We start from the raw sequence: 72,089 nt of genomic DNA, 5'->3' as shown, positions 1-72,089 counted from the left end.
GTTAACTTATCCTTCATCTTTTCGAAATTATCCACACAAGTATCAGACCATGGAAACTTTACCTTTTTTTGTGTCAACCTAGTTAACGAGGTAGCAATGGAAGAAAAACTCTCCAAACCTTCTATAATAACCGGCTAAACCCAAAAAGCTCCAAATATCGAATGGAGTCATGGGGTCTAGGCCACTTTTTAACCACCGCAACCTTATGTGGATCCACATGATCCCTTCACTAGAAATAACATTACCCAGATATGTCACAGCATTCAACTAGAACTTATACTTAGAGAATTTTGCATACAACCGTTGATCCTTTAGGGTCTGCAACACAAGGAGAAGGTGATCGACATAATTTGCCTCACTCTTAGAATACACAAAAATATCATCAATAAAGACAATGACAAACAATTCCAAGAACTTACAGATAACCCAATTCATAATATCCATAAATGCAGATAAGTCATTAGTCAAACCAAAAGACATCACCAAAAACTCAAAATGACCATACCGCATTTGAAAGTCAGTCTTAGGGATATCTGCCTCCTTAATATTCAACTGATGGTACCCAGATCAAAGATCAATTTTGGAAAAAAACTTAGCACCCTGAAGCTGATCAAAGAGATCATCAATCCCCAAAAGTGGATACTTATTCTTTATGGTAACTTTATTTAGTTGGCGGTAATCAATACATATTCGAAGAGAACCATTCTTCTTAAGCACAAAGAGAACCAGAGCACCCCACAAAAAAACATTAGGAAAGATAAAACCCTTGACAAAAATATCTTTTAACTACTCCTTGAGTTCCTTCAACACAGTCGGAGTTATTCTATAAGGAGGATATAAATAGGACAAGTTTTTGGAAGAAGATCAATCCCAAAATCAATATCCCTGTTGGGAGGAATACCAGGAAGATTATCAAGGAACACCTCTAAAAATTCATAGATCATAGGGACAGACTGTAAAGAAGGACCTTTAAATCTAGAATCCTTAACATACACTAGGTGATAGAGGCACCCTTTAGAAACTAATTTTTGGGCGCTAAGATATGAGATAAACCTTTCCTTAGGCACTAGGGAACTAGTTTCCCATTCGATTACCAGCTCACTTGGAAAATGGAAATTGACCCTTTGGATCCGATAATCAAGAGAAGCATAGCATGAATCCAACTGATCCATCCCTAAAATCATATCAAATTATAACATGTACACTCAATTAGATACACCAAGGTTTTTCTACCGTGAACCGACATCACACAATCTCTATAAACTCTTCTAGCCATAACACGGAGAAAGGGTCCGAAATACACTCAAGATCAAAGCCAAAATGAAAATTCACATAAAGGGTCACATAAGAAAGAGTAGAGCCAGGATAAAGTAGACAATATATATCATGAGAAAAGAGTTTAAGCATACTAGTAACAACATTGGGGATGCCTTAGAATCCTGGCGAGTAGCAAGAGCATACAGACGATTGTGACCAGTGCCAGAGCTTGAAGCAGAAGTAGCACCCTTTGGTGCAGGAGCGGATGAAGTATAAACAAGAGTCTTATTCACCCCAGAAGCAACCTTAGAAGGAAAATCCCTATGCATATGACCAATCTAACTATATTTAAAGAACTTATTCCTCCCTTCTTCGCAAAACCAATGATGCACCTGACAACAAAATCTGCAAAGAGGATATAACAGAGCTAACTGATCCCCACTAGCCTGCGACTGGGCTCCTAGTGCTCTAAACCCACTACTATACTAAGAACAAAAATCACCTGACGGCTTCAGATAAGGAGAATTAACCATATAGTAGGAACTAGAATCACGCCACTTCTTCTTAGACCACTTTCCACCATCTCTACTACTTTGTTGTTGACCTTCATTCTGATCTGAATAGCTTAACTTCTTATTCTGCCTCTCACTCATCTCTGCTTGTTTCTTCTTTTCTTCATCCACTTGTTGCATGTACATCATAATTTTAGAGATGTCTATATCCTTGTTCAACAAGGCAACCTTGCTTTCCAAAATCAACTCATGGGACAACCTTGAAGCAAACTTCCTTATTCTATCCCTTATTCTAGATACTAATTTAGGAGCATAACATGACAGCTGATGAAACTTCAAGGCGTACTCTTTTACTAATATCCTACCTTGCTTCATATTCACAAATTCCTCAGCCTTCATCTCCCTCAACTCCTAAAGAAATAAACGATCAAGGAAAGCACTAGTAAAATCATCCCATAAAATAAACTCAACTTCATTACCCCTAGACTGGTCCCACTCCTTATACCATTGGCACGCCACATCCTTAAATTAATAAGTAGTGAACTCTACACCTTCCACGTTAGTATCATGCATCACGAGAGAGATCTTTTCTATATCATTAATAAAATTTTGAGGATCTTCTTCTACTTTAGAGCAAGTAAAAATAGGAGGACTTAACCTCATAAATTAGCTAACCCTAGTGGCCTCAGATAATGGAGCAACAGAAGAAATACGCTCAGTTTGGGAGGCCACCAACTGGGTGAACAAATAAATCGACTAGCAAAACTCAACATTAGACACATTATCTTGAGGTGCCTAAGAAGGGATGGGAGAACCGATGAAGCTCCCTTATGGCAATCAGAACCAACAACCCTAGACCAGGTTTGAACTCCTACAGTTAGACGAGCTCCATCCACATTGTCCTCAAACTAGATAGAAAAGTTATCACGACCACCAGATCTTCTAGAAAAAATTATTTGTAAAGTAAACACACGGCAATTAGAGATAATTAAAGACCTTAGAATCTATTGCTTGAAATAGAACAACAAGAAAGGGAAATATTCCTAAATTCCTCATAGCCTCTCCTTATAAGTATGGTATGCTACACATCCATACATGATACTCTACTCGACATAGCTTTGTTGGAAACCCAATGACACCAAACCTAGGCTCTAATGCCATCTTTATCACAACCCAAACCCAGGCCTAGCCATGGTAGGTATTTCAAGTTACACATGGACTGGAGATTACCCCTACACCTAACCAAACCAACCATCACACACCCCAATGTCGGATAAATTCTAACGTATAACAAGATAGTATACAACAAGCTTAAGGAAATCCAAAACAAGTCCATAACTTATGACCAAACGACATCGCCCAACAACCACAGTAGTCCAAAGAAAGCCTTTTAAGTCAACCAAAACTGAATATCAATAGAGTGTCAAATATTCCCCTGATTATAGCCAAAGACAAGTCTAAACAGTCTGAGACATCAGAGATAAAGACATGAAATATAAACTTTTGATGTATGGAATCCCACCACTTCAATGTCAACTCATGAGATAATCTTAAATCATAATCACTAAGTAGGAGGAGTAGAAGTATGACCAATTTTTGCATCGCATGGGAATACAGCATCTGAAAACGTTTAGCGGTTTGAGTGCTAGCATGAAACTCAGTTGTAAGGATAACATAATTTCATGATCAACAGTTTAAAATCATTCAAAACTAATGTAGATAATCAAATGCATATGCATATATACTTCACATATCGGGATAGAGAACAAGGCTTAACATGTGCTTTACGACTTTAACCTGGATTACGTAGATCAACCGTCATAATATGTACCCACGGGATATATTACCCCCAACTCTCACTCCGTGGTCGGGACCTAGTGTGTGTAGCCACACAAACTAGAGAATAATCTCATATATATATATACATGGGGGAATCAAACCTCCCAATCATATACTAAGGTGACTTAAGCACCTGATCATGTAATGATTTATGAGGGACTCAAACCTCCCTAATCATGTAATAATAATGAGAAGGAATCGAACCTCCCTGGTCACTTTGACCTTTGCATCAACAAATAATGTTTCCAGTAGTGGTCACTCGAACCTCAACTCTCACGACTCAACCAAGCATCTCTTATTAGATCCCAATTAAAACAAGTGTCACACATTCTTATTCATTAAATCACATTCCACATTAAGGCATACATTGTTGTAATCGTCATACCAACTACACTTGCAAAGTAATAATAACATGCCAAAACAATTTTCATTAACTTCAGGAGAACAACTTCCTTTGTTCATTAATACAAGGTGGGGGAACACTGACTCTCTTTGTTCATTAAATCATACAGCTGTATTTTGAATACCTCTTTATATCATGTAATAGTTCAAGACTAGTTCAATTTTACAAATTTTCAAATTTCTCATAATTAGAAACCCAATTTCACATTATGGGGTTGGGGTCATAACTACTTCGAAAGTCATAAGTTTGGGAAAATCACAATTCCCTAGTTCATTCACTGAACCCCTCTACCCCCATGTTCAAACCATAATTAAAGTATGAAATCATATATAAACCACGAGAAACATTGTTCAATTCATAAACATTCAAAAATCCTCAACCCTTGTTTCAAAACCATCATAAACATCTCATGAACAATACTTTAAACACATGCCTTTAAAAAATTAACAATGAAGGAAGAGTAACATGCCTTAAACACCAAAAAATTTGGAGAGAAATCGACCCTTAAGCCCTTAGATGACCACTTGATGGAACCCTAGCTTGACTTACTTGAGGGAATTTAGAGATCCTTTTAGAGTGTTTGAGAAGTTTACTTAGATTGTTTCTGAGTACTAATGACACCCTAAATGGGTTATAAGATATGGGTTTTAATTTGGGTAAGAGAATAAATATCCAGAATGCCCTTAACTTAAAAGTTAAAAAAGTTCACTCTTGACTACAGGTCAATCAGTGACTCATAGCCACTCCTTACGACTCATTACCACGAGTCATAACAAGATAGTCTCTAGGACCCACACACATTATTGACTCTATGACTCACAGGTACCACCCGTAATAAGACCCTATAACTTGGCCCAATCATAGTTAACATAGAACCCAATTGGGTAAACTCTGAACATCCTATGATTTAAACCCAATGACTCATAACAAGTACTTACGATTTATGGTAAGCCTCTCATACTCAGAGTAGAACTTAGCCACTAAAGTTCTAATTTGGTTACAATTCCAATCCAATGACTTGCCATGAGTCTTTATGACTCGTACTCTCAAGTCGTACATAAGACAAAAACTCAAACACCCCTCACTGGACAAGTACAACTAAGGTCACCTGACCAGTCAAGACACGTTACAACTCGTCAAATGAGTCATTTTAAGGGAAGAAGGCTCAGGACTCAGAAAATTTTTTAGGACCAAAACCCCTGGGCGTTACAAATAGGTAAACCAAGATCTTTTTTGGAGGGGTTTCCCTTCTTCTATTGGTGATGGCAAAGGAGTAGAGTTGTCAAAATGGGTTAGCTCAGCCCAACCCTAACAGGCTAGTGAATTAAATGGGCTAGGAAGGACTAGCCTTTTTAACTAAAGGGACTTTAAAATAACGGCCCAACCCATCCCTAAGCGGGCCACGAGTTGGGACTGTTTGTCCCTTCAAAAAGAATAAAAACAACCCGAAACATGATAAACAAAAATATTCTAAGTACTATAAGTACTGTACAATCACCAACTTTTATGATTTCACTTAAACATATATCCTACTAGTTTTTAGCATGTTATAGGCATCTTCTAATACTTTTAAGGGTTGTTTGATTGGGAAAGAGTAATCTTGGAATAATTAATCTCGAAATTAGTTATTTTGAAATTAGTTATCCCCTCATGTATATGGGATAAGTTATCTCATCAATATAGTGTAAAGGTGCGATAAATAATGTCGCACTAACTAATACTTCACACCAAACATGGGATAAAATAGTCCTTCATTTTATCTCAGAGTATTTATCTCTTATACCTGACACTAAATAATTCCTTAGTTGTAATTAACTCGTGTCATTTACTGTAATAAATAGAGAAATAATAAATAGCTACAAATTTCATAGGAAAAATCTAATATGGTTAAGATAATACACAAAGTATCTACATAAAGCAGCAAGATTATAACAGAAAAGAGCCTAAATTTAAATAATAGAATGTTGCATTAAGCAAAGGCAATAACTACTAAACCATCACAAGTAAAAATAACTTTTTAAAGTTTACAACTAAAAGTAGCTTACCAGCCATTTCAAATGCACACTAAGAACTTTCCAAAACTTAGTATCAACCAAAGGATGGATAAAAAAAAATAAGTAGTTAGTTAGAAAAGATTGACAAAATTCTAGTTCCTAATAAATTAATGACCAACTTAAAAATATTTAATAATTATTTTTAATGTCCCAACCCATGGGCTAGCCTCTGAGGATGACGGATTAGACCTCTGAGGCCGATGCACCAAGTGAGGCTGGGCTTATAAACCTCATTTATAAATGGACTGAAAAAACTTAACCCTATCCAACTTAATTAAAGGGTTGAGTTGGGTCAGCCTCACGGGCCTAGTCATTTTGACAACTTAACGAAGGAGTGTGTAAAAGATGAGAAAAGAAGATTTAAGAAATAGCTTTCTTCAACTTCTATGGCATTCTTTTGCCACTTTTATTTAAACTCTATTGATGTAATAAAATGAATAAAAGAAAAGTAACTAGCAAAATATCAAGACGACCCATCCAACTAATAACTAAGTTGAGCAGGCAACAAGAAAAATAACTTATGACCTTTCACTTCTTTATAAGGTGCTCTTTAATCTTTCCTTTATGAATAGCTAAAGATTTATTTTCTCAAATTACATTATTTTAAATTTTGTATGTGCTGAAGGAAGACATGTTCTGCAAATTTATTTGTCAAAAAGAATTGAAAATGTGGACTAAATTTCATGAATGGTCATCTAACTTTGTGTTCATTATATAAAGTCAATTTAACTTTCCCTCATCTTTCATAAAAGTCACTTTGAAAAAATTTGGTTAAAATCCTACGTAAAATGTGAGATGAAATTAAAGAAAAAATCCCTTGTGTTTGAAGGTAGGTTCAAAATGACCTATCAAATATACTTTGAGTAGCTTTGATAATTTAAGCTTGCTAAATGTGAATACATTTGACCTCCATGAAATACTTAACAAATTTTGATTGTTAGATTTTACAAAAACTGTGAAAAAATAAATTTAATATTGAATCACATTTAAAGGTGTACCCTTTGCATATCATTTTTTACATAAAATCTCATCTACCAAAACTAAGTATAAATATCTCATTTTTTACACTTTCTCTCTCCAACCCCCATATACATATCACACCATTCCTTATATGTCAGTTAATCTTCCACAATTTGTGCCTAAAATCAAGCAATCATAATTAAGTGGTTTCAAGATTTGAATTTACAAACTTTATCTTATCAAATTGTTGAATATCATCTTCTTCAATTTATTTCTGAGGTTAGGTTCATTTCTTAATTATTTTCAACTTTACTAAATCAAAAATCTACTAAATCAAAAACCTATGATTACTTATTGCTAGGTATGGACATGGAATGTTGTGGTATGGTATTGGAAATTTCGATACAGTTATTTCGGTATTCGATTTTTAAATGCTATACCATTACCATACCATATTAATTTTTTATGGTTCAGCTTTTTGATGATCGATTTCGATATTTTGCGGTATGGTAATCGGTAATCATAGTTTGTTCAACTTTGACAATATATACTCGTATAATAAAGTATTATTAATTCAACTTTTCAAAAGCACATCTCAATTGTATCGTGATTACACATTACACATGTAGAAATATTTAAAAAGAAGTACAAACAACTCCTTTTGTTAGTCAATTACACAAAAAATGATATTACAATCAAGATAGAGTAGTCAAAGTTTCAATGTCTTAACATTTTTATTCTAATACTAAATTGTATATTTGTTAATATATATAAATATAAATATATATACATATATATATATATATATGTAACTATATATTTTGGTATGGTATTCGATATTTTGATATATCATTGATAAATACCGAATACCGTATCATATATCAAAGAAAAAATTTAAATGTACATCATATCACATACCAAATACCATAATATCAAAACAACGATATCAAAAAATTTTGTTCGGTTTGGTAATTCGGTATATATTATACCATGCTACCTCTACTTGTTGCATATGCGTAATACTCAAAATTTAAGCATAGTAATGGAATCTGGTCTAAATTTTAGAGAAAAAATAGATTGAAACAGCAAAACGATCCCGCTAAGATGAAGAAGTTAAGGAAAGTTGCTCGTACAAGCTCTACAAATTCCGTTGCTAAATCTTCAAGTAAGATAAAAGGTAAAGAATCATCACGATCGCGTCTTTCAAAGGTATAGTGATTTGTTGTTGAATTTGTATTTTTTTATCGATTTACGCATTCTTATACATTGTTATATAAAAGCGTTTTGTTGTTATTTCAACCTTATACATAACTTAGTTATGTATAGGGTTAGAGACGTCTTCTTATACATTAAATTTATTATGTTTATGGACAGATTACTTAGTAAATCCATTTTGTAATTTGAAGTATGATACATAGTGAGTTATATATATATTTGTAGTTATGTCATTTGTTGGACGTTTTATTTCAACCCATATACATAAATTTGTTATGTATATGTATTGAAACAAATACTACTAGATTGTTTAATTTCAGGTCATATACATTATAGAGTTATGTATATGTTATGCATCAACAGTGTTATATATAACATAGTTATATATGTGGTTCTGTTAGACAAGACGAGTTGTGTATATTTCACCCCACATACATAGCAATGTTTTGCATATGAAAGAATGTTAAGACATTATATAATGTATTATCTTGATGTTTTCAAGTTTTGTTTCATATTGTTATGTATATGTGATGTCTGGGATGTGTATTTTGCAAACCCATATGTATAAAGGTTGGGATTCAGTGTTGCCATGTTCTTCAAATCTTATAGGAATCCATTTTTTTTGTTTTAAATTTTTCATACTTACGTAGTAAAATTTTCTTTATTCTGGTATCTTTGTCCACTAACTCCTTTGCTTGTACCTGCAATTGTATATTGGTAAACGTTATGGGTTTTACGGAGTATCCCAATGTCTCCTTCTAGCACTGGAATTTTAATGTCTTCCTATCGACATAGCTCTGTGCACTGCTGAGTTAGCTGATTTGTAGCTTCAGACTTCAGTTTAACTTCATTAGTCTTTAGCTTTTCTATTTCATTTTTCATACTGTCCACTTTCATTGAAAGCGTAGTTAGGGTTTTGGATATTTTTTCTAAAGCATCATCTTCTATTATATCAGTCTGTGTAGCTTTGTCTTGATACTTAATCTGCAATAACGTTTTTGTTAGTACTAATTGCTTCAATTGTAAATGTAAAATTTAGTATACTCAATACTAGTCTCCGTATCTCTTTCGTTGTAACTGAATTTTGTATTTTCTTTGTTAGCCACCATCGAACCTGGGTATTATCTGTTTTCACAAGAAATTTGTTATATACAATATACGGTTCAAATGTTTATTGAAGATTTATTTAATTACATCAAAAATTTGGGTTATTTTATTTGATATGCACTCTTCAAAATTTATTTTATTTACTTATTTATTTCTCCATGTAATAATAGTTTTAAAATACAGGTACTTATACAAATTAGTACAGTAATTTTTTTATCAATTATTTTATATACTAAAAATTCTTAAAACGTACAAGAAATAAAATGATGAATTTCATATATTAGACATTAAGTTTGTCATTTATATGAGAATAAAAGAATAATATCGCATTTTCTGAAGGAAAGAAAAATTATGTAGCCTTGAAACAAATAAATTTTTTAAGAAATATTAACAAAATGATACCTTCTTCAGTACTATTACAAATGAATTTTTAAAATATTACTCAATTAATTATTCTTTGCTTTTGATGAATTTAGAATGAAGTACAGATGTAAATAGCGTTTCATTGTATAATAAAATAAAATATAAATATAATGATCACAAAAAAAAGTAAAGAAACTAAATTAAAAATAATAATTTTTTAAAAAAAATTTATGTCTTTTCTTACAGATTTACTTGATTTATTTATGGACAACTACTTGTAAAAAATTTACAAAAAAAAAATCATCTTTTCACTATATATTCATCAAAAATTATCTTGCATAAAATTTTTCATGTAATCTATGCCCAAATTAAATTTTTCAGGTAATAATACATATTAAAATTTTCTTATTGAATTTTGTTTAGCAACAAAAAAATATCATAGGTCTGCCATCAATATTTTTAAAGAATAACTTATATTCTTTTATTCTCTATTACTCTATATTTGAAGGTAATATAATATCTTTGGATTATATTAATCCAAAAATTCTTTTGTATAATCCAAAAATGTGAATTTTATTATTTTATTCTCATATAAATAATAAATTTAATGTCTAAACTATAAACCCGTCATTTTTATTTCTTTTACATTTTAAGAATCTTTAATATATAAAATAATTAACAAACAAAATAAATGAGTACCAATTTAAATAAATAAATAAATGACAGAAATTTTGAAAAGTACATATCAAATAAAATAATTTGAGATTTTTTGTAATTAAATTAATCTTCAATAATTAATATATCATGTGTAATTTAAAAAAAAAATAGGATAAAAACTTTAGTTAAATAAGTTTGATAAGTTAAATAGATCTACTTATATAAAAAGAGAAATTTTAATGATATGGCATTTCAAGTAGGAGAGAGAAGGTTTTTGAGGTGTTAAGTATATTTTAAGAAAAATAAAAAGAGTTGGGTGATATTCTTGTCCTAAATGAAATAAAAATGATATTTATAGGCAATTTCCCAAACATGAATGACTGTGGGGAATTTACTCATTAAAATATTATAATTAAATATAATCTTTACCTAAAAAAATTCTTTGAAGCCGACTGAAGTTCATCTATCACCTGTAAATTAAAATAAAATAATACGATATTAAAAATATCAAAACAACAAAATTAAATCTAACCTTTACATAAAAAGTTCTTCAAAATCAACCGACATTCATCTTACAAATCAGTTAACACCAATAAATAATTAATATTAACACTAAGTTTGGGTACAAATAGAAGTCAAACCTAAGGGAGAACCACATGCAATACATTAAGATTAAAAAATTAATACTTTCTTGGTATTTAAATCTTTTCTCATTCCTGATTAATACTTTCTTGGTGTTAAAACCTTAATGAGTATGGTCTTTTATTTTAATTTATTCAATTGAATGATTTGAATAATAGAAAAACAATTGCACGAAAAACTAAAATATATTCTTACATAAGTCATATAAAAGTTTTTAAAATAAAAGTAATAATAAACAAAATAAAGAAAAAATTATCAATGACTATTGAACAACTCCATGAACCAAGCACATATCATTAGCAAATATTATTGGTTACGAGAAGGAAAAAAGAAAAGTGTGACATACCTTGAGGCTTTCTTAGCCTTCAATTTTCTCTTCTTAGACGTGGTTGGTTTGTTTATATATATCTAAAGAGTTCTAAACCTAAAAAGAATTGAAAGGATTTTTTTAACCATAAATTTATTCTTACCAAATATTATAGGGCTCTTAATTTTTAAAATATATTTTTTCTTATGATATATTTTAGGACACTTTAATTTTAAATATTATATAACAATTATTGAAAAAAGGTGAAAATACGATTTTATTTAAAGCAAAAATTTTTAATGAAGGGCAAAAAGTTCGAATTACTTTTCTAAGACTCTTCACACTTTTAATATATTATAGATATAGATATAGATTATCTATTGTAGATTATAGATTTTGGTATGATGTGCAAGATTTGATTTAATGGTAAAAGCATACGTAAATCATCACATTATTGGTAAGTTTTATATCTGACCTATCCATTATTCTATTTACAAGCTTGAACTATCATATTTTCAGGAATTTCATACCTCAAACACTTCTTGATGCTAAGTTGACCTACACACACCTGTTGTTGATTATGAACAAATATTTAATCAATAAAGTATCGAGGTGTATTTTAAAAAAAAAAAACTCTCATAGTTGCTTGTAGAAATTAATAGTGTGATCTTGTCTTTGTGTTTTATTAAAAAAAACATTAATAGTCAGTTCCAATATAGGCATAGGATATCGAGTAAAAAACTAAAAAAAAGAAAGAAATTCATCAAATACTCTTTTTATAGCGATAAAATTATTTAGAGAACAACTAATTTTTTAGTGTTAAATTTTTATAGTTAGAATGTAAAAATAAAAAGACCTATGCGAGAAATTAGGAATGTTTACGAAAAATTGAATCAAACCAAAAATAAAATCAAGTCAAGAAAAAGCTCCAATATTTTCTGATTTTGTTTGATTTTGATTTTAAGCAAAAAAATATTTAAAAAAGTTTGAACCAAATCAAATATATAAATAGATGTTTACAAAATTATAATTATACATAATATATATATATATATATATATATATATATATATATATAAAATTTTTATATTAATCTCTTATATTTGTACTCATGGTTTGTAATGAAGATGTTAGAGTGATCAAATTTTTTGCCTTTACTTCTAGCTTGACTTGTTATTTTTATTTTGATAATGTCAAGAATCTATTTCATTTTCAAATAACTTGTATTCTTTTCATTAATTATAATTATATAATGCAAATATCATCAAGATATCGAACAACCAAATCTTTATTTTTTGCCCAAAAAAAACTTTGTAAAAAATTTTATTTATATATACCTTAGAAATAACTAAATTTTTGGACAATGCCCCTAATTTTTCTTGGAGAAAGTTACTTCGATTTTTCAAAGAAAAATGGATGGTATTTTTAGAGATTACAAAAACTTTGTATTAGTCTATGTAGATGATATTTTAGTTTTTAGTAGTAACATGAGAGAACAATTAGGACATTTACAATAAGTTTTTAAATTTTTTGTAGACAATGGAGTAATCATAAGTAGAAAAAAATGAAATTATGTAAAAATAGTATTCATTATAAAACAAGAAAGAACAAGAAGAATAGTAGAGAGAATAGAGAGAATGATTCTTATTACTTCTCTTGAGGGATGATTTACAATGAAGGAAACTCTTCTATTTATAGGGAGAATTTTCCCCTAGTTTCACACTAAAAGATAAATACATCAAATCCTGATAGACATCAAATAGATCTTGATAGATCTTGAAAGACATTCACTATAATTGATATATATCATAACACTCCCCCTTGAATGTCTAGATAGATAATATATCTCGTTAAAACCTTACTAGAAAAATCCATTAGGAAAAAAAATCTAGTGAAGGAAAAAGAGCACATATTTCTAACAATACACATATCGGTTGCCTCATTAAAAACCTTACAAGAAAAACCCAATGGGACAAAACCTCATAAGGAAAAAAGAGTACAACGCATATTAACTCCCCCTAATGAGAACATCCTTGAACCTTTGCATTCCGATCTTGTGCACCATCTTCTTAAAAGTTGTAATTGGAGAAGACTTAGTGAATAAATCAGCCACATTTTCACTTGAACGAATCTGTTGCACGTTGATATCACCATTCTTTTGTAGCTCATGTATGTAGAAAAGCTTTGATGAAGTGTGCTTCGTTCTATCTCCTTTCATGAATCCTCCATTAAGATGTGTTATGCATGATGCATTATCTCCATATAAAATTATAGGTAGATTGTCATATTTCACACCATATTTTTCTCAAATGAGATGTATCATGGACCACAACCATACACATTCTCGACTGGCTTCATGAATAGTTATTATCTCAGCATGATTCGATGAAGCGGCTACGATAGACTGCTTTGTATATCTCCAAGATATTGCAGTACCACCACATATGAACACATAGCCTATTTGAGACCGATCTTTATGTAGGTCAGATAAGTACCCAAAATCAGTATGACCAATAAGATCGGGACTGCAAACTTGCTAACAAATTAACTAAAAAAAGGCTATATCAGGCCTTGTAGTATTTACAAGATACATTAGTGCATCAATTGCACTAAGATATGGTACTTCATAACCAAGGAGTTCCTTATTCTTTTCTTGAGGTTGGAATGGATTCTTATTCAATTTTTGCATGTTTCTCATTTAAGCAAATACTCTATTGCTTTTGAAAACTCTTCAAGAGTATCAATGATACTCAAATCATTAAATTGTATCTTATGAGTATAATAAAAAGTTTCCCAAAAACTTTATATGTTCATGCATTTTGAATCCTTTAGGGATTTTCATATAGATGTTTGTCAAGTAACAATATCCAACATGTCAAGTGTGACATCTTCAAGTGTCTGGACTGCAAATCAAATAAGTTTTACGCTTACCAAAATGCACCCTTTCATGTCACTTGATAAATATTTCTATGTCCGCATGCTTAAATTAACGTAGAATTCAGATCCTCATAATCTTTTACAATATTGCGCTAATATTGTATCAAAAATATCATCGATGATTTCTTATTTTGTATCGGTTCACAATGCGACATAACATTTTGAGATCTCATCACTTCATTAATTTCAGGTACCTAAACCTCTCATAGGTTTCACAAAGTGTAATGTCGTAGGCTCTTCAAGAGCACATTGCCTTCTTATCATGATTATTTGCTCCTTATCCTTTTCAAGTATTAGTTCATTTGGAATCGATTGGTCTATCAAGCTTCACCCATGAATAGACTTTATCTTTTAAAGACACAAAATAGGAGCACTTGCAGCTAAATATGAGATGTTTTCGGCATTTGACTTGAATTATCTTTTGAATGAAGATCTGATGATAATTCCTAACATATTTTATAGCTTCTTATAATCTCCCTCTTATGTTAGGAAAACTAACATACATCCTCCATCTTCTTTGAGGAATCTATCTTTGTACATCATGGTATATTTATTAATCATATACCGCACATCAAAACTATTAGATGGTATAGCTGGTTCCTGACCTTGAACCAATTAAAAGGCAAGAAATAATCATAATCTATTGGCCTAATGCATACAGGTGCTATTGTATGCAATATATCATATTTCATACCAATACATGAAACTTTGTTCTCATTAGTAATGGTTCAACTATTTATGGAAGGCATTCAATGCTAAACCATCATTATCAAGATGAATTATCTTGATTACACAATCTGAAAATTATGCTAAATTTATATTGAACAAGTAACTTTATGAATGTCAAACATAGGTTGACCATGAATGTACATGTGATCATCTTATTGATTCATCTTTTCAACATATCACATGATAGGTGAACGGTTTCTTATTCACCTTTTATTCTTTTCAAATTTTGAGGGATTCAATCTCAAAATTAGTTGGTCCAACCAACTTATCATGAGAATAAGCAACATTAAAGTTCATGAACAATTTTCTAATTCTTTAATATATGTTCAATACTCAGTATACACATCTTCGGGATATCACAATCGTTCATGTCAACTTACGAAGTTTTAATCTAGTAAACTCCAAGTTTACCATGATATGTGTTTTTGCTTTAGTAAACTTTAGATTTACTAGTATATGAATAAATTTTAGATTTACTACTTCAGAAGTAGATTTCAAAATTATTTGACCTCTTTCGGAGGTGAGTTGTGATACAATCACAATCAAGTGCATATTTGCATTAATAAGTTTCTCATTCCCCAGGAATGGAATATAATCGTGCCTTAAGCCTATCAAATTATGATAGCTTATAACCTCTTTCAAGATTTTGCTACTTCAGAAGCAAATCGAGGCATACATATGATGTAGAGAATTTTTCTCTAGTATATCTTATAATCATGTAAGCGTGTGAAAATATCATCACTTTTGATGATCATTATTATATTGTCCCTCCACACGTATATTCATGCATTCAATCACTTATCTTCTTTCAGACATATTATGCACTGCTACCACATACACCTCAAGAATGAAGTAAGTTGTTATATTTCAAACTTATCATATATTGCTACGACATTCACTTCATGGAATGGAGCATATTCAATGGGTCGAATTTCATGACTTTTCATTAAACACACATTATTTTGTCCTTAGCCATCATAATATCATCAATATGGTGTATTGAGATTCAAACTCAACATCTTATCCATATAAAGGCATCTTAGGCATAATTCGATGGGACTTGAATCCCTTTAAACAATATTATTCTTCGAGAATAAATTTTAAAGTATAAATGATTCCAAATCATTACGTTCCCTTAGATCCAACAAATCCAATAATAATTATATCATTAATAGCAAATACAAATAAATAAGAAATTAAAAATAATATCTTTCTGCAATTCAAGAATAAGTGTGAATTGTTTGTATTTTACCAATTAGCAGATATATGCTTATTTTATTTATTTACAAATAATATTAATATCGGTTGCTGGATAGCATGACTTCTATATTATGTATAAAAATAATATAATAATACATAAGATTATAGTTAACCACAAGAATTACGTATGTACAATGGGAACTTCACACAAGGTTGAAATAATGGCACTTATTTTTTGACTAATATATGCCAATATTTAAAGTGGTTAGGCGTTTGAATTTTGTTTCTCTATCCTCAAGACTAAGTTTATTCTAGTATAATATAAGTATATAAATCATAAACACAAACAGAGAGCAAACACGGATAGAGAAAAGAAAAATTCGCTCAACCTTTCGTATTCGAAATATGCATGACCTTGTGTTATAAACTTTGTTCTTACCGACTGCACTTTTCTCACCAAAATTACTTGTTCATCTCTCTCAGTTGGTTTAAGACTCGTGCTGATAACGTATTATAAAACAAGAAAGAACAAGAAGAATAGTAGAGAGAATAGAGAGAGTGATTCTTATTACTTCTCTTGAGGAATGATTTCTAATAAAGGAAGCCCTTCTATTTATAAGGGGAATTTGCCCCTGTTTCATACTAAAAGACAAATACATCAAATCCTGATAGACATCAAATAGATCTTGATAGATATTCACTATAATTGATATATATCATAACAGTATTAATTTTTTAGGAGTAGTCATTGAAGATGGTAGAATAAAACTATAACCACATATAGCTAAAAAGTCTTAGAAATTCCAGATATATTAGATAAAATGAAAGATTTACAAAAATTTTAGGACTACTAAATTATGCAAGGGCTTTTATCAAAGACTGGTTTTGCTTTTAATATTGCTCCCATCCTTGGAGGCTTCCATCTATTTCTACTATTAGATAATCTATTTCTAATGGTAGTGTTAAATCTGGAATATCTTGGAACATACGCTTAAGTTGTTGGATCAACTTTATATCTTCAGCATTAAAAGTTTTTTTGTCTGTCGATCCTGTTTTAGAATATAACGGTCCCGCTACCTTGACTAAGTCTTATTTTTTTTACTATTATTTGTTGTATACCTTTCTTAAAATTGTATAATTTTGTATCCATTTCTATTAGAGTGTAATCTTTTTCTAATTCTTCTATAGTTACTAAATCTTGTAAATATTCATACATTGTTATGTTTTTATTATCATTACATGTATAATTTTTTCTCTTATCACATTCTAGTGATGTTTCGGGTTGTAACTGATTATTTGAACTTTTTATTTGATTGTTCGAGCCTTCCTTTGGCTTATCTTCAAGAAAATGATATTTAGTCAGTATAGATTGTGTCTGTATCGGTGAGTGGGTAATATTACTTGCAAAAATTACTCAATTTTTGGTAAACAAACACCCTCCGTTATTTTGTATCATAAAGTCTAATCCTAACACAAAATTTACTCTTATATTTAAGTCTCTAACTAGTATTTCATTGAGTTTATACAATGGTTGGTAAAACTTTTCACAAGTATTGATAAAACTTAATCTTGCTCTTAGTATATATTCAGTGTAGGTGTTATGGGTTCCATCCATTTGCATGGATTTTTGGGGTTTTGGCAGTTTTTTAATTAATTTTTGTGGTAAAATTCTTTTATTTAATATATTTTTTGTACATGTTGAATCTACTATAGCTAATATCTCGAACTCATAATCCTGAATTTTTATTTTTGTTAAAACTTTAATCGTACTAATGTTCTTTTCTTCATTACATATCATTCCTTCAAATGGTATATTCATTGATTTTTTTCTGCTTAACTCTATCTTTTTCAACAGACGTATTTAATAATTCTACTTCTACCAAGTCTTCTTCTCTAATTACCTCTTTACTATGTACTCTTTTTTCTAACCTTTTTAGTCTTTCTTCTATTTCAATATTTTATCTTCTGTTGTTCTAGTTATTGGTTCTTTTCTGTAAAAATTATTTGACGTATTTGTTGGTATTTGAATTTCTGAGGTTTTTTCTATACATTTTATGCATCCTTCTTTATAACATTTCCTACATTTTGTCCTTTTATTTTTACTCAAAAACCAGTTACAAAAAAAACACTAGTTACTGTCTAGTCTTTTTTCTTATTCAAATTCATGTTCATATTTTTCTATTAAATTGACTAAATCATGATAGTCTGGGTTTGTTCTTTCTAATTCTATTTCATTTATAAATTCTTCTTCTCCAGAATCTGAGGAGTCAAATTTGTCTTTTTCTTCTTCAAAAACTTCCATACTCCTGATAGAGTATATACTTTTGTTATCTGACATATATTTATCTACATTTATCAGATTTTCATTTACGTCTTCTATTAATTGTGCATTTCTAGATCTACTATTATTTCTCTTTGGACAAGTATTTGCTAAGTGCTCTATACTTCCGCAAGTAAAACATTCTAATTTATTTTTAAAGGTTCTATTAGTATTATACTTTCTTACATGTTTTTGCTTGTCTAAGTATGGTTTTCTCGCGTTTGATCTTCTCAAGTAATATTTCTTTTTAGGGAGATAGTCTTTTTTATATGACCTTTGGTATTTTTTCTTATAGTCTTGATCATAATGTTGTGTAGTATATATATTTTTATAAAGGTCTGTATCACTTCTTTTTAATTGTTTTTGTATTTTTATATTCGTACATTTCTCTTGTAATATCTCCATTATGTGTTGTATTCTTTGTCCTATTGACCATTTGTTGTTTGGGTTTTGTATTACTCTTTCTCTTTTGGACCATTTTTCTTTTATTTTTCTTTCTAGAGCCCCTGATAATTTATTAAATAATCTTGTTGCTAGAGTCTGATCAAACAAGTTTCCGCTAATTGTACAATAATAAAAATAATCATTTAGAAAATTTTTAATTCTTGACCAATTATTAATACTTAGTTGCTCTAAGTTTATTAGAGCTCTTTGATGTAATATCCACTATTGGGATCTTCATCTATTAATAGAGTATGTGCTTTGTTTACAAAATTGTATGGGTTTTCCCCTAGTTCTACCAACACCTGAAAGTCTTCTGGGAATATTGTCTTATATGCTTCCCATAGTGCTTTAGTACTTTCTCCTAGAAATGTTTCTAGATATCTATACATAATTTTTGCGTCTGGTTCTTGAGTACCCTGTATATGTTGTATGTAGTCTGCTACAACTACATTCTTTCATATATCTATTACATGATTCCATGCTTGAGGGCCATGGGCTAGTAAATTTAAAATCTTTCCTTTATTACCACCTTCTTGTAATCTAATTTGTTCTTCTATTGTCATTCTTTTTCCTCTAGGTTTTATGTCTTTTTCTAATTGTTCTTCAGGGCTTATTCTAAATACTCTATATCTTGGTAAATTGTTTATTGTTAGATTTACTCTTTGCATGCCGGTTGGTAGTCTGATAGACCTTCGGGATTTGGTTGAATTTGAGCAGTTTTTTGTAATATTGTTATGTAAATATGGTCATTTATAGGAATATTATTCATGAGAGTGTTATTTCTTTTAATTGATTAATTTCTTTTCTTATTTCTTGTAACACTAGTTTTATTTCTGGATTTCTTAATCTACTCTCTTTATCCTTATTAATTAAATCTTTAAATTTCTTATCTAAGTCTGCTTGTTGATTTTTTAGGAAATCGAAATTTTGCTCTATTTTGTCTAATAACTTCTTTTGTTTGTTTTGCAGGTCTTCTATTATCTCCAGAGTATTTAATACTTTAGTGCTTTCTTGTTGAACCTGTTCTCCTAGGTTTATTATAAAGTCTGTAATAGTATTTAGTTGTGGGATTTCTCCATGTAATTTATGTTCTCCGTTGTTAAAATTATACCTAATAAGAGAATTGTCTTTTAAACGTCTATATTTCTTTTCGGCTTGAATTGTTAGATCTAAATATTCTAGTTTCTTTAAATTATCTATTTTAACACTATTATTCTTTATCCTAGCGAGGGTGCATTGTTAGCACACTATTTTCTGATAGCTTTTATTCTAGCATTTTTGTATTCTATACAATACCTAATACTTTCTTATCTACACTTCAACAAATTTATATTATTTATGTAGTTTATCAATTTTATAGGGTCTATGGTTATAATAGCTTCTGATAATTCTATAGTTTCTAATACTTCTATTTGATTTATTAAGATTTGTTCCTTTTCTAAAATTGTGGTTCTTTGTTTTATCTCTTTATATAATTTATTATATGATCTTTGTACTAATCTAGCAACAGGATGTGTATTCATATATCTTTCTTGTACTCTATCCTAAAGGAATAATTTCTCTACACTTTTCTCTATGAAATCTTATATGTTGATTATATCTCTCTATATCACTTCTGGTACCTTCTAACTCCCACTTTAATGCACTTATATATTCTTCTAATAGTTTTAATTTTGATGATTCTAGTATTCTTAAATAGTTACTTACAACTTTCTCTAATTCGATTGTTTTTGCTTTCAGTGGTATTTCTCTATTTAGATGCCAATATTTAGTTGTATACTTCTAGCCCACGGGTTTGTTCTCATAAATTTCTAGATTTGAGATGACTTATTAACTCATATTCTGATTGGGATATTACAATAATTAATTGATCTAATGTTATAGGATCTTCCTTTATATTATTAAGTCTCTTATATTCTAAATATAAACTGTTTAATTTTTCTCTAATTTCTCTGTAAGCCTTAGTATTTTCACGAGGTCTTCTCATTAAGTTAGGTAAAAAGGATACCTTTCTCTCAAAATTTTATCTACCTTTAGTTCGTCTATAATGTAAAATATTTGGGTTTGGACTTCGGATAATCTATTATCTACTTGTTCTAGTTCTGCACAGACTTCTTCTCTTGATTCGGGTAAAACCTAAAATAGTTTAATAAGTAACTGTCTTTGTTTTATTAAATTGTTATATAGTCTTATATATTCTTTCTTTATATTTCTATTATACCAATAGTATTCTGAATCTAATATTATTTGCTTTTCGTATGGTCTAGGTTTTCTTTTTTCAATTCTTGACACTATATATAGTAAAGTCTCCTAGAATTTTAGAGCTCTGATACCAATAATTGGGAGATAAAATAAAAACTATATAAAAATTAGAGATAATATAAATAATTATATCAATAGAATATATAAGAAGCAGATTAGGAATAACGTATGAAAATTGTGCAGGAAAGTGAGCAGATTATAAGCGATTAAAATATTGTGCAGGAAAGTGAGCAGATTATGAGGAGATTATGAGCGGTTAAATTATGATGTAAAAAATTCTACTTAGTACTTCATCCTTCGTTCTTAATCATGTGAAGTTATTAAAATCAAAGTATGTTTTCTCCCAAAATATACTTTTTTAAAATTATTTATGCCATGTTCATCTTTTTCTCTTTAGTTTTAGGTATTTTAGCAATATCTTCTTTAATCACACCCAGGGACAACACAACAGTCCTTTCAAATCTTGTCTGTACTTTTTAAAATCTCTAGGAATTTACAGATTAATCCATCGTTACTGCTAAAACACTGGGAGAATAACCATTTACTAGGGGTGTTTTATAAGTAATGTACCAGATTTATAGAGATGAAAGGCTGGCGGTAATCTACAAGGCCATTAAAACTATAATATCAACAAGAAAACAACTGGAAGAACATGTGAACTAGATATAACAAACATAATTTATATAATAGGGAGAAAGATACAATGATTTAAAATAACAAACTGCTCACATGTCTTAAGGTGAAGAGAAGTTTCCCTTTTGGGAGTCCTTAAAGACATTATAGCTACGGAGAAAAAAATTAGAACTGTTTTACACACACTTACTCACTTTTTTTTTAGAACTAGGAAACTCTCACTCTAATATTTTCTCTATTGTTGAGATTGTGCTCTAATTGCATTTTTCACTCTACTTTCTTGAGTTTGATAAAGAGGGTATTTATAGGCGTCCGTAGGACTTCAAACTCGGACTTCAAATGTGTTTTAGAAACTTTACATGCCACATGTCAGGTACACTTTTGTGGGCCCCATCGTCACATGGTCATGTTTCTTCTTTTATTCATATCTATCCACTTGTCTTTCGTCCACTTATTCCTTATAGGGCATCAGATTTTTATCCTTTTGCTTTTGTCTTGGTTTTTGTCTTTTTATGAATATTGTTATTGCTTACGTATCCAAATTATGTAATGCTTTTGTATCGAAACTCATTCTAGAGTCATCATCTGCATTGGGATCTTGAGCGAATTGATCCATAGCGGAGTTATAGTCATCCTCCATTGTAAGAGCATCTTCGTCACTGTCTCCTCTTGATAGGCCTAGTATTGTTCCAGTCCTGGGTCTTGAATAAAATAATAAAAATTAAAATAGAATGAAACATTTGATAAAAATCGAAGCAATGAAAACCGTTCTAATTAATTTGATTTAATTCTAACATTTGAAAAACACTAAATTGATTTAATCTCCTTTAATGAAAAATGATCAATATCAAATCAATAATCCGCCACTAGAAATATTGACCTTCACACTTTGATAAATGAAATATTAAAAGTAACAAGACTTTGACCATTTTCTATAAAAGGCACTGCTTATGAATAAGAACCATTTTCTATAAAAGGCACTGCTTATGAATAAGAATAAAAAATAATTTGAAATAGGAGAGAGAGAGAAAAAGATGTGGCCCAGCTATAAGACTTTGGCCGTTTTTATAAGTGGGATCCAAATTCCATCTGGCAAACCATGAAAGATCCTTATATAAGTATTGCCTGCCATGTAATATGTGTGTCTCACACAGAATAAAACTTTTTGTGTATTTTAATATGAAGAAATTGATAATGTACGTAGGTTAAGCGAAAAATGGAATTGAAATATGAAATTCACAAAAAAGTGACAATTTAGGTGAGTTTTATAATTAACTCTAATGTCTCGGTTCAAAAATTAATAGGTAATGATGACACTTATCGCGAAGAACCTTGACAAGTAAGCCTCTCACCCAAACTGATACACAGGTGAAAAGACAGAAATGCCCCAAAGTTAAGGCTTCTAGAATAAAGCTGAACCATATAGATATAATAAAAGCGGAAAAAATAAAATCAACTTATGCAATCATAACTCTCAAAATCTGGTGTTAGCAACATAAGAACTACTAATATAATTCCGGAGTCAAACACATCAGAAAAATAACCACAAAGGAAAATGTTTGTCTCCGAATACTAATAAAGACTAACTAATACAGAAAGATAGAGGTGATCTCCGAACGCATGAATGTCCAACTGCTACCTTGGAATCTCCAACAATCGCTCGAGTCAAGCATGTTGAGGCGTACTCGGGCTAAGACCTCCATCAAAAGGGCGCAGTAAGCATGGGTACGGTCCACTTATACTCAGTAGGTATCATAGGCTGACTAAGAAAAGTAGTAAATAAAGCATACAAAATATACACTAAGGGCACGCCACCTGCAATCAGAAAATATCCCATAACAATAGCCCTCACCACTTGTACTAACAGTTATAATAAATCACATATATTACAACAACACACCAAGATAGAACATAAATATGCATTATGTCACATATAAGTAGAACAAGAGAGAATATGTAGATACAAAACCATCAAATACAAGTAAAGGAAGGTAAGAAAAATACATAAATGACAAGTCAATATGACAATACAACACAACATAAGCACAATAAAGTAAGTGAAATATATATATGATGATGATGATGCACGAGGTTGTCGCACAACCTTCGGGATCGTCGCACAATCCCCGTACACACCTACAAAGGCAAGCCTCCCATCGCAGGACCCATGGGGGGTTTGTCAACTCGTTTTCAATCCACATATATCATATATACTCTTCGAAATATCCATCGAGGAGGGTTTTATAAGGCGTTACAATATCTCCTCCCCGACACTTTCCTCGGGGAGGGTTTTATAAAAGGTGTTGCCAGTGTTTCTTAGATGTTGTCATGGTAGTAATAATGTTTCATGAATGAGTATGATATGAGGATGTAATGCACACAACCAATCACAATAATATATTTCTACAATCAACCACAATTACACATTTCCACAACCACATGAGCCGATATTCACTCATTATTTTTATTTCATTCATGAATTTTTACATGTCTCAAATAACAAGTATGAATGTATCACAATACACCAATGGTACCATATTAGGAATTTCAACAACACAATATAATTATTCACATATATTCAAGACTATCAACATCACATAGGACTCTACACTATCACACATATCACATAATATCTCAATTTTAAAAATTACATTATATATAGGACCCTATACGGGCACAACACATAGATAGTCATTTTTTATGATTAGTTCCCACCCTTAACAATCATTTTGTACCAATATTTACTACCCATTCCAATATGAAAGAGTTAAGTCATAACTTACCTCAAAAGCTGAAATACCGCAACCAAGACTTTACTTCCAAAGTCTTACTCCTCACAAATAGTCTCGAACACCACTAAAAACATAAAATATGAAATCTACGCATCATAAAAAAATCAATAATACTCATATTGACTACTTTTGGTTCGGGGTCAAAACAGACCCTCAAAATGAATTTTTTTAAAAAAAGTCAAAATCGTTACTTTACTTCAAAAATATGTTCCGCATATTTTTAGAAATCTACAGCTGAAAACTCAAGTCAAATCGAGTAAAAAATGAGGTTCAAATTGAAGAAAACTATTTGAAGTTTTACTGGATAAAATCTTTGAAATCTAGGTTAAAATCAAGAATCGGAGTTGTTTTGAAAGCTAAATTATTGAAAAACTAGTAATTATAAGATTAAAATATTACTCATGTGAAATTGGAGTTTAAAATCAAGCCCTAGGATTTTTGGATTTTGAGAAACTAATCAAGAAATTACTAAGAAAAGGGTGAATTCTTACCTTAAATCCGTATGAGAATCAAGAAATAGATGTTTATCTAGCTTCCCAATCTCCCACAAGCTTTACTTTTAAGCTCTCACACTATTTTAGTGTTTAACTCTCAAAAGGCAAGGTGAACGAATGGACGAAATGGACCATAAAAAGTTATTTTTTAAAAAGGACTAGTGCAGTTTTATTCTAAAATCCAACCCAAAATTCGACGGGGTGTCAGGAATTCGTTCGGAGTAGGGATGGCAAATGGGCGGGTTGGGCGGAATTAGGGCGGGTCAAAATAGGCTAAAGTAATAAATGGGTCATTGACCAACCGGCCCAATGGGGGTAGGTGGTCGTATTTAGGGATCTGGGGGTAAGGGAATCGTGTAAAAATCTATTTTTTTATTAAAATCTTTTTTTGAGGAGGGTCAGGGGTAGGGGTTGACTGGGGTAAAAATGACTTTGATTTTTTAATTTTTTTTACAACAAAATTAAGTTTTTTTAGGAATGGGGGGATGGTAGGGGTCGGAGTAGGGAGGTGGGAGTCAGGGTAGTGCGATGGTGTAAGAAAAAAAATATTTTTCTTCATTCAAAAACTGATTTATTACTACAATTATTTCAAGATGAAAAAAGAATATTATTGAATCAACTTAAAATACTAAAAGTGAAATTATAAATACTAGGGTTAAACATCTTTATGGGTCAAAATTGGGCATCATTATGAGCCCATTTAGGTTGATGATTTATGATGGGTTCACTTGGGCTAGCCTAAATTAGCCAATTTTCAAAATCGCTCTAGCCCAATCCATTAAAACATGGGGGGTTGGGCGGGCTAAATGGGTTTGGGCTCATTTTGCCAACTCTAGTTTGGAGTCTGATATCACAAGCGAACTATGCAACCATACTAAATTCGATGTTTCGGACGTGTTGGCGAAGTTAAATTTTTAAAAAAACATCATTTTCACAGAGTTGACCCCTGAAATTTGAAATCTCAATTTTTCAAATCGAGGATCAAAATGAGATTTAAAAGCTTTAAAATCACACCAAACATGTTACCACTCTAAAATCGACATTTTGGATCTTTAGATGAAGTTGAATTTTGCATCCGAGGTCATTTCGACCAAATATGGGTCCCACACCCATATTTTTAATTTTTCCAACTTTTTGATCAATAGGTCGAAATGAGCTTGGGTGCACGGGACCCAAACCAAAGGTCTACCTAGCCTAATATCGATATTTTGGAGTTGCTGGAATTGTCCGCTCAGTCATCCATCACACGGATCAAAAGATATCCATATAAGTCTAAAATAAGGCTCTCGAAGCCATCAAAAACCACAATATCGCATAAATGGTACCAAAATACATCAAAAACTATGACAATCACTCCCACATCCCAGAAATACCATAATGCAACTATGAGAAGGGGTAAAATAGTCAAATCATACAAAATCACAAATTTCACATATGTCATCAAATTTTTAGGTCGTTGCAATATCCATCAGTAAAAATCTAGTTCGACCTCAAACTAAGACAAAGAAATAACTGAATCCACAAAAAACTGAGGATAAAAACTATGCATAGAAGAATCGACCTCCTAAGTGGCCTCATATGTAGGTCGATGTGGCCACTGGACCTTAACCACATGGATCACTCCAGAGCGTAACCGTCTAACATCCCTAACCAATATGGAGACCGGATCTTCAACAAAAGACAACCACTCATCTAATTAAGCTAAATACAACTGCTCATCTACCTAAAGTAACTCCTAACGAAAAACATAAGACTCATCCGAAATGTAAAGGCGAAGCGTAGAAACATGAAAAACTAGATGAATTATTGATAGATCAGGGGAAAAAGCCAACCATAAGCCACATCACTAACAATTCGAAGAAGCTCAAATGAACCAATAGACCTAGGGCTAAGCTTTCCTCTTTTCCCAAACCTCATCACACCCTAAATGGATGAAACTCGAAGGAAAACACAATCATCAATACCAAATCTCAAGATACGAAGTCTACGATCAGCATAACACTTATGCCTACTCTGAGCCATTTTAATTCAATCCTGAATGACCCAAACTCTATCCAAAAACTCACGAAGCAAGTCCATACCTCAAACTCTCACCTCTGAAACATGAAACCAACCCACTGGGAGCGATACCGCTACCATACGTCTCAAAAGGAGCCATATCAATACTAAAATGATAGCTATTATTATATACAAACTCTATTAAATCCAAATGCTGCTCCCATTGGCTACCAAAATCCATCGTGAATGTGTGTAGCATATCCTCCAAAACCTGGATAGCCCGCTCTGACTGGCCATCAGTCTGAGGGTGAAACGATGTGCTAAGATCAACCCGAGTACCTAACTCATCCTGAAAAATCTTCCAAAAGAGAGATGTGAACACAGAACCTCGATCAGAAATAACAGACATCGATACACCATGAAGATGCACAATCTGATCAATGTAGATATGGGTCAACCCCTCAGCACTGAATAAAATTTCAACCAAAATAAAATGAGCTAACTTGGTTAATCGATCCACGTTGACCCAAACACTATCGAAACCATGAGAAGTACGAGGAAACCTAGGCATGAAGTCCATAGTGATCTGTTCCCACTTTCAATCGAGAATGGGTAACCTCTGAAGCAATCCACCAGGTCTCATATGCTCAGCCTTTACCTGCTGACAATATAGGCAACGAGCCACAAAATTTGCTATATCTTGCCTTATACCGCTCTACCAGTAATGCTGCATCAAATTACGATACATATTAGTCACACTTGGATAGATGGAATATCTAGAACAATTAGCCTCCTCTAAGATCAACCTAATCCAATCACCTACCCTCGACACACAAACTTGGCCCCTAATCCTCAAAACTCCATTTGAATTAAGTGAGGCTTCCTTGGCCTCCCCACTTAACACCTTATGTCGAATCAACCTCAATCCAACATTATCAAATTAATGAGCTTAAATCTGCTCTATTAAAGAAGATCTAGCCTTTACAAAAGTCAAAACACGCCCAAGTGTCAAAATATCAAGTCTAACAATCTGGTTAGCTAAAGACTGAACCACTAAAGCCAAAGGCCTCTCATGGGTCAATATATATACCGAGCTACCCATGCTAGTCAATTTTTGGCTCAAGGCATCCGCAACTACATTAGCCTTTCTCGAATGGTAGAGAATAGTCAGGTCATAATCCTTAAGCAACCCAAGCCAACGACGCTACCTCATATTAAGATCTCACTGGGTAAAGAAGTACAGAAGGCTACGATGATCTAAGAAAATCTCACAACGGAATCCAAACAAGTAGTGCCTCTACAACTTCAAGGCAAACACAACTGCGCACAACTCCAAATCATGGGTAGGATAATTCCTCCCATGAGGCCTTAACTAAGGAGATGCATAAGCAATCACCTTACCCTCCTACATCAACACCACCCCCAATCCAACATCTAAAGCATCACAAACATGATAAAGCCCACATCTTCCTTGGGCAAAGCCAATATAGGAGCTGAAGTCAACAAATTCTTGAGCTTTTGAAGGCTCTCCTCACAAGCATCAGTCCATTGAAAGAAAATCTTTTTCTAAGTCAACTTAGTCAAAGGAGCTGCAACAAAAGAGAAACCCTCAACAAAACACCAATAATAACTAGCCAATCCAACAAAACTCCAAATTTTGGTTGGCAAAGTAGGTCTAGCCCAATCACGAATTGCTGCAACCTTGGTTGGATCAACCATAATACCTTCCTTAGTCGCCACATGACCCAAGAAAGAAACATACTCCAACCAAAACTCGTACTTAGAGAACTTTGCATACAACTTTTTATCCCTCAATCTCTGAAGCAGAATCCACAAATTCTCCTCATGTTCAGCCTCACTCTTGGAATAAACCAAGATATCATCTATAAATACAATAACAAAAGAGTCAAGATATGGTCAAAACACCCAGTTCATCAACTCCATGAACGCAAAATGGGAATTGGTCAACCTGAAGAACATAACCAAGAACTCATAATGACCATATCAAGTCCGAATAGCTGTCTTTAGAATATTCGAAGCTCAAATCCTTAACTGGTGATAATCGAACCTCAAATCAATCTTCGAAAAAGCTGCTACGCCCAGAAGATGATCAAATAAATTATCAATGCAAGGAAGAGAATACTTATTCTTAACTGTCATCTTATTCAATTGTCAATAATTAATACACATCTGCATAGACCCATTTTTTTCACAAACAAGATAGGCGCACCCCAAGGTGAAACACTAGGTCGGATGAATCCCGTATACAACTCCAGCAACTGATCATTTAGTTTTTTCAACTCTACTGGGTCCATCCTATAAGAAAAAATAGAAATGGGCTTGGTGTTCGGCTCAACATTAATAGCAAAATTAATATCTCAATCCGGAGGCATACCAGGCAAGCTCGTAGAGAACACATCCATAAACTCATGAATAATACAAATAAAATCCAAGAAAGGAGGAGGTGAAACAACATGGATGTCACAAATATGAGCCATGTAAGATAAACATCCCCTCTCAACCAATTTACAATCCTGAACATAAGATATTCCTCTTAGGACCCGAATGAAGTGCACCCTTCCAAGATATCCTTGGCACACTCGGTGAAACTAAAGTCACAGTCTTATCAAAATAATCTAAGACATCATGATAAGGATCCAATCAATCCATACGCAAAATAACATCAAAATTGACCATATCTAACACAAGCAAGTCTACCATAGTTTCACGTTGGGTAAAAGTAACAACACAAGATCGGTATACCCAATCCACCACTAAAGAATTACCTACCGGGGTAGACACACGAATAAGCATGGAAAGACGCTCATTAACAAAATCAAAACCTGAAGTAAATTACACAAACACATAAGAGAAAGTCAATTCGGGATCAAATAATACAGATGCAGGTCTGAAACAAACAAAAATAATACTTGTTATCACAGCACCAGAAGCCTCTACCTCAAGTCTGGCTGGTATAGTATAACACTAACCATGACCCCCAAATAGCTGAGTAGCCCCATGACCACCATCGCAGGTTCTACCACTTGTACCTCTCACTCCTCTAGTAGTACCCCTACTTTTTATAACTGAAATAAGAGTAGCCTGAATCACCCAACGGGGACAGTCCCTAGCCACATAATCAATCTCATCAGATATATAGCAAGCTCTACCACTAGTCTCAACAAAAGAAGGTACAACTAGGATCGAACAGCCACCCTGAACTGCTGAACTAGAAGATCCACCACATGAACTCTATAGAGCCGTCTGTACTGGCCTACCATGGTATCCACGAGAACCTCTAAAATCTCTATCTCGAGAGGTCTGACTCCAGAACTCACCAAAATATCGTGTCTTCTTAGCTTCTCCCTAAGATTCACTAAGAATATCCTCTGTCATCTTAGTATGATCCATAATACTCAGGAAAAAAACCCAAACACAACCATCCAAGATTAACCAACTGAAGAGAAAACCTCCAAACCCTTCACAAAGATTCGAACAAGCTCAGAATTGATGGAAATACTATCATAGAAATATCTGGACAGGGCATGGAAGCGTTCCTAATACTCTACAACTATCATGGAGCCCTACTCCAAATGATCAAACTCGTCTTCTGTATTATCCATCAAACTTAAAGGCACAAATCTCTCCAAGAAGGCATCAGCAAACTAATCCCAAGTCATCTCAGGAGAATCACGAGGTCTACAGCTCATAAACAACCTCCACCAATCTCTAGCACCATCTCTCAATGGATAGGTCGTATAAGCAACACAATCCATGCAAAAAGAGTGAAATACAACTCAGAACACAAGGAATGAACGAACTTCACACGATAAAAAATAAAATAAGAGAAGTTTCCTAAAGACGTCCTATAGCCTTTTGAAGATACATATGGACGTCTATGTACCGATCCGCAAGACTTTATTAGACATCCTATTCTTACACTGTTGAGACCAATGAAACCTGACTGCTCTAATACCAATTTGTGAAGACCCAAAAATTGATAGGTCATGCAGGCACTTGTCACGAACCTTGACAAGTAAGCCTCTCACCCAAACTGATACACATAGGGAAAAGACAGAAATGTCCCTAAGATAAGGCTTCTAAAACAAAGTTAAATTATATAGATATAATAAAAATAGAAAGAATAAAATCAACACATGTAGCCACAACTCCCAAAGCCTGTTGTTAACAGTATAAGAACTACTAATACAATCCCGAAGTCAAATACATCAGAAAAATAACTATAAAAGAAATAGTTATCTCCGAACACTAATAAAGACAAAATTAATGTAGAAAAATAGAGGTGTAACTCTGAACGCATGAATGTCCAACCGCTACCTTAAAAGCTCCAATAATCGCACCAGTCAAGCAAGTTAAGGCGCACTCGGGGTAGGACCTGCATCAAAAGGGTACAGTTGGCATGAGTACAATCCACTTATACTCAGTAGGTATCATAGACCGACAAAGCAAATAAAGCATATAAAATATACACTAAGAGCACGTCACCTGCAATCAGAAAATATTCCATAACGGTAGCCACACCACTTTCATTAAAAGTTTATTATATATCACGTATATTACAACAACACATCAAGATAGAACACAAGTATGCATTATGTCACATATAAGTGGAACAATGGAGAACATGTAGATAAAAGATAATCAAATATAAGTAAAGGAAGGTAAGACAAATACATAGATAACAAGTCAACATGACAATACAACACAACATAAGAACAATAAAGTAAGTGCAATGTATATGATAATGATGATGATGATAATGATGTACTAGGTCGTCGCACAATCTTTGGGATAATTGCACAATTCCCGTATACACCTACGGAGGCAAGCCTCCCAACGCAGGACCCATTGAGGGTTCGTTAACCCGTATACAATCCACATATCTCATATCTCTTCCCATGTACATCCTTCGGGGAGGGTTATATAAGGTGTTACAATATCTCCTCCCCGGCACTTACCTCGGGGAGGATTTTATAAAAAGTGTTGCCAGTGTTTCTCAGATATTGTCACGGTGATACTAATGTTTAATGAATGAGTATGATATGAGGATGAAATGTACATAACCAATCACAATGATATATTTCCACAACCAACCACAATTATACATTTCCACAATCATATGATCCAATATTCACTCATTATTTTCATTTCATCCATGAATTTCCACATGTCTCATATAATAACAAGTATGAATATATCACAATACACCAATGGTACCACATTAGGCATTTCAACAGCATAATACAATTATTCACATATATTAAAGGCTATCAACATCACATAGGACCCCACACGGTCACACATATCACATTATATTTCTATTTCAATTATTACATTACATATAGGCCCCTATACGGGGACAGATCATAGATAGGGATTAGAAATGCAAAACCCATGACACATGAATATTTGTTCTTGGGTATAGTCATCTGTAAGGGGCATAACACATATATAGCCATTTTTCATGATTATTTTCCACCATTAACATGCATTTTGTACCAATATTTACTAGTCAGCCTATTCTAAAAGAGTTAAGCCATAACCTACTTCAAAAGTTGAAATACCGCAACCAAGACTTTACTTCCAAAGTCTTACTCCTCATGAATAGTCTCGAACACCACTAATAATATTAAATATGGAATCTACACATCAAAATAAAATCAATGACACTCATATTGACTACTATTGGTTTGAAATCAAAACAGACCCTCGAAATGAATTTTCAAAAAAGAAGAGCAAAATCATAACTTTACTTCAAAAATGTGTTCCGCATATTTTTAGAAATCTACAATTGAAAATTCAAGTCAAATAGAGTTAAAAAATGAGGTTCAAATTGAAGAAAATCTAATTTTAAGTTTTACCAAGTAAAATCTTGGAAATCCGGGTTAAAATCAAGAATCGGAGTTGTTTTGAAAGTTAAATTGATGAAAAAAATAGTAATTATAAGATTAAAATATTATTCAAGTGAAAAGGAGTGAAATTAGGGTTTAAAATCAAGCCCAATGATTTTTGAGTTTTGAAAAATTAATCAATAAATTACTAAGAAAATGATGAATTCTTACCTTAAATTCGTACGAGAATCAAGAAATAGATGTTTATCTAACTTCTCAAGCTCTCACAAGCTTCACTTTTAAGCTCTAACATTATTTTAAGTTTTAACTCTCAAGAGGCAAGGTGAAAGAATGGACAAAATGAACCATGAAAAGCTGTTTTTTTTTTTAAAAAAGACTAGTGCAGTTTTTTCTAAAGTCCAACCCGAAATTCGACGAGGTGCCCGCAATAGGTTCGGAGTTCAATATACACAAATGAACTATGCAACCATACTACTTTTGACGATACAGATGCGTTGGAAAAGTCTAATTTTCAAAAAAACATCCTTTTTACAATGTTGACCCCGAAATTTGAAATAGCAATTTTCTAAATCGAGGATCAAAATGAGATTTAAAAGCTGTAAAATCACACCAAATATGTTATCACCCTAAAATTGACATTCTGGATCTGCGGGTGAAGTCAGATTTTTCATTCGAGGTTGTTTCGACCCAATGTGAGTTCCACACTCATATTTTTAATTTTTCCAACTTTTCGACCAATAGGCCGAAATGAGCTCGGATGCGCCGGGACCCGAACCAAAGGTCTACCTAGTCTAAAATTGACATTTCAAAGATGCTGGCGCAGTCTGTTCAGTCATTTATCTCACAGATCAAAAGATATCCATATAAGTCCAAAATAAGGCTCTCAAAGCCATAAAAAAAATACAATATCGCATAAATGGTACCAAAATTCATCAAATATCATGTCAATCACTCCCACACCTCAGAAATACCATAATGCAACTATGAAAAGGGGTAAAATAGTCAAATCATACAAAATCACAAATTTCACACATTTCATTAAATTTTTAGGTCGTTATATCTAATTATTCTCTCATTATTATTTACTAATATAAAAAGCAAATACATGGACAACCCTTTAACTAAACACCAATTTTAAAGGGGGAGGGGGATAGGAACAGGTTTTAATTAAGGTGTCTATGTGAAATCAAAGAAGGGTCAAATATATCCTTAAATTATAATAAATAGTATGTATATATCTTCCATCATATTTTGGGTATAAATATGCCCTTACTGTTAAGGAAATGGCATGTATATGCCCTTCACACTAGCGGTAGGAACATATGTGTACCCAAAGTATGACGAAGGGTATTTACATTCCATTTATCATAGTTTAGGAGTATATTTATTTCTTATTCATTTTAATTTTCCTATCCTAGATAATTAACCCAAACCCACACCAGACCCAATAACCCACTCACTATCCGACCCGATCCCAATTAAAATTCAAGAGATGCCTATCTAACAGACGTATTTTTTCCACCCTTATAACAATATATACACACAATACAGTAACACTCACTACTATGAATTTCCAAAACAAATCATTAATCCATAACACTAAAAAACAACACAAATTAAATTGAACTCCCCACATTTCAATTTTCAGTGAAATTTCATCGAAAAAGCATTATTCACCACCAGTCAACATCACATAACCACCATCTCCACCAAACCCAAAACACCCTACCGGTGAACTATTGTCGTATCCCTAACTCCGGCCACCTTCGGCCTAATCTCCACTCCCTCCAACCAGTAAACACCAACTAACAACAGCGACCAATCACTGAAATTTGATTGCGGCTCATGTTTAAGAAAAAAACAGTGGTAGTATCAGGTTTAAAATAAAAAATAGAGGTCTGATCAAGTTGGTTTGAAAGGGTTTATTGGGTTGGGTAATGGGTTCGAGTTAATTATTTGGGATAAAAAAACTAAAACAGAAAAAGAATAAATATACCCTCAAACTATTATAAATGGTATGTATATATCCTCCGTCATACTTAGAATACACATATGCCCCTATCATTAGTGTGAGAGACATATATACATATCATTTTATTAACGATAGGGGTATATGTATACCCAAAATATGACGGAGAATATATACATACCATTTATCAAAGTTCGAGGATATATTTATCCTTTTTTTTTTATGTAAAATTGATATCAGTTTAAGAAACTTTATCAATTTGGTCAATATAGAAATTATGTCATTTGATTTGCAGCTATTCTCTTTTCTAGCTTTGGCTTGAATTGAACTATAATGTATTTATATACATCCAATTCATGAAATTGATGATGACAAAGTAGGGGTTCAAAATCGAATTGTAATCGATAAGTCAATCATAAAATTAACTTATTGGATTGGATTGAGATAAACGGTTGATGAACGGATTAAAATTTTATAATTAACGGTTTATTGATGCGGAGGCGGATTACTCAATTTCTTTATTGGATAAATCTAGGGATGTGCAAAAACCGAACCGACCGATAAACCAAACCAATAAAAATATTATTGGTTTATTGTTATTGGGTTAATAGTTTTTTAATGATTTTATAAAATAAATTTATTGGGTTATTGGTTCGATTTGATTTTTTCTTATTGGGTTATTAAACCGATAACCCAATAATATATATATATATATATATATATATATATATATATATATATATATACATACATACATATATACATATATATTCTTTATTGTATATTTCTCTTAATTTCTCTTTAATTTCTACAAATTAACAAACCTATTATTTCAATTATACAAACTCTTAATTTCTCCTAACAACATTTAGTTCAAACTTAAAGATTCTTGTAAATTAAAACACATCATGTAGGATTTTTGGTTTCAATTAAGATTCGATTTTTTTTCGTATTAGTTACTACTATTTTTATTTTATGAGTATTTTTTTATCGGTTAAACCGAAAATCGAACTGTTAAGGACTTAAAACCGATAAACCAAAAACCGATAAAAATATCTTATTGGTTTAATTATTAATTTAGCATATTTAAAAATTGAAAATCGATAAACCGAACCGATAATATGTAAAACCGAACCAAACCGAACCGACCGATGCACACCCCTAGATAAATCATTAACTCATTAATAATTATCATACTTTCACTTCTATCCCTCCACATAGTATTAACATTTAATCCTAACATTTAATCCTAATGCATATTAGGGACCCCCCCCCCCCCACACACACAAGGTACATCTATTCGCTTCATTTTCAATTAGACTTTGCTCTAGCTTCTTTAGGGGTTATTACTTCTTTGGTAGCTCAACATATGTACTCTTTACCTGCTTATGCATTCGCTAGCGGGTTTTCTAAGGTCTCCAACTCTTCATATGTCCTTTCTCTTGCTCAATCTTTTTTGTTTTAAATCTTTTAATTTCTTTTTATGTTTATCCGTTTATCTTTTTTTTTTCTGGTGAATTGCCGACTTGTGGTCCTCTACGGCTCTCCTCTTTTTTTTTTTTTTTATCTGTATGGAGGTTATCCAATACACCGTCGGATAACCATCGATAATTGCTAACCTATTACCAAACCAACCAATATTTTTTGGCTAGCGGATTAATATATTTAAAAATCGATAACTGATAAGTCAAATTGTTAAGCATTACTTCCTCCGTTCCACAATAAGTTAATTGTTAAATTTTGACACACATGTTAAGACAAAAAAAGTAAAGACATAAATTTATCATCTTTTTTCATTTTTACCCTCTTCAAAAATAAAAGACACATGATACATCACTCCCAATACACATTTAATGGAGGGTAAATTTGAAAAAAATTTCCAACATGAGGAAGTATTATCTGTCCGATCCGTCCAGCAAGCAGCCTCCTCAAATGTCACTCACACTAGTCTCAAACTTATCTTGGCCACACTTTCTTGCGAGAAAAATAGTTCTCGTCTGACTCAACTTATCTTGGCGACACTTTCTTGCGAGGAAAACAGTCGTCACCTCACCAGGAGCAGATCTAAAGGGGCGAGAGGGTTCACCCTAACCCCTCGGCAAGAAAATACACAGTATATATCCGATAGATTTTTTGTGTTTATTTACATACATAAATTTTAAATCCTGTGAACAATATGCAAAAGGCTAGCTCAACCGTTCAAGACATTCAAAATGCAACCCAACATCCATGGTTTGATTCTTAGGGACTGCATTATTTTTTACATTTATTTTTTCGAAACTCTAAGTGAAAATTTAAGTCCGTCACTACACCCCACGCCACCCTCCACCTTGTACATCCCCCCGTGAGTCGGTTTAAAAAATGGACAAACTAATAAAAAGGATGATCTTGAAGGTATCGTTGCCATATACGTATAGAAAGGCGATCTTACTTCAAGTGCAGCCAGCCCTGCAATTTCTCATTTCCTGATGTTCGGGTTGGGGTGCCTTAAAACGAAAGTATTTAACTATAGACACAATTCTGCAGCGCTACTCCATAACTTCTAAGAATTTCTGTCATTCTAAGATTCTTGCATGCAATGACATTCATATCCATTCCTTCAAGAGAAATTCCCTTGATTCCAGCTGCATCAGAGGTTCTTTGTTACGTGTGTAGAGACAACTTCACAAGTACTAAGCAATAATAAGCAGGCATCATTCTATGGTCTAACAAATGTGCACACGCGAAATTAGACTCTAAACTCCAATTCTTTCCGTGCTATAATGACATTAACTCATACCATCGTATTTCCTAGCGCACGACAGAGAAATTAAGTGATCAAACACATACAAGGAGAACAAGAGAAACATGAAGCAGATGAGGGATTATAGATATAACAAAAAGCGTAACCACTGCACCGATTTGGTCTTGCATAAATTGTCAAAGTTATCTCGAATGAAACTATAGCCAATAGTCTCACCCCTTGACCAATAGAGTCCTCTCAATCTTAAAGAAGCATAAGAGCAAATAGAGTCCACCTCATACTAAAAAAAGGGCAGCCCGGGGCACTATACCTCCCGCTATGCGCAGGGTCCAAGGAAGGGCCCGACCGCAAAAATCTATCGTACACAGTCTTACTTGTATTTCTGCCAGAGGCTGTTTCTAAGGCTTGAACCCTTGACCTCTTGGTCACATGGCAGCAACTTTGACAGTTACTCCGAGAATCCACAAACTACTGCTAACCAAAATATCTATGGACTTCCAGCTGGAAGTTGGTTTACTGCTGTGATGATTTATCTTAACAAGCACTACCAGCTATTCTGATTCTAACAGTAACGATGCATCACACTTCGGGTCCATGAATTATGAAGACCAAAAGGGCATCAATTCTGCATATCTGTTTCATGCTTAGGTCCATGAATCATGATGACCAAAAGGACTTTAATTCTGCATATCTGTTTCATGCTCGGGTCCATGAATTATGGTGACCAAAAGGCCTTTAATTCTGCATTGAAAGCCATGATAGGGATGTTCACTCAATTATTCCCCTTCAAATTTGATCTTAATGTTGAGACTCCACAACAGGCTCCGACCCCAAATCATTCTGTGGTAGCATATCGTTAAGTCATTTTGGTTGCAAGTCATTTTAGTAAGTTATTACACATGCATAGAGACACTGTAGCCTACATGTACTTGCATCATTCAAGTTTTACCAGGAAGCAAGGGAGCATGATGTCTGCTCATTGCCTAACGTTTTCACGAAGGGTTAATCTTCAGATTCCACCTTCGCCATCGCAAAATGTATGATATTCCAACCAGAAAAGAAACTTCGCCATCGCAAAATGTATGATATTCCAACCAGAAAAAACATATACGCAAAGAAGAAATAATGAAGTCAAACTGTGAGACAGAATGCTGGTGGAAACCACATACAAATTTGGTCAATCTGCTCATCAAGTTTAGAAAGCTTGACCTGAATCATGAAGTTATAGACAAAGGTCTCATCTATCAGATAATTGACCAGGTCGACATAGTGAATAACGAGGACATGACAAATCGTAGAAAGACATTATCTATAGATATACCAAGATTAAGTACACAGCTGCAGATAATATATGCCTACATTGATTTAAGTAGTTTTTGCACTAACTTTATACTGAAGCAGTTTTAAGTATGCTCTTGAAACAAAATAACAAATCATATTGCAAGCAGCGAGAAAGCAGAACCATTCCCTCTCTATTCCACCAAACGATACAGGAATTAAAATAGTCATTATCCAATTGCAATGGAAACAAACAATAACTTACAAAAATGTCCAATTTTGTTCAAAAAACGAATATTAGCCATGAGTGTTAACAGCTTCCCAGAGCAGACCCCTAGCTTGCATTGCTGCAACTTTGAGTGTCCTTATTGTCCACTTATTGGCCTCATAGAAGGACAAACTCCGGTAGGGCAAATTGTGCTTTTTGCATAGCTCCTGCACAATAGGAGAAATTTTCCTCAATTGGCACCTAGGCAGCCTTGGAAATAGATGATGCTCTAACTGGAACTGCAATCCTCCAAAGAACCAATCCATCTGAGGAGAACAATCGATGTCAATTGTCCCAGCTGTTTGTTTCTCAAACCAATCATTCCCCTTGGGCTGTCCAACATAGACATCAGCAGCAAAATGGTTCAGACAGAATTGAACATGTTGAATCCCGGTCACAGCAAAGCTTGTGAGTACAAATAACACCCTCTCTGTCCCATTAGGCAGAGTCGAAACAAGAAGTGGAAACCAAGTCCAGAAAATCAGGATCCCCAATATGTTCAAAAATCTATCAGGCACTTTTCTTTTTGAGAACAATAACAACAAGGTCTGGACAAATAGATTCACCCTGGAAATACAGACGATCGGATAGAACGTAAAATGTTGATAGCTGACAAAGAATTTTGCCAGGGAATCGAATGTGAGCTCTCTTCCATAGAACATAGAATTCAACGACGTAAACAGATTGGGAGAGACTGCGAAAACTGGCAAGTGCTGAAGATCAGGATCATAATCCAGACTATTGCAGGCCACATGATGAGCATTATGAGTCCACTTCCACCAAGCAATACTAATCCCAGTAAGACAATTCCCCGACAGAATTTGCACCATTTTATTGAAACCCCGAGTCGTCATGATTACATAATGACCAGAATCATGACCCAAGTACGAAATCTGCATCCAAGTCAACCCCAACAATGCTCCACAAAGCATATGAATCAAGAAACTATCACTAAAAAGTACACCATAAAAAGTCAAGAAAAGCAAAAAACCAATAAAACAAAATGAACAAATCACCCCATGACCCTTTTTTTCAAACAATCCAGCTTTAGTAAACTCAACACAAAGCTTCCTATAATCCCTTGATACCTCAGAAACTTCATAATCTTGCAAACAATAGCCAGTAAAGAAGTTATCAAGGTATTTCCAAGCAGTACCTGGATGGAAAGCAATGAATGCATCCGTTGCTTCTTGACCAGCAAGATTGAGTATAGGAATATCCCCACCAGGGTGTTGCTTAATCCAATCAGTCACATTGTAAACTTTCCCTTGCACAGAGATCCACAAATCCTCTCTCTTGTTATGCTTCTTTAACTCCTCAGGTGTTATGTACTTCTTACAAACAGCCATTGTGTTAAAAACAAATTAAACCCCAAAGTTTGAATCTATAATAACACAACGAAAGCACTTTTTCACTCGTTCATATACTTGGGGATTTCGCTAGAAGAAAAAACGCCACATACTAGAAATGCAAAACAGATCTAATGTATTAATGAAACAAAAAGTAGTATAGGGAATATGCTGTAATGGAAAGAACTAAGAAAAGATTTGAAACTATAGGTATTGGAGCTTCTCTCTATGCGGCGAGGATATATTTTTTATTTTTTTTTTTGCGGGGTGGGGGGTTGGGGGGACAGTTAATGTGGGAAATAGCGGTGGATGTAAAGCTTAAATTCAAACATTAAAAAATTGAAGTTGTTACAGTAAGAACATGTACCCTCATTTTCACATGGTAGCTGTCTCCACTCACTCAGAATTTGATTCTCTTGTCTATCGTGCGACTCGTGGAGCCACTATTTGCCAACTAATTTTACTAGTCGGCTTAACGGTCCAATGTTGATACTTGTAGATAGGGGTGTACATGAGTCGAGTTGGTTTGATTTTTCATTAAAATATAACCAAATCAACAATATTGGTTTTCTAAATCTATAAACCAAATCAAACTAATGTACAATCAGTTTTTATATTTCGATTTTTTTCAGTTTTTCAGTCGAGTTGGTTTGATTTTTCATTAAAATATAACCAAATCAACAATATCGGTTTTCTAAATCTATAAACCAAATCAAACTAATGTACAATCAGTTTTTATATTTCGATTTTTTTCAGTTTTTCGGTTTTTTTCTTAATTTTTATACAATTATAATGTGATTGAAGAAAAAATTAAATGTGTTCACTAAAATGATTTAAAAAAAACAATGGTCATAGAGTAGTTTCAATTAAAATTAAGTTGGTAAATTACTAAAACGTTTAAACTACTATCTCTCAAAGTAATATTATGTGGATACTCAGTGGTTCAATTTGTAAGTCACTAGTCACAATAGTTTGTCTGGAAGTTTCCTTCACATAAAATGTGAGCATAAAGAAGAATGAAGAATTGGAGAAAACTTATTAAAAATTTAACTCCATAAAATAATTAACTATAACATAATTCCACAAGAAAAAAAGGAAAGAAGAGAAACAAACCTAAATCAAAACTTAACGAATGAGGAGAATGAAAAAAGTAAGATGAAAGTAAGATGAGAAAATAATGAGAACTCTCTGAAAACTTGAAAAGTAAATGTAAAGTGAAGCAATTAAAGAGTTATAGGTTTTTATATTAATATTGGATTTTGTATTAATCTGTTATTAATGGATAAATATTAGGGAAAAGGACAGCAATAGCACCTAAAACTAAAATAATATCATTAAAATAACACTCAAAATTAAATACCCTATAAATAGCCACAAATTAATTTCACTAGCTAATCTTCACTGTCATACGCTTAAACATAATTGAAAATGTTGTTAAAGTAACTTTGTCTTTCTTTCTTTCCTTTTCATTCACAATTTCCTTTCCATTCAAACTCCCAAACCTCCATTCTTTTACCTTTTTCGATACTTCAATTAATCTTTCTTATTCCATAAATTTTGTATAAAATCTACATTCAATTAGCTTCCTATAATTTTTTCCCATTGTAAAGTTGCTCAAAATTGATACAAAATAATGGCTTCAACTTAAGTTTTAGTTTCAATAATGATAAAATACGGAGGTCAGTGGATATCTGATGTTAAATTTAAGTGTATCAATGTTGTATAAAAGAGTATCAACTAAGTATAGGGATTGCATGTGCATGCAAAGAATTCCCTCTTTCTTTTTTAAAAAGTATATCAATGTAATATAAAAGTGTATCAATGTGACATAAAAATGTATTAAATGGGTATAAAGACTGTATATGCATCCATAGGTTCCCCTTCTCTTTTTTTTTAAAAAGTGAATCAATGTCGTATAAAAGTGTATCAAACTGGTATAAAAGAGTATCAATTGGATATAGAGACTGTATGTGCATGCAAAGGTTCCCCTTCTCTCTTTTAAAAAATGTGTATCAATATGGTATAAGAGAGTATCTATTGGCATATTCTTTTTTTTATCTTTACATGCATCAAACCATCTCCGACTCACCGTGATTGAGTCCGCCTCTAAAAAAACCATCTCAGACTCACCGTGATTGAATCAGCCTTTGAGAAGAACATGGATCAAGACGTGGCTTTTCTCTTACCTTGAGACCTCATTATTTTATTTTTTTCTTCTTCAAGTTTAAAGAACTATGGCATTGCTTCAAGTACAAACCTGTATGTAATGATTCTATAAAATAATCATCATTAACAATAAATTTGAGGTCAAAATTGACCGTTTTACCCATTAATTTTAACTTTTCTTTATTTCCTTGATATTTACTGTTATTATTTTATCGCTTATTTCTGTTGTGTTATACATCCTGTTTCGAGTTGCATTACGACCTTGCTATACTATTCTCTCTCTTGAGCCAGGGGTCTATCGAAAACAACCTCTCTACTTCTTCGGAGGTAGCGGTATGGACAGCGTACATTTCACCCTCCCCAGACCTCACTGTGTGGGAATATACTGGGTTGTTGTTGTTATTGTCTTCGATTTCTTTCAATCAAGTTATATCCCATGAGCAAGAGTTGACACTATCACGTTATAGAGGCAAGAATTATGATTTTCAAACAACAAACTATGTTTCATGGGCAAGAGTTGACACTTCCACATTGTAAAGGCAAGATTTATGACTTTCAAACAACAAGTTATGTTTCATGGGCATGAGTTAACACTACCAAATTGTGTTTTGATTTATGAAATGTTCTATAACTCTTACCTTAGAGGCAAGACTTAGCTCAAGGACTTTCAAAAGATAAATTACACCCCACAGAGAAGAGTTGACTCCATCACGTTATATTTTTACTTATGATATGTTCTACAATTATTGCCTTATAGGCAAGACTTAGCTCAAGGACTTTCAAACTACAAATTATGCCCCTGATTTGAGGTGGATTTATGCACTTTAATGTTGTTATCCTGGTTCATTTAGCTTTGTTTTTAGGACTTATAATGTGCTTAGTGATTCAATAATGATATAAATGAGCATATAAGTGTTTAAGTACTTTATAACAATGTTTAAGGTGCATTTCAAACAAGTTTGGAGTCAAATTGGTCATTTATAGTTCATATGAGAAAACTAGTGTTACTAGCTTGAGCTAGGTGTTGTTCTAGTTTATCGTAATGGATTTTAATGTCTATAATGAGTTCCTAATGGTATGATTAAGTAATTATGTGTGAAACAACTTTTTATAGTGTTTAAAGTTCAATTGAATCAAGCCAAGAGTCAAAATAAGTGAAAGATCAAAAGGGGCAAAACTAGTATTCTTAGCTTCAGTTTCTAGTTCTCTGTCTTGGATGTTGTGATATATTGAGCTCTAATTTGTTGTGTTTAATTCTATATGATGCTTGATGAGTTGATTATGATGATATATTAAGGATATACAAGCTTCAAATTAAGTGGAAACAATACAAAAAGGTGTGGAATGGATCAACGAAAGTACAAGACACAATTTAACGTGAATTGGACACCTTGGATGTCAGGGGGGCGTCGCAAACCAAATCCAATACCAAATGGCATGTTCCATACACAAGGAGATTCATAAGGTATCTAAAATAGTGTGTCTACATGATAAGGGCATGTCGCTCATCTAGACACACAAAATTAACCCCGCGATATGGACTAGTACAAAAATTGACAGTTTTGTCCTCCTATAAATAGGACACTTATATTTGTTGTTATACACCTTGAACGGCTTTGAAATATGGAAAGGGGATGGAAAACACTTCAATTAGGGTTTCTATTCTTTTACTGTAGCTTTTAATCGATTTTATCATGTATTTATTCATCTTGATTACGACTATGTCCATGAGTGGCTAAACGCCCCCTTTCTGGGGTTAAGGCCAAGAACATGTTTACTTTTGATTTAAATTGAGTTTTTTTGGATTCATTATCATATTTTATTATTTGTTTATCCTTGTTTTAACTATTTTAAGGATTCACGACCCTTAGAATACATATACTGTCGACCTTGTGATCTCGGGAGAGGGAATAGGAAGATAGAACGTAGGGATGAATTGAGTAAGGTTCTTATTCTTTTATAAAATAAGAAATTTGAATTAGAAACTAGGGTAGAGATATACCTAAAAGCCTTTCTTGGTTCACATATAGGATGATATCTTAATGCATCTAAATAGATTATTATATCTCCGCGCAATAATGTAGTTGTAATGTCCAGTTAAGTAGAAGGTTAGAGGTCGGGAGAACATGATCATACGATAAATTATTTGAATCAACAACCAAGATAAGTAATCTAACGAATGAAATTCATTAGGGTAGTATGATTGTTCACAGTGCCTTAACCCCAGGTTTTCATCCATTGCTTGTTCGTGGTCTTTACTTTTTCATATTATTTTAGTTTACTTTTAGTTTACAAACTTCCAAAACTCTTTTGGTTATATTGTACCACTTTAATCTCAATAGTTGAACTTGAATTTAATAGTTATTAAAATGAGTCCCTGTGGGATTGATACTTGGCTTCTAAAAGGCCCCTTTACTATTAGGTGAGACCACGTACACTTGCGTATGCACTTGGGCTCAACACACACGGATAAGAGTTGACACTACCACGTTATGTCTTCATTTATGAGATATTCTACAAATCTTGTATTAGAGGCAAAATTTAGCTCAAGGACTTTCAAACTATAAATTATGTCCCACAGGAAAGTGTTGACACTACCACGTTATATCTTTATTTAAGAGATATTTTACAACTCTTGCCTTAGAGGCAAAACTTAGCTCAAGGAATTTTAAACAACAAATTGCACCCCATGGGAAAGAGTTGATACTACCATGTTATATCTTTATTTATGAGATGTTCTGCAACTCTTGCCTCAGAGGCACAACTTATCCCAAAATTTTCAAACAAGTTACGTACATTGGGCAAGAGTCAACACTAACACATTTTGTTTTTTACTTATGAAATGTTATATAACTCTTGTCTTAGAGGTAAGACCTAGCCTAAGGTCCATAAAATAAAAAGTTATGCTCATGGGCAAGAGTTGACCCTACCATATTATGTATTGATTTATAAACTATTTTATAACTCTTTCCTTAGAGGCAAGATGTAGACCAAGGGCTTTCAAGTAACAAGCTATGCCCCATGGGCAAGAGGTAACATTACCACATTGTGTTTTGATTTATGAGATATTTTATAACTCTTTGCCTTAGAGGCAAGACTTAACTCAAGGAATTTCACACAACAAGTTACGCTCCATGGATAAGAGTTGACACTATCACATTATGTTTTGATTTATGAGATATTCTATAAGTCTTGCCTTAGAGGCAAGACTTAGCCCAAGGACTTTTAACCAATAAGTTATTCCCCATGGGTTAGTGTTGACATTACCACATTATGTCTTGATTTGTAAAATATTCTATAACTCTTGCCTTAGAGGCACGAATTAGTCCAAGAACTTTCAAATAATAAGTTACTCCCTATGGGAAAGAGTTGACACTATCATATCGTATTTTGATTTATGAGATATTCTACAACTCTTGCCTTAGAGGCAAGACTTAGCCACCAAGTTACGCCCCATGGATAAGAGTTGATGCTATAATATTGTGTCTTGATTATGTCATGCTCTATTATTCTTGTCTCTAAGACAAAACTTAGCCCAAGAACCTCCCAAAAGAACAAGTTATGCCCAATGGACAAGTATTGACACTACCACATTGTTTCTTGATTTATTAGATATTCTATAACTCTTGTCTTAGAAGCAATACTTAACTCAAGAATTTTCAAACAACAAGTTATGCTCCACAAGCAAGACTTGACACTATCATATTATGCCTTGATTTATGAGTTGTTCTATAATTTTTGCTTTAGAAGTAAAACTTATCCCAAATAACTTCCTAACAACAATTCATGCCCTTAAATTTGATTTGATGTCAAAAAAAGAAGATCCCTTTGTGGATTATCCAATTTTTTATTTATTAGCAAAATATAATAGAAGTTGAGAAAAAAGAAAAAAAGAGAACAAACAAAAGAGAGAAATAAAAAAAAGATTGAGAAAAAAAAGACAAGAAAAAAATAAAGGTTAAGAAAAAAGTAAAAAATTTAAAAAAATTGAGAAAAAAATGAGATGAAAAAGATAAAAATAAAGTTTGAGAAAAATGAGGAAAAAAAAATAATAAAACCAAAATAAAAAAAATAAATGTTGAGACAAATCAATTAAGAAAATAAAAAAATAAAAAAAGAAATAAATAATGTTTGAGAAAAAAAAAAGAAGATAAAAAATAAAGGTTGAGACAAATGAATTAAAACATGAAAATAAAAATAAACGAAGAATAAAAAGGTGAAAATAATAAAAATAAAAATAGAATTTTAGAGACAAATGAGTATGGAAAGTTTAAAAATATTTGAGGTATACCGGGTCAAAAATATATTTGCACTACACTTAAAAAGGAAGGAAGACTAGTCTTTAAAAACTTTTCTTATTGGAGTCAAAAATCCAAAGTCACCCACGATCATGTAATTTTCTGATATATTATTATATTTAAATTAATGAGATTTGTATAATAATATTTTAAGTTGTTCAAACTTTTGTGGCATTGGCAGTCAATTATATTTTTAAAATAATTTATATTTTAAATACTGTAATTTATAATATTTTTATTCTATTCTACTAATTAGAAGTGACATAGTAAAATTATTATAACAAATACATGTAAAATATTTTTTAAGTGGTCCCATATAAGACATCAAGTTAATTTAAAATATCAAAAGTTAATTGATATTTAAGTGGTCACATATAAGACGTCAAGTTAATTTAAAACATCAGAAAGTAATTTATCATTTTATGTCTATTTTATCTTTCTTATTAAATATTATTAATATTTTAATACTTAAATGGCTTATAAAAACATCAAAAAATAATTTATTCTTTTATGTCTATTTTATATTTTTTTATTAAATATTATTAATTTTTTAATACTTAAATGACTTATAATAATTAATTATGAGTGATTTAGTAAAATCACAGTTGACGCAGCTAAAATAGTCGTGTCATAAATTTTTATTTTAAATTTTTTATTAAATTTTTTTAATTTTTATTACGTACATGACTTATAATAATTAATTAGGGGTAATATAGTAAAATCACGGTTAAAGTAGCTAAAGTAGGCATGTCGACCATTAGCAGCTTGCTTCAGTTGCTTCTTTGCCACTTATTATATAGGACTAGTTGACTACGCCGTTCTATACACGGCCTGAAACACCCTAAACCTTGGCCCTTGCAAAAATTTCTTAGATTTGAACATTCTGGACAAGGTACAGTTTGGGCATACTACTCATATGCTATGGTAAGACTTGGTGCCCCCTCTCTCATACTTTAGTCAGTGTATTTGGGTTCCAAGATAGAACTAAGCATCATACTGGTCGTATGATATGATACGTGGTGTATGATGCCAAGTCGTGTGATAGCCAAGGTTTGGTCTAGTTGAATATGTCCAAGGTACTGATTAGGGGTACTTCTCATACCTTGGGGTACGAGTTAACCCTAGGTGGTCGTATGATGGTCATTATAGGGGACCAAGGTGAGGTCTAGGGTATGGTAAGGGTACTACTTGTACCCTAAGGTATAGTTTAAAGGGTGAGTCGTACCCTCTTAACTATGTTTTTCAGCTTTTAAGCTAAAGGTATTCCAAATATTTCCCACCCCAAAACCCTTATAACCCAATGCTATATAACTCATTTTAGCCTCTTATAACTCTTACGGATGGATCAAAACACTCCAAATACTCCCTTTAAACACTCTCTTGAAGATTGAGGCTAGGGTTTCTACAAATGTTCTTGAAAAGCTCAAAAGTCAATTTTCCTTTCGTGAATCTTCTTGTATAAGGCATGTACACCTCCCTCATTGTTATTTCCAACTAAAGACATGTTTTAATGTGCTTTAAACATTGATTTTGATTCGTAAATGGTGGTTTTAAAAAATAAATGTTGAGGGTTTGGATGCATATTGTTGAGTATTGTTTACTCTTGATTTAAATAATATTTTCACATATTTTTAGTGATGGTTTGCATATGTGGGTGCTTTTATAAATGGGTCATTTGTGGGTGCTTGTTAATTATGGTTTAATAAATGGGTCATGGATAGACCTAATCTTAATGGTTTTTACCTTGGTTTTGGTCTTGTTAAAGGTGTGCCCACAAGCTGTTTGTGAAAATGTCTAAAAGAAATTACTAGTTATATGTTAATGGTGTTTTGAACTAAGGCAATGGCTTAATGAGTATGAATGGTTTTCAAATAGTTTGTAAAGGCCTTGTTGTCCATGAAATGGTTTAAATGGAAACCTTGGTGGTTTAATTGATTAAAATGGGTTCGGGTCCCTAAACTATAGAGTTAATGAGTGTCCTTGTTGGACGATGGGTTAGAGCCCCAAAATCATATAATGGTTGATTAATAAGGGTAATGAAATATGTATACTTTCAAGTAGTGTTGGTATGACAATACCAATAAAGTTTCTTTGGTAAGAAATTGACTAAATGGTTGGTTGTGTGTGAATGGTCTTAATTTGGGCTTTAAGTGAGATATATTAACTAAGCCGTGGAAGGCGGAGGTCCTGGAGGGGACAAAGCTATAAACTCATGATTACCGGTGTAAGGTTTGGTCATAGTGATCGTGTGCATGATGTCACACGTATATTCTTGGAGATGTACTAGTCATCTCATATTCTCTTCGGCTTGTGCAGAAAACACACATCGAGGCCCTTTCAGTAGGTGATGCTGGACCCATATAGCCCATGGGTGAATTCTAAATGGCAAAGATGCACATCCTAGGTTAATGATTTCAAAGTTTATGCTAAACCCAATTTCTTTTCTCGGCCTAAATTATATATATATATATATATATATATATATATGTATAGTTATGAATGCAGATGATTGGTTTACTTGGTTTTCAAGGTTGACATTATTTTATCCTTATCCTTAGTATTTGCTAGCGTTCACTTGCTAACCCATCTTCGAACGGCTATATCCCCATGCGATGCAGGAACCGACTATACTACTCCTCTTGCTCATTGATTAGATTTGGGGTCAGTTGGTGTTGGATTGAAGTGGTGAGGTTTCATAGTTCTAGAGACATCTATTTTATGTCATGGATCTTTTTATATATTATTGTCTTTTATAAACTTTGGCTTTCGGCTACGGTTGGGGCATGTTCCGACTAGATATTTTTTGGTTTGGTTTAGAGGCTTTGTATGGAAAACTGTGGACTTGGGTATGGAATAGTTATGATTTATATATATAAATATGCATTGGATTATCTTTTTTAGTTTGGTTGGAAATTGGGTATATTGACTTGGTTGGGTTAGTCTCGAATATAGACTTATCCCAAAGTCATTATATCTTCTAATTTATTATCTTGCTATATGTTTGAAATTCATCTGACTCAGGGTATATGTTGGTTGGATCGAGTATCGGGGGTAGTCTCTAGTCCCGGTTGGACTTGAAATACCCATTACTACAAGGTCCTAGTTCGGTTCGTGTCAAGTTGGTATCAGAGCCTAGGTTTTGATTTCATGGGGTGTCCATAAATATGTGTCAAGTAGAGTCTTGCTTATGGGTGGTTGTGCACCACACTTATAATCAGGAGGCTACAAGGCATTTTGGAATGTTCCAATTTATTGTCGTTTTATTTTTGGGCTATGGAGTCTAAGGTCTTGAATTTTTCCCTAATTTTTATTTTGGTTCACCTTTCAGATCATATCCTCTCAATGATCTAAAGTTTGTGGAGACCCATCTTCCTTACCGAGGAAAACACAGATGGATCCCTTCCAACTCATAGGGCATAGACCCGGTCAAGGGTCATAGTTTCAGATTTTTCCCGTGTAGTTCCACCGATCTTCAATGATCGTACTCCAGAAAGTGGCACTCATGTTCAATTACCTCAAGAAGAGGTTACTAGTGTTGAGTTGCGACATTTTATTCATCTATTTACCCAGATAATGACAACTCAGCCACACCTGTCTGGTCCTACTGGTACGAGAGAGAATAAGGTAAGGTCAAAAAATAGGCAGAGTAAAAGGTCTCAGTTTTCAGAGCAAGGAGGAGGCCAGTAGTATAGTGGTAAGTGGTCCAAGAGGAAGAGTTGGGTGGGTCCTAACTTCTGTTCTATGGCTAGTGCTTCCTACCCAAAGCCATTGAAAGACAAACGTTTTTAGAATAATAATGCTTCTAAGGCACAAGGTGCCCAATTTAAGGTAAGTGGGGACCAATCCACACCATTCTATCCTCTTTATTGGTTTTGTGGTCATTCGCATCATTGTTGTTACGAGAAAGGAAGGAATCATTGCTTTAATTATGATGAGTTGGGTCATATGCAATAGAAATATCCCATAAGGATTGCTACTTAGGCAAATAGAATACCGGTTACCACTTCTCTAGCTCTTGTATCGAGGGATGCTCTTCTAGCTCTGTCACTGGTTGAGGTCATCTCAATTCCCTTACTATCCCTCAAGAGTCTGAGGCATCTTCTGATGCTGACACTGGTATGTTGAAAGTCTTTTTCCCATTATGTGTATTGTTACTTGGTCCAGGGTGCCCTCTCTCTAATGTGACCTCATTTGTAGCTGTTAATTTGGATTTTTTCTCAAGGTTATTTTGGACACTTTTTCTATTTCCACCCTGGTAGGTGACTCTGTGATTGCTAAAAGGGTCTCTAGGGGTATGTGGTATCTGTTGGTAGTAAAAAGGGGCTTTGCTGGATTTGTTTAACTCAAATATAGTGGATCTCTATGATGCTCTACGGATAGATTGGTTGCACTCGTGCTACGTGTCAGTAGACTGTCAGACCCATAAGGTTGTCTTTAGGCTCCTTGGTGAATCAGTTATAAAATGAGAGGATGGTTCCCTGGCTATTAAGGAAAGGGTTATATTATGTCTTAGATCTTAGAGATCGGTCTCCAAAGGGGTGTCTCTATTGGTTTAAAGATTCTAACTCAGAGTTCCTTCTTTGCATTCAGTTTTGGTGGTGAATAAGTTTCTTGAGGTCTTCCTGATAACCCTCATGGTATCTTTCTAATGGGGAGATTGAGTTGTGAATTAGTCTTATTTTGGACACTTGTCCTAATTTTTATTCTTTCTTTATTGAATGGTTCCAATTGAGTTAGAGAAGCTTAATGGGCAATTAAAGAGCCCTTTAGATAAAGGTTTCATCCATCCTAGTGCTTCTCCGTGGGGTGCTTCTGTTTTTTCATGCATAAAGAGGATGGTTTCCCTTGGGAAGGTACAGGTTACTGGTGGGTGAATGAGGAATTTAGGGTGTCCTTCTTGTGGGGTAGACTATATATGTATATTTTATATAGGGTACTTTATTAAGAGTGCATGATGGTTGATAGACACTAAGTGTGAATCTTAGATGTTGACGTTGATGAAGGAAGTATGTTAGCTCGAGGATAGCAATACGAAACTTGTGGAGGTAGAGTGCCAGGTGGGATGAGATGTGCAGAAGGGGGGCAATATTGGTGACTTGGGAATCTAATAGTGGGAAACGTATAGGCCGGGTGTTTAGGGTGAATTGGTGGATTGGTGGTTCTCATTGGTTAGGTTAAAGCATGAAGTTTGGATGACTATGCTGGGCTCTGGGTAGCATTTGGATGGATGAGGTTTTAGGTATAGGAGAACCAAGTGTCCCTAGTGATTATCCTTGGTGATACCCTTTATAGCGGAGTGTTGAGCACTCTCATAGTAACGTATGCATTCTTGTAATACCCCGTACTTTTCCTAGCTTAAAAAGTTTCCCAAGAATGTTAGAAGCTTTCTTTTAAAGATGAATCCACTTTTGTACACGTTGTATTTTCAAAATTTTCACTTTTTGACATGTGGGAAATTCAATAAGCTTTCCATCGATACCAAATTCACCCAAATATGACACCCGGGTGAAGAGTTAGAGCCTTTTTAGTGAGACAGTGTATCACCTGAGCCTTCAGTACGTCGTGGAGATAGCTTAAATGGCAATCGTCAATTTCCAGTATTGCTCCACGATAGTGGCGCGTCGCGCCAAACTTATAGGTCACAAAAAAGGTGGCAACGTGATAGCCCCGCATCACACCACCGTGCAATTTCCCATTTGTCACTTTCCAGTGACTTGGCGCAATAATGGTACGTCACGCCAAGGATGAAAATTGAGAAATTTTCTCAGAAATTAAATACGTGTCCTAGGGTAAAAGGGTTAATTTCCCACCCTATATAAGCCTTATAACACGAGATTTGGCTATAATTCAGCAACTTATACTCAATTACTCTCAAAAACTTTCAAGAACAAGCCTTAGGGTTTTTATAGAAGGTTTAATTCCAAGGAAATTCACCGTCAAATTTCAAGAATCTCTCCATCAATCTTCGTAGAATCACTAGCTAAGGTATGCATAGTGTTCATTCATAAACTCTTTTCGTCCATGAAGCCCGAGAATCTCTTCTCTAAGTTTAAATTTATGGATTTCTTTATGAATTTTATGTTGGCTTTGTTTTGTTTATGCTGAGAATGATCAATTGAATTTAAATCCACATTGAGTGATCAATTTTATATGGAATTGATTTACATAGATGTATATTCATATGAACCTATGAATAAACCCTAGGATGATGAAATTAGAGATGAATCATGATGATTAATTATTGTATAATGTTGTCTATATGTGCTATGCCTACCATGTGTTTGATTGAATGCCTAGATGAAGGAACAATGCCCAACTAGTATGATATCATGAAATCCCCATGTATGTACAAGCTTATGCATATCATATATTTGGTGAAGTGCTTCAATATATGAATTATGAATTATGTTATTGGTCATGTATTCAAGTAAGCCATGCTTTGTCAGTTTTTTCTCATCGAGTCCTGGGGGTACTTGTACCCGAGCATTTAGTTGTGTGCCTAGAGCCATGACATGTTTTTGTGATCTCCTAAGTCAAGCTATGATCCATAGAACTCAGTCAATCATGTGAATCAGGAAATCTCAGTAATCTTAGTGATCTCAGTATTCAGTAATCTCAGTAACCTCAGTATTCCCAGTCAATCTCAGTAACTTCAGTATTCTCAATCAGTCCTCAGAACTCAATACATTCCGTTATTTAACGAAACTCAATAAATTTAGTTTAGCTTCGCTAAACAATACCACTAGTATTAGTTTAGTTCAGCTAATCAGTTTAGCTCAATTAATTAGTTCAGTGTCTTTCAGATGGGAGTAGGATTCAGCACCGAGCGAGCCTAGGGATGGGGACTCACCTGCTAGATAAGACTGAGATCCCTAGAAGCAAATCCCTAAGTTCCAAAACTACGTAGCCAGTATAGGTACGAGATGTCACCCGTTAGATAGGGCTGACATACTCAGGGATTACCCGTTATCACATTTAAATATATAGGACTGATCCCAGGGATCACCCGCTAGATTAGGACTGACTCTACAACAGTTGTCTCTACCAGTGGTGTGGTACTGACACCCTTCCAGCTGGAGTTACAGGTTGGACCCCAGTTAGATTAGTATGGGGCTTGTCGGTTAGATAAATACATCCCACAGTTTCAGTTACAGAATAAGGATTGTCAAATATAGTTAATTTAGCTCAGTAGTATATATTTAGGACTGTCAGATATAATCAATCCTTATCATTATAAATAGACTCCAGGATCACCCACTAGATAGAACTGATCTCAACTATAGTCAATCAGTATCAGTATCATCAGATTTAGAGATCACCCGCTAGATAGGACTGATCTCAAATTTAGTTACTCAGATACAGTACGGAACTTAGCTAGTTCCATTAGATTCAGGACTGTCAGATACAATCACTCATGTTATAGTTATATCAGTTATCAGAACTTATGTTATCAGTATTCAGTTTTAGGACTGTCTGATACAGTCAACCAGACTAGTTCTTCATAATCAGAACTGCTAGACACAGTTATTTATATATCAGTAACATAGTATCGGTCCCTTATTATTTAGTAATATACTATCAGTCTTTCTTACTCATCAGTGATTCGGATAACAATATCAGTAAACTCAGTAGTCAGAACTCAGTATTCATTCCTATTATGATCTCAGTTACAGTTACGTAGTCATGCATGTATTCTCACGTTCATGTTAGTCAGTCAGTTAGTATTGTTCATGCATATGTACCTATTGCATTCAGCCTACCTCACTTGCATACCAGTATATTCAAAGTACTAACACATTTGCGTTATGATGTCTTATACCATAGGTTTAGAAGTATGAGCTCCAGAGAACTAGTAGCATCCCAGTTTAGTGATCAGAGTTAGCAGTGAGTCCTCATTCTTTGAGGACATGATGATTTCATTACTAATTTATTTTTTAGTTTATTTTAGTAGTCAGAGTTAGCTGGGGACATATCTCATCAACTCCTTATTCAGATAGTTTAGAGGCTTTCAGACTATAGTATATTTAGACAATTATCTCAGTTGTTTTGGTATTGTTATACCATACTTTTCAGTTATGCACTAGTATTAAACCTTATGGCCTTTCAGTTTATGTTTCTGTATTTATGATATTATTACTATTATTTAGTGTTCAGTTTACAGATATCAGTCATGGGTTAGCTTGTGGTTCTTCGGGGTCATGGACACCATATAGAGTTTCGGGTACCAGATTCGGGGCCTTACAATTCTAATAGAACTTATGCTTAAGGTTCACATTCTGCATTCTCCTTGTTTTCTGCATATAAATCTTAACCTTATATTGTATTTCCTATGTTATATGTGGTCATGTTTCTTTCGGTGTCCAATCCTAAGGACTCATATTATAGTGTGTTATGTTGGGATAAATCTTCATCACGACCTAGGTGGCTGCTATGAAGTACCTCATGCATATTGTACTGTGTCTCTTTCTAGGGGTCTCACCTTAGGTGGCGTGAGTAATTCTTATACTTTAATTCCTTAATGGCCTTTCTTATGTTAGGATGGTAGTGGTTGTGGATGTGTAGTGATGTTTTAAAGTGAAGGATGGGTAGAAGTTCTTAAGTGAAGAAAAGTTTGGGGTGACTACTAGAGCTAAGATTTTAGAGGTGAGGTAAGGTTGTTGTCATGAGGAATGGTTAGGAAAGGAATAAGCGGTGAGAATCTTGGTGGTAAAATAATAGAGGTTACTAAACCCTTAGAAGGATAGATTATACCGCAGGTATAGAAAAGGTAGGATTAAAGGTTATGATTGATAGATATACCAATTGTGGTGTTGGGTACCTAAATAGCATCGTGATGCATGATGTTTGGCTTCGGTGATGGGGCAGAATAGTGTCTTGAGTGGATGTAAGAAATAGAGCCTGTGGCCTAAGTTAACTACTTTTAGCTTTGGATAGGCTTGAATATGGAAGTAGTGTATGGTTAGACTCAGGCTTTCGTAGTGATGTGTCTCTGGGAAATTATAAGTTGAATTGGACTTTTCCTCTAGCATGAGTTTCATTCATCTGTTATTCCATGTGTTTGTATTGAGGTAAGGTGTGGGTAGTCCTTTATTGGTTGTTTCTTTCGGGTGGTATTGGTATCTCAGACTCTTTGACCTAATGAGGACCCGATGATGATCTTAGGTTGGTAAGTTCGCCGATTATGGACAAAAGGTATGGCTTTGGTAAAGATTCTATGGTGGAACCAAAAGTTTGGGGAAGCTAATTGGGATGCACAAGTGGACACGGAGTCCAAGTATCCATGTTGGTTCTTCATTTTAGAAACTTGTGCGGAAGGTATATGCTCTTTATCACATGTTTGTTTTCTAACTTGGCTAAATAAAGTTGGAATTCCTTGCATTTTAGTTTTCTAACTTAGTTAGGGATTAGGATGGAGGTGTTGGGGTGTAAATAGTGCTTGGGCTATGTGATGATCTTCTCATCTTTATTTATGTCTTTGCCTTCAAATTTGGTTGGAGGGAATTTTGATGTGTGTTGATGTGTTATCTCTTGGTTGTGCTTGCTCTTACCCGTCATTCAAGGACGAATGATCTAAGTGGGGGAGAATGAAACACCCTTAACCCTTGCCCTTGCAAAAAAATATTGGTTTTGAATATTCTGGACAAGGTAAGGTATGGGCATACTACTCGTATGCTATAGTATGACTTGGTGTCCTCTCTTGTATATTAGTCAGTATATTTAGGTTAGTTTCTGTCTAAGATACGTCTAAGCATCATACTGGTCGTATGGTAAGATACGAGGTGTATGATGACAAGTCATATGATGGCCAAAGTTTTGTCTAGTTGAATCTGTCCAAGGTACGGATTATAGGTACTTCTCATACCTTGGGGTACAAGTTAACCCTAGGTGGTCGTATGATGTTCAATACAGGAGACCAAGGTGAGGTATAGGGTACGAGTAAGGGTACCACTCGTACCCTAGGGTACGATTTAAGGGGCGAATTATACTCTCCTGCATTTGTTTTTTAGCTTTTAAGCTGAGGACATTCCAGACATTTACCACCCCAAAACCCTTATGTCTCCACGCTAATAACTCATTGTAGCCTCTCATAACTCTTATGGATAGATCAAAACACTCCAAATACTCTCTCTAAACACTCTCATAAAGATTGAGGCTAGGATTTCTGCAAGTGTTCTTCAAAGGGCTCAAGAGTCAAGTTTTCTTCCATGAATCTTCTTGTATAAGGCATGTACTCCTACCTCATTGTAAGTTCCAACTAAAGACATATTTTAATGTGTTTTAAACATTGATTTTGATTCTTAAATGGTGGTTTTCAAAATCAAATATTGAGGGTTTTAATGCATATTGTTGAGCATTGTTTAATCTTGATATAAATAATGTTTCATATGTTTTTGGTAATGGTTTGCATATATGGGTGCTTGTTGATTGTGGTTTAGTAAATGGGTCATGGTAACCCTAACCTTAATTGTTTTTACCTTGGTTTTGGTCTTGTAAAAGGTGTGCCCACAAACCTTGTTTAAATGAAAACCTTGGTGGTTTAATTGATTAAAATGGGTTCGAGTCCCTAAACCTTGGAGTTAATGAGTGTCCTTGTTGGACGATGGGTTAGAGACCTAAAATCATATAAATGGTTGATTGATAAGGGTAATGGCATATGTATACTTGCAAGTAGTATTGATATGACGATACCAACGAATTTCTTTTAGTAAAAAATTGACTAAATAGTTGGTTGTGTGTGAATGGTTTTAATTTAGGCTTTAAAGCGGGATGTATTTGCCAATCCATAGAAGGCAGAGGTCCCGGGGGGATCAAAGTTGGAAACTCACGATTGTCGGTGTGAGGTTTGGCCATAGTTACAGTGTACATGATGCCATACTTATATTCTTGGAGATGTACTAGTCATCTTATATTCTCTCCAGCTCGTATGATAAACACGCGTTGGGGACATTTGAGCAGGTGGTGCTGACCCAATATAGCCCATGGGTGAATTCTGAACGGCAAAGTTACACATCCCTAGTTAATGATTTCAAAGTTCATGCTAAACCTAATTTTCTTTTCCCGCATGAATTATATATATGTGTGTATGCGTGTGTATGTGTGTATATATGTATATATATATGTGTGTGTGTGTATATATAGATATATGTATAGTTATAAATGCATATGATTGGTTTAATTGGTTTTCAAGGTTGGCATTACTTTATCCTTATCTGAGTACTTGCCAACATTCACCTGCTAACCCGTCTTCGGGCGGCTGTATGTCCATGCGATGCAGGAACCGACCATACTCCTCCTCCTTCTCATTAATTGGATTCGGGGCCAGGCAGTGTTGGATTGAAGTGGTGAGCTTCCATAGTTTGGAAGGCATCCATTTTATGTCATCGACCTCTTTATATATTATTATCTTTTCATAGACTTTGGTTTTTAGCTATGGTCGGGAGCATGTCCAGACTAGATACTCTTTGGTTTGGTTTAGAGTCTTTGTATGGACAACCGTAGACTTGGGTATAAAATGGTTATGATTTATATTTATAAATATCATTGGATTATCCTTTTTGGTTTGGTTGGTTGGTTATTTGGTGGATTGACTTGGTTGGGTTGGTCTCAGATAAAGACTTATCCCAAAGTCATTATATCTTCTAATTTGTTATCTTTTTATATGTTTGAAATTCAACCGACTTAGGGTATAGGTTGGTTGATTGATTGGGTATCAGGGGTGGTCTGTAGTCCTGGTTGGACTTGAGATGCCCCTTACGACAAGGCCCCGATTCGGATCGTGTCACAAAGTTGATCCTTAAAATTTTTACGTTTTGTATAATTCTATCATTTAATTAAAAATTTCATTTGTTTGATTGATAAATTCTAAGTTAGACATATATTATTATATTTAGATCAGAAAAGGCTCAAAAATATTCCTGAACTATCTGAAATAGCTCAAAAATATCCCTCAATAGATTTTTGGCTCAAAAATACCCCTCCCTCTAATGGAATTCGGAAAAGAATCAAAAATACTCCTGAACTATCTGAAATGGCTCAAAAATATCCCTCTGTTAAATATTTGACTCAAAAATACCCCCCCCCCTTTAACGAAATTCCACCAAGCATGCCGCCTAGATAAAAAAAAACTACGTGACTATGCCACATTACCATCCACATGTAAAATGTTAGTATTTTTTAATTATATAACATTCCTTTCTTCTTTATTTTTATTTTTTTGCAAAGCAGTGAAACGGAAAAACCAAAAAACCAATCTTTTGCTAATTACTTCATTAGTGTTTTAAAAGTTCTAGTTTCGCCTTTTCATTAGTGTTTTAAAAGTTCTAAATTTCATCTTGTTATTGTCGTTTGGGATGAGGGACAGCTTGATCTTGATCTGATGTTGACTTGGAGGAGGAGCTAGAATTTTAACTTTTAAGCTAGCAAATGTTGATGTACTAATAATTGAGTTGAATTTACTACATGCAAATTCTTTTTCAAAATAAATGAATTCCTTTTAACACTTGTTTAATCATTCGAAATGAATTCATTTTTCTAAATTTAGTTTTGACGAATAATCTTATTATTTTTAGAACAAGTTTGAAAAGAAGTAAAATGATACTTAATATTGATAAATTATTCTTTAATTATGTAATTCATTAACTTTTTGAAGATGTGTGCCACATTCAAAGATTCATTAATTTTAGATTCGAGGAGGTATTTATTAAATCATTTTAACATAAATATTTTGAGTAAAAGCTAGCAAAGCCAAACACACCTTTTGAGTAACTAATTTGAAGTTTAGTTTGAAATTTGTTACTTTTACGAGTAAATCTTAATTTTAACTTTTATACTGGCCTAATAATTAATGGGTTTATCAGTTTAATAAGACCCTTTTGTTGGGTTTCACACTTTTAAACCTATTAACAGGAAAAAATTTATTTTTTAGATGATTAAAGGAATTTGATAATAGCGATGTTGCATTTAATAAATTTTTTCAAAAAAAATATTACGTAACCACCATTTGTCTACTTTGATTAAAAATTAAAAAGCCATGTAAGTTTTGTCCGTTTCACTGGCGTTTTTAAATAAAAATAAAAATAAATAAGAAAGGAATGTCATATAATTAAAAAAATACTAACATTTTACATGTGGATGGTAATATGGCATAGTCACATAGTTTTTTTCTATCTTCGTGGCATGCTTGGTGGAATTTCGTTAAGGGGAGATGTATTTTTTATCCAAATATTTAACAGAAGGATATTTTTGAGCCATTTCAGATAGTTCAGGGGTATTTTTTATTCTTTTCCGGATTCCGTTAGAGGGAGGGGTATTTTTGAGCCAAATATTTAACAGAGGGGTATTTTTGAGCCAAAAATCTAACGAGGGGCATTTTTGAGCTATTTCAGATAGTTCAGGGGTATTTTTTAGCCTTTTCCGTATTTAGACTGATGAAATTTGTATAACAATATTTTAAGTTGTTTAAACTTTTGTGGCATTGATAGTCAGTTATATTTTTAGATAATTTAAGTTTTTAATTATTGTGATTTATAATATATTTTCTTCTATTCTACTAACTAGAAGTGACATAATTGTTAATTATGATTGATTTGGATATAGTAAAATTACAATTGAAGTAGCTGAAACAGTCTTATTATAAATGTCTATTTTAATTTTTTAATTAAGTATTATTAAAGCAACTGAAGAAGGCATGTCGACCATGAACAGCGCAATTCTGCTGCTTATTGTGACTTATTATATTGGAAAAGGGAAACAAACTTAGGGGCTCCTTTGGTTGATATGCTGTGATATCCCGTTTCCAATCACTATTTGAGTTAGTAGGAGTACTAGATATATTATTAATTAATTAATTTTTTTATATTGTCTGTTTAGATATTTATCTTATTAACTATTTTTCTTTATAGTTCTTTTTCAAATAATATGTCATTTCTTGTATCTTAATTTATGTGGCATTGATACAATTTTGAGGATAAATTAGAATTTTTATATATTTTTAAAAATATTTTAAGTTATCAATTATTGTGATTTATAGTATTTTTTATATTATTTTTCAAATAATATATATTATTTTTTTTGTCTCAATTTATGTGTCACTAATAAATTTTGAAAATCTATCAAATTTTTTTATCTTTAAAATATTTTAACCTATTAATTATTATGATTTATAATAACTTCTTACTTAATTTCCAAATATTATGTGCGTATGTGTCATGTAATATATAATAACCATAAAGAGGCAAAGGAATTGCCAATTAAATTGTGCCAAAACCGGCAACACAATTTGATTGGCTACATTTTTTTTAGTTGAAAGATAAAATTTATTTCATCCAATAAAAAAATCTATGAAGCATGAGTTGAAGCTGGCCATCAGCTAAAAATAAGGGTGTTAAGTGGGCCGGGTTGGGTCAACCCGGAACTGACCTGTTAAAATTATTCAGGTTGTGGGTCGGGTCGGGTTCGGGTTAAATGGGCTGGGTCGGGCCAGACTCAACAGTAAACTTTTTAAAAACAACCTTAACCCGACCCACTTAACCTAACCGGTCAAATCCACCTAAACCCGGTTAAATCCGGTTAAAAATTCGATCAAAAATAAAAATACTTTTTGTTTTTCAATATACACTATGTATACCCACTTATAAATATTTTAAATATATTAAACAATATATATACACTATATATATAGTATATACTACATTAGAATTTAAAAAATATATACACATATACACAATTACACATATATATGCACTATTCAATGTATATTGCTACTTTAAAGTTTAAATAAAATATACTACAATATATATACATTACAATAAATATATATATATATATATATATATATATATATATAGATAGATAGATAGATAGATAGTTATATACTAATTTATAAAATATATACACATGTATATGTTAAATATACACATCTATAGAGGATATATATACACATATACGCACCATTCAATGTATATGTACTACTTTAAATAAAATATACTAAAATATATATACATTACAATATATATATATATATATATATATATATATATATATATATATAGTTGTATACTAATTTATAAAACATATACACATGTATACGTTAAATATATACGTCTATAGAAGATATATACACACGTATACGCACCATTCAATATATATGTACTATTTTAAATAAAATGTACTACAATACATATACATTACAATATATATATATATATGGTTATAGTTATATACTAATTTATAAAACATATACACATGTATATGTTAAATATACACGTTTATAGAAGATGTACACACACATATACGCACCATTCAATATATATGTACTATTTTAAATAAAACATACTACAATATATATACATTACAATATATATAGTTATATAGTTATATACTAATTTATAAAACATATACACATGTATACGTTAAATATACACGTCTATAGAAGATATATACACACATATACGCACCATTCAATATACTACTCTAAATAAAACATATATTATAATATATATATATATATATATATATATATATATATACACACACTACAATATATATACAATTTATAAAACATATACATATGTATACATTAAATATACACATCTATAGAAGATATATACACAAATATACAAAACATATGCTACTTAATATAATAAATTAATAATACTTGGTAGTAAATTAATAATATATTAGAAGTAAGTTTTTAATTTAAAGTAGAAATTTAATTTAAATCGTTAAATGAAAAACATTACAAATTAAGGACTAAGGAGTGAATGAATGTTGAATTTTATTGATTGCGAAATGATCCAAAATTTATAATTTACATGAATGAAAAATCTACAAATTATGCATCATTTTTTTCAACTCATTCATGTTAATATTAACGGGAACTTGCATAGGATAATCAAAGTCAACGGGGGCAAAATTATGCATTGGACTTGATTCTGCCGAGTTCTCCCGTGGACATAATTTCTTCAAGTTTTAGCTCGTCGTTCGTCTCCGATTCCATTCTTTGGTTTCTTATTTCCGCTCTAATCCAATCTCTTAGGCAAACTAGACATTTATTGCATTGTTTCCTAATGAGTGTCGGTTATCTCCAAGCTGCTGTCGTCCCTGACTAAAGGCGCTCTCTGATGCAACAGTTGACATTGAAACATTTAAGATATCTCTAGCTAATCTTGAAAGCACAAGATATTGTATTTCATTACTCCTCCACCAATCCAACGTGTTGATCCGTCATCTGTGATCCTCTGACGACGATCGAAGATAATATTTCAGCTCTTCCCGATAAGTTGATGTGTAAGCTCTATCATCAACACTGTTCCAACAAGGTAAATCATAAAAGGTCAGGAAAACCACTATGCGCTGGCCTTTTAGAAGATGATGGCTCCTCGGGAGGATGAGGAGCGACAGTTGAAGTGATATTTATAGGTACGGCTAAATCAAATAAATCAGCATAGTGATTATATAATTTTTCTATGTATTCATTCGCATCACCCATAGCCGTCCACAAATCAGGTTGTACTTGTTCAGAATCATTGTTAGTATTTATTTCTAAGTTAGCATAAATAATAGTACTAAAGTGGCACATAATATTATATTTCATGCACGGATTTAGCACAGCACCAACCAAGTAAATAGGAGGAATCGAGAAAAAAAATATTTTTTAAATTTAGTAAACATGGCACCAATAGTTTCTTTATAACCTTCTTTATTTTTATATTCTTTGAGCAAACTAGAAATATCGACTATATGTCAAAATGTTACAAACAGTAGGATAATAAGCACCGAAAAATTCAACCGTAGCTACATAAAATTTTTCTAAAAACTTAACAAGATCATTAATTACAACCCAATTAGAATCATGTGGCATGCAATCAGCAGAATCAGCAAATGAACTGTAATGTTGGTTAAAAACTAGTGTAATAGGAACTCTATATTTATAACAAGTTTTAAAAAAATCATACGTAGAATTCCATCTAATATCAATTTCCTCAGGCATCAATATCGGTGCAAGTCCATTTTCTTAACATTTAACTTTAAATTCTTGAATTTTTTTTCATCGATTATTTTCTTGAATAAAACCAACAGTAAGACAGATTTTTTCAATATAAAGGTCAAAAAACTCAAGACCATCTTTTACAATTAAATTATATATATGACATGCACATTTAATATGAAAAATTTCAAGCAACGGCGGAGATAACTTAGATTTTAATTTTTTTATAGCAGTCTTGTTGTTAGAAGCATTATCAAAAGCAATACATAAGATTTTATTTTCGATACCATAAAATCCGGCAACTTTAACAATAGAATCAAAAATAAAATCTTCAGTATGTTTATGATCTTCATCATAAAAAAAGTAAGAATACGTTTTTGCATCAAAAAATTACTATCCATCCAGTGACAAGTAACGGTTAAATAATCATTTTTATTTACAGCACGACCAAGATCAGAAGTTAGGGACAATCTACATTGAATATTTTTTAACAATATTGATGAATAAAAACAATATTGTGAATGAAGTCTAAAAATATCTGATTGACAAGTACTTCTAGGAACATCATTAAACATAGGATTATAAATTGCTTGAATATATAAAGGCATCAGATGAAGGAAAACTAAAAGGCAAACAACCCACAGCTAACATTTTAGCTATTTCTTCCTGGTTCCTCAATTTATTATACTTCTTCTTTACCTGACCGGTTGCTGAGTCCATTTTATTTTGCATTGGCCCACCAACATCCCCACCACCTCGTACAATATTTAACTCTCTTTTGTGAGCATCACCTATATGTCTCATTAACGTACCCGTACCCCCTTGCTTACCTCCACTTTTATGCTTATATATTTATTGACAAATATTGCATTGCACCTCAGTATCTGATATACGTTCAAAAAATTGCCATGCAATACTAGTTGTTTTACGAGCTCTTGGGGCACGGGAAGACGGGAAGGATGATTAACCGATTCAGATCTAACGTTAGCATTTTCTACTGCAGGTATTTCACCAACATTTTCATCATCTTCGTCTAAATTAACCACATCAACTTCATTTTCTTCTTCTATACCGTAATTTTCCTGAGTTTCTATATAATCCATATCGTGAGTACCTACACCTAAAGGTAGACCTACTTCTTCCTCAAAAGGTTGACTAAGCAATGCCGGAGGCACACGGGTATATCTACTACTTGAACTACCTCTACTGCTAGTAATTTGTTTTTTACTACCACTACCGCATCCGGAACAAATTTTTTTAACACCTTTAGTAGCGAGGTTTCTTAATTTATCTATAATATAAATTAAATTAAAAAAATTCAAAATACACAAATATAATAAAATTAAATATTCAACAATTAATACACTAAATAAAAATTAAACGTAAGAGATGGAACGACAATACCAAATTTTGGAAGTATTCGAAGGTTGCGACTTTAGAAACTCGCAAAATTAAAAAATTAAAGTGAGCACTTTAGGAAATTAAATTTATAGAATATTTGAGAATTGAGATTTAAGAGAATTAAAAATTGTATGAAAAATGATTTGAAGGTGCAAGGTATTTATAGAAATTTTTTTGGGATTAAAAAATAATTTTAAAAGTAATTTTTTTTTTTTAAATTAATAGGCCCAAACTATCCGATTGGACCTAAAAACGCCTAGATAGCCTTTGGGCCAACGACTAGTTTGGCCCAAAATTCATTTTTTTTTTAAAATGGACCGGGCCGGTTAATCGATGGATCCCAACTGGATTGAGCCTGGGCCGGGTTAACCGGGCCCAAAACAAAAAATCTGGCCCAGTATTCGGTACCCAAAAGCCCTTGAGCTTACCGAGCCAGGTCAAATATGACCGATTTCATTAAATGGGCCGGTTCGGATCGGGTTGGGCCGGTTCATTAAAATTACCTACTCAACTAACTCGTACAAGACGAACTAGGAGAAAATAGACTAAGTACAACAGTTTCATACTGCACAATCTCTCTGCAGAGTTTAGCAGGAAAAAACTGTGCTGAATCTAAATAGCTCCTTTCTCTCCAAATCAAACCTACCAACATCCCAAAATTGCAACAAGCAATAAAGCGGTTTGACTTGCTTCAAGCAATCTTTGATATCCATTGAATCTCAGTGTTCCAGTCACATATACTTCTGGTATAGCTCATCATAGTAGTAATTTGGCCTAGATCCTTTTTGTATGAGAGAAGTCAAAAAATAAATAAGTAAGAGTTTCTTCACCCTGATCATAGAAATATTGTCCGGTGATGCTCATATCCCGAGGCTCTAGAGTCTATCCATAGTTGTTAATTTTCCTTGAACTGCCAATCAAAGTGTGAATTTATGTCTAGGATGTGCACTGGTTGTCAATATGATGCTCTTCAATGTCACTTAGGCAAATTGGAGCAAAAGAAATGTGTACATTTTTTTTTATAGAGAACTCTCCATTCAAGAGTATGAGTCTGTTCATTAGATTGTCTAAAAGAGCATGATGTTGTAGAACTAACTCCCTTGTTCCTATGTTCTTTCTTAAGGGACGAATTTTCAGCCTATTCCTTTTAATATAGTAATTATGCACACACTTGATCTAGGGACAATCTTTTCTCCTAGATATGGCCAAGAATTTTTTAATAACAATGATTTTGTTCTATAGGTGTAGGTCAATGACATTCATACCTCCGGATTTGGGTTGGCAGGACTTATCTAAGGCTACCGGAGCCTTTTTTGGAGACGAAAGTAGTCCTTGGCCACAGAAAAAATCAGCAAATGGCTTAAATCAATTTTAGAAATTTCTTAGGGATAATGAATATTTGTTCACAATAGGTTTAAAGTCTAAATAACACAGGCTTGATCATTTGCATCTCCCTGCATATGATAATAGTTTGGAGGACCAACATTGAATTTTAATTGTGACCTTCTCAATTATTGGTAACTACTGACTTATTGACAGCTTCTTCGAATTCAATGGAACTCCCAAATATCTAAATGGGAGGTCACATGTAATGTATCCCAACAAATTCAGTATTTATTGTTGAATATTGATTCAAAGGTCGTTAGTGCTTCCTAGTTAGTTGGCAGAGTAACACGTTTGTTAGGAGTCCTAGTTTAGTTGATGCATATCTCTGTTAGTTGCTAATATTTAGGTTAGTGGATAATTAGTGTCTAGTAAGTGAACATGTTTTCAGTAAGTGGTTAGGTTATTTTTTATTCCTATTTAAAGAGTCCTATGTAACTTTGTTTAGTTGTATGAATGAAAATACGTGAAGTTCTCTGCAACTATATTCTTCTTCCTATACATTGCTCCTAGTTTCTTCAATTATCCAACAGTTTTTGGTATCAGAGCGTAGAGAGAGTATCTTTCTCTTAATTTTTCCTCTCTGTCCAGGTTAGGTCAAACTGGGAGATAAGGCAAGAGCAAGAAGAAAGTCAAAATTGAGGGCAAAGAATGGCTACCAATTCAGCATCTTCCACATCTCAGCAACTAATTACCATCTTTAATGGAGATAGATATGAATTCTGGAGCATAAAGATGAAGACGTTGTTCAAGTCTCAAGAATTGTGGGATTTGGTGGAGAATGGCTATGCTGAGGAAGATGAAGCACAAAGGTTGCGGGAGAACAAAAAGAAGGACTCTAAGACATTGTTCTACATCCAGCAGGCTATGCACGACTCAGTTTTTTCTAGAATTGCTGCTACAAAAACCTCAAAGCAGGCATGGGATATTCTGAAGAAAGAATTCCATGGCTTGACAAAGGTAATGACTGTCAAACTCCAGTCACTTCGCCGTGATTTCAAAAATTCATTCATGAAAAGTAGTGAATCTGTACAAGATTACTTATCTAGAGTCAGTACAATTGTTAATCATATGAAGACATATGGTGACAAAATTACTGATGAAACTGTAGTTGCTAAAGTTCTAAGAAGTCTTAATAAAAGATTTGATCATGTCGTAGCTGCCATTGAGGAATCCCATAATTTATTTGGTTATGGTTTTGATGAATTGATGAGTTCTTTACAAGCTCATGAGGATAGATTAAATGCCTCTCAAGAAAAGGGTGAAGAGAAGGCATTTCAAATCAAGGAAGAGTCTTCTTTTAAAGGCAAATCAGAAGTCTCAAGTGCCAGAGGATGTAGAGGTAGAAGTTGTTTCCATGGTCGAGGTCGTGGCAGAGGACTAGCTCAATTTGGTGGTGAGAACCAGCAGTTCAAAAGCAATATTCAGTGCCGCTGTTATAAAAAAATGAGGCACAAGAAAGTTGATTGCTGGACTAAACAGAAAGATAAACAACAACATGCAAATTTTACTGAGAAACAACAAGAGGAGGGTAATCTGTTCATGGATCACTCCTCAGTAGATGTTGGTTCAGACGAAGTTTGGATCATTGATAGTGGTTGCTCCAACCACATGTCTGGCAGAAGGTCGTTGTTCAAAGAACTTGATGAATCAGAGAAGTCAGAAGTTCGGCTTGGGAATGACAAGGCAATGAAAGTCGAAGGGAAAGGTATAATTGCTCTAAAAACTTCTCATGGTAATGTAAAACTTCTCCATGATGTGCAGTATGTTCCTTGTCTAGCCCATAAATTGTTGAGTGTTGGGCAACTGATAACTTGTGGATACTTCATTCTGTTTGATGACAATTCTTGTAGCATTCAAGATAAAAAAATAGGATACAAAATTATTGACATTCAAATGACTCAAAATAAAATGTTTTCTCTTGAAGTTTCTGATATTAAAAGTTTTGCATTAGTTACCAAAGATAGTACTGAAGCTAATTTATGGCATTTGAGGTATGGTCATTTGAATGTAAAGGGGTTACAATTATTAGGTCGTAGAAATATGGTTCTAGGTTTGCCTAGAATTGATGCTCTTGAATTCTGTGAAGGATGTGTGTATAGGAAACAAAATAGAAATTCATTTCCTGTAGGCAAGTCTTGGAGAGCTTCTGGTTGTCTTGAACTGGTGCATGCAGATCTATGTGGTCCTATGAGTGTTGAGTCCTTAGGTGGAAGTCGATATTTTCTACTTTTTACGGATGATTATAGTCGAATGATTTGTGTATATTTCTTGAAATTCAAATCTGAAACATTTGAGAATTTCAAGAAATATAAGTGTTTTGTTGAGAAACAAAATGGTTGTAGAATCAAGACTCTTCGAACAGATAGAGATGGTGAATTTATGTCAAATGAATTCAACATTTTTTGTGAGGAAAATGGTATTCACAGAGAGCTCACAACACCATATACATCGGAGTAGAATAGTGTAGAGGAACGAAAGAACCGGATAGTTGTTAAAATGGGCATGCAAGCCAGAGGTGTACCAAAGTGTTTCTGGGGTGAAGCTGTTGCTACTGATGTCTATGTGCTGAACATTTCACCTACCAAGGCTGTTCTTAATCAAACACCATATGAATCATGGAGAGGTAACAAGCCCAAGGTAAGCCACTTATGTGTCTTTGGATGTATAGCTTATACTTTGGTGAACTCACAGGCTAGGCAAAAGCTTGATGAAAAATAAAAAAAATGTGTCTTTGTTGGATATAACACACAATCCAAAACTTATAAGCTATATGATCCAATGAGTGGCAAAATTATGATAAGTAGAAATGTTATGTTTAATGAAGATGCTAGCTGGAACTTTGACTCAGGGAATGTTAATTCGAATATTAAATTGTCGCCTATTGATGAGATTTTTGAGTAAGAACCTGCAGCAGTTTCCATTCCAGTGAACATATCCAGTTCTTCTCCAACAAGCAACAGACTTTCTACACCTCAATCAAGCACCTCTACTCCAGCAAGTGATCACGGCTTAACCCATCAAAGAAGTGGCAGTAGTTTCTCTTCAACAGACTCTTCTAGCGAGACTCCACCAACGAAATTTAAATCGTTGAGGGAGATTTATTAGACTTGTTCTTTTGCTTTGTATGGTGCAGAACCCACTTGCTTCAAAGAAGCTACAAAGATTTAAGTGTGGAAAAATGCAATGATAGAAGAGGTGCTAGAAATTGAGCAGAACCAAACATGGGAGTTGGTGAATCTTCCAGATGAAAAGGAACCATTAGACTCAAATAGGTGTTCAAAGTCAAGCGTCATGCAGACGGGAGCATACAAAGATACAAAGCCAGGCTTTTAGCCAAGGGATATGCACAACATCAAGTTATTGATTACGATGAAGCGTTTTCACCTGTTGCTCGTTTTGAAATGGTTAGAATACTCTTATCTTTGGCTGCTAAATTGAGCTTGCCCTTTTATCAATTTGATGTTAAATCTGCATTCCTAAATAGGGATTTAGAAGAGGAAGTTTATGTTTCCCAACCTGAGGGTTTTGTTATTAGTGGAAATGAGAGCAAAGTTTAAAAACTCAAGAAAGCACTTTACGGGCAAAAACAAGCACCAAGGGCATGGTACAACAAAATTGACTCCTACTTTCTGAGATATGGATTTGAAAGGAGTGAGAATGAGCTTACGTTGGATGTAAAGAAACAAGGTACGAGTGATATTTTGGTAGTTTGTCTCTATGTGGATGACATGATTTATATGGGATCACGTGAAACTTTATTTGCTGAATTTAAATCTTGCATAGTAGACTTAATACCTCCTATATTTAGTATTTAGTGTAATATTATATGATTGTGATTTAATATTTAATTAATTAAATAGTTTGATAAAAAAAATTAATTTAGTGTAGGGATAAAATGATAATCTAACTTTTAATTTGAGGGCTTCCCACTTTTATTATAATATGATATTTTCTACAAAATTGAATCATTTTTTCTTCTTTTGAAGCAACCGTTAGAAAAAAGGGTATTTTTTAATCAATTACTAGTTGGAGTAATTTGAGCCAAAAAATATAACAATATACGTTTTCTAGTTAAAAAATATAACGAAGGATAAAACTAACCAATTCTGAATAATTCAGAGTATAGCTGAGAAATGCATACCAAACACAATTTTAATAATATTATTTTTCAATCTAACTTCAAGTACTACCAAATTCATATTAAAAGACTTATTTAAAATTTAAAATGAATAAACTAAAAGGGCAGCCCGATGCATTAAAGCTATCGCTATGCGCGGTGTCCGGAGAAGGGCTCCACCACAAGGGTGTATCTTACGCAGTCTTACCTTGCATTTCTGCCAGAGGTTGTTTCCAAGGCTTGAACCCGTGACCTCCTAGTCACATGGCAGCAGCTTTACCAATTACTCCAAGGCTTCCCTTCTTAAAATGCATAAACTCAAAACTTTAAATTCACCTTTACACCTACTTGAACATTAAAACTTAACAAAGAACGATAAAGAAACTCCAAAATCCGAGTAAAAGAAAGTGGCACCCACTTGAACATTAAAACTTAAAAAAGAACGATAAAGAAACTCCAAAATCCGAGTAAAAGAAAGTGGCAGAAATTTCAGAGGTAACTTATTTTGACATAACTATTTCATATGTATCATTTTTTAAAAATTTCTAGACATTTCTGTTTAAGTTGAACTAAAAATAATTGAATTTCAGCCATTTGTGCATGAACTTCAAATACAAATGACTAAATTCAACATTCACGATTTGTATTCAAACAAAAATAAATATATTCAATCATATGAAATTACAAAAGTTCAATTCTAAACATACCATGTCTAAAATTATGTTTTTATATTTCTCCTTACTTATAAGACGCCCTGATGTACAACATCCAGATGTTGGGCCTCTTGATGAAGCAACTAACTTTGTAGGAACAAAGCCTTATTTCCTTTCTAGGGCACCAAGTTCCACAGTCGCAGTGCGATATGTTGTGATATCGACTCACCTATCAGCCACTAGATGTCGCTATTAAGCAAGAACAGGTTACTACTATGGCTAATGCTAATATTGACCCCGTTGAGACTAACACTCAAGCAGAGAGTACTTCCAAAATAGCAATAGCAAACTTTAGGCACGAGAATGGAAAGAAAAACAACAGATATCTACGCAACCAAGGGATATTACCTCCAATAGGTTCCAAGAACTGGATGGAGCTAGCACTTCAGCAGATATCTGTGGTGAGATACATTGCG

General features: G+C 33.2%; 1 protein-coding gene across 1 annotated transcript; it reads right to left on the bottom strand.

The window, feature by feature from the left end:
* Positions 1–39,162: 39,162 nt before the first annotated feature.
* LOC107845631 (delta(8)-fatty-acid desaturase) lies at positions 39,163–41,018 on the bottom strand. Its single transcript, XM_016690062.2, has one exon. It carries the CDS (start codon positions 40,603–40,605, stop codon positions 39,286–39,288), a length of 1,320 nt encoding a protein of 439 aa, XP_016545548.1. The 5' UTR covers positions 40,606–41,018; the 3' UTR covers positions 39,163–39,285.
* Positions 41,019–72,089: the final 31,071 nt, after the last annotated feature.

This window comes from Capsicum annuum, chromosome 10, assembly GCF_002878395.1.
Source record: "Capsicum annuum cultivar UCD-10X-F1 chromosome 10, UCD10Xv1.1, whole genome shotgun sequence".
Lineage (NCBI taxonomy): Eukaryota > Viridiplantae > Streptophyta > Magnoliopsida > Solanales > Solanaceae > Capsicum > Capsicum annuum.
This window is presented reverse-complemented; position numbering and strand designations above follow the sequence as displayed.

Coding starts and splice junctions, on each gene's coding strand:
- LOC107845631 (XM_016690062.2), bottom strand. CDS start 40,605: ATGGCTGTTTGTAAGAAGTACATAACACCTGAGGAGTTAAAGAAGCAT.